General features: G+C 39.6%; 4 protein-coding genes across 6 annotated transcripts; 1 reads left to right on the top strand and 3 right to left on the bottom strand.

Annotated features, from left to right (window-relative positions):
- Positions 1 to 598: 598 nt before the first annotated feature.
- Positions 599 to 11383, bottom strand: TRMU (tRNA mitochondrial 2-thiouridylase). The gene is given in 12 exon segments (XM_066182931.1): positions 599 to 1040; positions 2203 to 2285; positions 2521 to 2665; positions 3697 to 3797; positions 4616 to 4682; positions 5198 to 5251; positions 6185 to 6357; positions 7477 to 7599; positions 8155 to 8261; positions 10431 to 10596; positions 11037 to 11353; positions 11355 to 11383. Coding segments are annotated over 12 exon segments (1512 nt in total). The 3' UTR covers positions 599 to 893.
- Positions 11384 to 11650: 267 nt separating this feature from the next.
- Positions 11651 to 23549, bottom strand: GTSE1 (G2 and S-phase expressed 1). Its single transcript, XM_066182930.1, is given in 13 exon segments — positions 11651 to 12080; positions 13037 to 13177; positions 14738 to 14936; positions 16066 to 16314; positions 16725 to 16797; positions 16989 to 17366; positions 18537 to 18684; positions 20041 to 20211; positions 21325 to 21928; positions 22005 to 22068; positions 22761 to 22824; positions 22827 to 22844; positions 23451 to 23549. Coding segments are annotated over 13 exon segments (2292 nt in total). The 3' UTR covers positions 11651 to 11996.
- Positions 23550 to 32583: 9034 nt separating this feature from the next.
- On the bottom strand, positions 32584 to 34867 carry TPRKB (TP53RK binding protein). The gene is made up of 4 exons (XM_066182929.1): positions 34564 to 34867; positions 33975 to 34097; positions 33509 to 33685; positions 32584 to 32702 (listed from the first exon to the last, which is right to left on the bottom strand). The coding sequence occupies exons 1-4, from the start codon at positions 34702 to 34704 to the stop codon at positions 32616 to 32618; spliced, it is 528 nt and encodes a 175-aa protein (XP_066039026.1). The 5' UTR covers positions 34705 to 34867; the 3' UTR covers positions 32584 to 32615.
- A 70-nt stretch (positions 34868 to 34937) lies between these two features.
- On the top strand, positions 34938 to 50359 carry ALG10 (ALG10 alpha-1,2-glucosyltransferase). Of its 3 annotated transcripts, XM_066182928.1 has the most exons (5): positions 34941 to 35105; positions 35362 to 35559; positions 37357 to 37451; positions 47464 to 47520; positions 50227 to 50359. In XM_066182928.1, the coding sequence occupies exons 1-4, from the start codon at positions 34941 to 34943 to the stop codon at positions 47483 to 47485; spliced, it is 480 nt and encodes a 159-aa protein (XP_066039025.1). In that variant the 3' UTR covers positions 47486 to 47520; positions 50227 to 50359. The 3 variants fall into 3 exon arrangements, with proteins under 3 accessions (XP_066039023.1, XP_066039025.1, XP_066039024.1); XM_066182927.1 differs by lacking the exons at positions 47464 to 47520; positions 50227 to 50359 and adding an exon at positions 38441 to 40018; XM_066182926.1 differs by lacking the exons at positions 47464 to 47520; positions 50227 to 50359 and having other exon boundaries at positions 34938 to 35105; positions 37357 to 40018.
- Positions 50360 to 60948: the final 10589 nt, after the last annotated feature.

Raw genomic sequence — 60948 nt, 5'->3', positions numbered from 1 at the left:
AAGACAGGAATTCATTTTTGCTAACTTGCTGCAATAAAGTTTTATTAGAAGTTTGGGGTATCCTCAATATGCACCCAGTCCTTATAAACCTATCTAATTTGGATGGAGTATTCAGCTCTTCCTAAGACCACTCCATTTTGAGACATGCCAAGATCCAGTCATTATCAGGTCTATATTAAGCTTGATCCACAATAAGGAAATCCCTGTGAATATGCACTTTTCTCAAGCACAACAATGCATTCTCTTCTCCAGGAGACAAACAAAACAGCCTCAGACCTCAGCAGTTAACAGAAAATTAGTCAGTTGTGTGAAAACATTTGACATTCAAGACTGTAAAGCCCCTAAAATTTGTAATTCTGATTTATGTAAACACCTGAAGCAACTACTTAATACAGTTTAAAAATCCAATGCATTTTCTATAAAACTGTCAAAAATGAAAAATAAGTATCTGTTGCCTGGAGTCCATTCCAAATGCTGAACTTAAACATCACTCATTCCTCTTCCAGAGTTAAAGCACAAGCATACATTTAGTGTAAAATAACATATATACTTTAGTAGGGACAGGTACCTTGAAGTAAGGGGCAAAAAAGCATTTCACTTACACATAAGAGATAAATTTATTATTTCAGACACGATTTTTGTTTTAAAATTCTTGTATGTGTAACTACTATTACAGAAGACCTTAGGACATCCCTTGATACATATTAATATAAACAGCACCATGCAGTCCAGCAAAATTGCACCAGACCGGCTTTAGTTTTAAACTCCTTCAGTGCTAACAGTCAAGAGTTGGGTCTCTCTGGTTAACTGGCCTTAAAAACTGCATTTATTATAGTTTCTATTGTTCTCAGGCAGCAAATCCTCCAAAGTCCTTCAGTAAACAATCCCAGGTGTTATGTTGCTGGTTCTATTTTGTCAATTTCTTCCTTCTTTGGATTCTCCTCTCGGTTCTTGCCCTGTTGCAAGGTATACACTGATGGGCCTATCCTCAGGATCTTCCCACTGCCCAGGCACTCGTCTCCCTTGTAGAACACAGCAAACTAGGAGATAAACACAGGTAAAGTCTTTTTAGCAGCTGCAAAAACCATGGTGAGCAACTGCAGGCTGTGCAAGACCTGCTAGACAGTGAGCAATTTATATTTGTTCTGTCTAAATCTTAAAAAAACCAAAACAACTGAGACAAACAAAAGCCCCCAAATTACAGAGGATTTGTAGGTTCACATGAGCGTAAATTTATGAAAATGTTGGTGGAAATTTCATCATGAACTTCTACAAGGCTATCTCAGAACTCTTCAGTTACTGAGGTGGAATGGATTGTGCTGGAAAGTTTCCTTTCCAAAGGGGATGACATACGTATCATCTGCATCTTCACTGGATCTTCCCCAGGGAACTGTACCCAGCCTACAGTGGCACTTGTCCAAACAGGAAGGGGACGGAGGACTGTGGCAGCAGACCATCTCCAAGGAAGCAACTGGAGCTACCTGATGAGCTCAGCAGGTTCCTGCAGGAGAGGGGAGCCCAGGTCTCCTGCCTTGTCTCACTACCTGACAGTATAGAACCTGGTTACTGGCTCAGCAGCTCCTGGCACTCAGGGGCTTCTCATGCCTCTCATAAGCTCTGGCTGGATTCTTCTCAGCTTCTCTCCACTATGAACAATTCTCAGGTAATTTCCCTCCTGATGTGTCCCACGGGCCCCTAAGTATTGGGGACTATGCTGGGAGAAGGGATGCAGGGAATGCTTGAGAGCCAGTGTGCTGGAATGTGATGGAGTATCTTTATATTGGCAATGTCAAAAGGAATCCCTTTCAGGCACAGCACCTCTTCTCAGTTCTGTGCAGGACAATGGGATTCACCAGTCTCACTATAAACAGGTTTGAACACTAAACCCATACTAAGCAGGCAATTACCAAATTAATGCCTTTTAAAATCTATTTCTTGCATATACAACTGATTACCAGAGATGCTTCAATGTATTTCTAGAATTTGTAAGCAAGTTTCTTAGACTATACAGATAACAACAGACCATTAGAACTAGAAACAATCTCCCTGAAAATAGCTGATAAACAGTCAAAATAGAGCTAACCACTCTCACATGCAAATAAATTAATTACTTGGCTCCAGCTAATAAAAAAGCTACCCTGTTTTATTAGCCAGATAAGGTAAAACACAAAAATGGAAGGAAAACTATTTCTAATAACTTACCTGTCCAGGTGTGATAGCTCTTGCTGGCTTCACTAGTGTTACCCACACACTCCCATCTTGGTTTAGAGTCAGGACACAAGGCACTAGAGCAGAAAATGATCAAACACCTGACAGTTAACCATTATGTTCATGCTAAAGAATTTGGAAAACCAAGGCTAAACAGATCTAAGCCAAGATACTACTGCACAGAATTGTTTTGTAAGACACTGCAGAAACAAGAAGGCCAAGCCAAAAACTAGCCACTATTATTGCAGAACTACATGAACTCGCTAGCAGAGTTTCACAAACTGAGACAAAAGAAAAACAAGGTTTGACTACCCAGTGCCATCTGGTGCCGAAATCTGAAATGACACTCCATCATCTTCTCTCTAACGAGCTCTGCTGGAGGCTCCTCTGCTATCCAGTGCACTCGGTTTGTCCGCAGCAGGTCTCTGTACAGAGCAGGGTGATTGCTTGACGGTGCCTTAAAATACGTTTATTTATTGCTGATGTTTTTGTCAAAGAGCATGTAACTTGTAAAGTGAAGCATGAAATACAGAAGAAGCATCAAGCCATAGCAAAATGCAGGCAGTATGAGCAAGAAAGCAAACACTTATTAGCACTTAAATTAGGCTAAAGCAAGCCTGAATGATTTGTCAGTCTTCTGCTCCTCAGAGTCATGTCTCTCTTCTTGTATGCTTTTCCCTCCAATTGCATTTCTGCCTTCTTCAGGCTGAGTTCAGAAATATGACCTTCTCTACCCTATCTCAACAAGATGCTCCTTCTCTCTTCTCCAGCTTCCCAAATGAACACCTCCCCAGCAAAGGCATTGCATTTGACAAACTCGCTGCAGGACATAAAAATTCTTCTTCGTGCTCCTGTCTGTTTTTTCTCAATTCTCATTTGATTATGGTGCCCTGCACTGGCTTATCAACAAGTAGCAGAACACCTCATTATAATCACATCACTATCCAGGAAGAATAACAACTGCATGAACAGGAAGAAATATTATCAATGCTAGCAGGCTGCAGAACGCTGCATCACCTCTTATCATTAGCCATTAACACACCAATTATTTATTATTTAGCATACATATTCTGCCTCAGTTTTCAAAACGATAAAACTGTGTCCCTGGCCCCTCATTCTTTTGCTACAAAACAAAGCAGCAATAAATCATAAACCAAGGTAATGCACATTTTATAAACAACATCATAATAACTAAGATAAAACCCTCATGTTTTAGAGTAGAAAATGAGAGCTCAGAGATTGGCTGATTCTTTTCAGTATCTGCCCTTTGCTTGGAAAAGCTCCACACCAAAATCTCTAACAGCCTGGTACCCATGAAAAGCCTGTTTGGAAAAGATGTTTCACATCTGCTGCTGCTATGCTAGTTGGTTCTTGTTTCCCCAGGAGGAAAGCCAAGAATTCTGCCCAGGTTAGGCTCAAGTTCCATACAGCAGCAGTCACAAAATGCATTCATTAAGTCATTTGCAAACCCAGTGTTAATTAACTCACCACAAAGACATCTCCAGTGCTGACATCTTTGTCTACAACAAACCAAGCATCACTGAGGCCCGCCAGCCGAGCCCTCTGGCCTATTGTGAAGAGGAACCAACCTAAAGAAATATGAAAATGGAATGCTGCTAGCAACTTTTTATCTTTTACTTTCAGAAGAGCACATTAAAATCATTTCCCCAGAACTTTACCCCTAAACAAAGAATAACAAACCAAGCTGTCTTAGAGAAGAGGGCCAGCCACAAACTAAACTAACATTTACTTGAAATTCCATCTGTACCTGAAATGTAAACTGAAGATTACAAATTAATCCATTTCAACTGTAGCATTCCTAGGTCTTATAAAAGACATACATTTATTTACTTCAGTTTCAATTTGTGGGTTATGTACCATTCAGTCTTGCCAGTCTCCCTTACTTTTATGCACCAGTATAACATCCTATTATCATAAATCACTTGGAAGAGGAACTCAGCTCTGGCAGCTTGAACTGAGGACAGCAAAGGAAGAACACACAGGAGAAAAGGAAAAGTTAAGCTGCCCATGTTTGATGATATCCTGCTGTGCATCACTGAGGTACATTTTCTTCTGCCAAGTTTAGGTACTAAAGAATATGGAACTGAAGCACAGTAATTTTGAAGGAATTAAGTGAACAATGGTCTCTTGGTATTAAAATAACAACTACTTAGTATCAAGAGAGCAACCCTAATAATTATTTGTTTTCTTGCAATATGGAACAAATCACCAAGAATCAGTTGTAGTTCAAGGCTCTACTATTATATACAGCAAAGTTTCCATGGTATAACAAACTGGGTAAAACCTGTAGACTCCTTTGAAATTTCCCAAAATTTGTCCCTCCAAATAAAAGTGGTATTGTTGCATTTATCTAAAAGTAAGTTATTGAGGTGGGTTAGCCAATTACCTTTGTGTCTTCCCATCACCTTCTTATCTTCAATGGAAACAAAGTTACCTGGTTGAGGTTCCAAATACTAACAAAGAGGAAGAGGTAAGTCACAAGACAGCCCAAGAAAACCTCATAGTATATTCCAGATTCTGTCACTACATTCTCTCAAAGCTGAAAAATAAATCTTTAAGAAGCAAACTCTGCCTAAGCAGCTTGATGCCGCTCTCAGATAAAAGCAGGAAGGGCAGTCCCTATGAGCAGTTATTCCAGGCTTCACTTCTCCTATCCTCACATATGTCAGGAGACAGCAGGATCCAGCACTTTGTCCCTCTCACATTCCAATCATTTGTCAGAGCCTGGCAGGCACAGGAGTGCATGTTCACTCTATTGCTCCAGAAAATGAGTGACACCTGGCAGAGGGTAAGATGCTTCCTACAGGTGTGGGTGTCAGCATCTAACTAGGCTTGTGACTGCAAAAGCAGGTGGGACATTGCTACTTACAGAGGGCCACAAGCTGCTAGATAATTTTTCTATAGACAGTGTTTTAAAAACTGAGTACCAGAACGAAACAAAGACTGTCAAAGATTTAGTCTTGCTCACCTCAAGAAGGAAATTTTCAAAGTTTCTTTTACCAATGAAACAGACCCCCATACTCTGAAAAAGAAACATGGAATTCAATACACAAAAGCAGAGAAAAACATAAGTAAGGTCTATTAATAATCTGTCCAAGATTTTTTTTTCCCCTCCTGTGTATCCCAAACTATCTTAGGCATCTCATAAACAAATCCACAACACCTGTTGCAACATAGATAAACTAATTCTATACACAATCAGTGAGAGCTGTCAGCACAGAAGAGGGATAATAGGAAGTAGAACATCTCTTCAATAAATACATTAACCTTAGTGACTAGACCGTATGTATATTAAAAACAGACTTCACTTTCATATGAAAGTACAAAAGTAACAAAATGATACAGTGATGGTCCATCTCTTGGAAAAACCCATTTTCAGAACCAAATAGGCTTTTTTTTCCTTCCAGTAACTGCTGACATTCTTCAAACATCCATTTAGGAGGCTGAATATAAGCATGAAAAGCAATCAAGGCAGCATCAGCAACATAACTACTGCCTGCATTAAAGTTTTTAAGATCAACTCATGAAGTCTTAGTTCTCAGAGAAACATAACTTTACTTTTTTTAAGAGTAACAGTGGAAAAAACAGTATGATCCAATTTCTAAAGACATAGTGAGAAATAATTTTAAGTGAGAAAGCTCTTAAAAGCTATGGAGAATAAAGAACAAAAGCTTCTCCCTTGCTGTGATAGAAGATGCGTTCCTTTAGGCTCATAGCATCCTACACATTCACCTCCATCTTAGTTCATCTGAGATACAACGGCAAGCTAAAATTCACAACTAACCACAAGCTCCTAGAAGTACTTTCAAGGAAGCAGCCAGCTATGAAAAATTATTCCCAACCTATTACATTATTCCAACTATAGAAACGGATGGCTTGTCACAGATTAAAGTTCAAAAAGCTCAGGAAAGTTGTTTTACAGAGAAATACAAAAGAGTTTTAAGTGTTACCATGCCTCTTTTTTCTTTAGCACATGATGAAGGTCATGTTCTGCTGCTATCTTCTTTACAAAACTTTTTGTTAAATCCCCTAAAGGGAAGATGGTTTTCCTCAAAGCATCCTGTGAAATCTGACTTAGAAAGAAGGTCTGGTCCTTAAAGAGGTCAGCCCCTTGAAGGAGTTTCACAGCTGCAAAGTGAAATACATAAAACAATTCAACATAACCTCTAGTAATGGTTCAGATTGCTTTAGTATTTTGTTTCACAATCAACATTTCTGATTTATTATTTTCAAATACATGTTAGAGACAGTATTTTACATGTTTTTCAAAATCTAACAAAAACACTGGGATATTTTCTCATTACTAAAAAGGTCTAGAAGATTCTGGTTTTGTACTATGCAGAATCTTAAAAAGACTTACACTGCCTCATCTGTTTCAGTAGTGCATGTGTCACTGCCAAGGACATCAACAACACAAAAAACAAAAACAACTTCAAGTATCTTGGGAGTATACTGTTCTTCAGAAAGACACTCTTTTGCCTTGAAATCACCCTAGCAGAAATAAATAATTTGAGAAATTTGTGGAGCTATTACCAATGCTCAGAGATGAGAACTTGACCTTTTTCTTTAAAATAGATGAAACCTTCTGATTACCTAGACAAAATAGAATTGGTACAGCTTTTTCAATCATGTTCTGCCCCCCGTCTTTATAAGTTAATAGCTCTGCTGTTGTACAAACACTACTTATGTGTTTCTTGACTCAAACACAAACTACAGGCCAATAGTTCAGTCACAACTGGTGATACAACATCTCAGTCACAGGGCAAGGAAGCCCATCACAAAACACAACATCTGTAAATCACAGTCTGCCACATATATAGCCCATAGGTCCAGCTGGGGACATTTCAACTTTCCAGAAGTAAAATTAAAACAAAGAACAAATAAACCCCTTGAAGTCCAGGGGTGGAGAAACAAAAGCAGGGAATCTGTAATGTAAAATAATCACTGTGGCAGCTTTGCATAGCTTTAGTTTACAAGGTTTTTTCCCTTTGGGTATAGCATGCTTCTCACCATATATCAGACATTCATCTGACTCTTAGAACAAGAAAATGTAATGCTTGACAAGTCAGGGCCATTTTCAGTAATGTAAATACCTTGTTTAGCACAAACAACTATCGACAAAGGCTGGGGTTTAATCGGTAATCATTGTGTATAAGGTCACAAACATCCCTGATTCTGTGACACCAAATATAGTTTAAATTTCTCTTTCATGTGGAGGACAAAACACAAAATGAAGACACAACTTACTATTTCTAACTTCAAAACGGTTTCTGAAAAGCTTCTGTGGTCTTTTAGTATGTTTCTGTTGAAACACTTCCTCATCCTCCAGTGAGGTCCTGGCGTAATGCCCAGTAGCAATTGCATCTGCTCCTATCGAGGAAAGAAAAACCAAACATAACATAAAGGCACAAACTTGAAATTCACAGTTCAAAACACAATTGCAAACACACAGTAAGAAAAGCAGAATGCAATGAAAGAAGAAAACCGATAGAGAAGTCTTAGACAATAATTGTACTCCTGCTATTTAAATAATGCAAACTATTCACCAGCATGCCAGCACTTGTGCTTTTGTACTTTAAGGACCACCTAAGAATGCAAAACTTAATGGTCAGGTCAATGCATGTCCCTGAAATAAATCTGTTCCTACATATAAGCAACCTAATCTAGTGGAAGATGTCCCTGCCCAGGGCAGGGGAGCTGGACTAGATGACCTTTAAAGGTCCCTCCCAACCTGAACCATTCTATGATTCTTCATGTAAAAGCAATCTTAAAACCAAATACTTTGCTATTATTGACATGCTAGGACAGAGATATGAGTTAGGCATGCACATCAACTCATGTACTTCCCCACCTTTTAAAGAGTCTGTTCCCTTTAAGCATTTTCATGGCACACACTCTGTATTGACACACTTGAAAATGCCTTACCAAGGTTATCCATAGCATAATGCAGAAAGTAGTTGAATTTGATGTGCTTGTTACACAAAATATCGGGATTAGGCGTCCTTCCCAATTCATACTCTTTTAAGAGGTCACTGTAAAATAAAGATTCAAATGTCTATCAGAATCACTAACATGCATAATACTCTCTGAAACTGGACAGTGTTTAAATATGAGAAGCTGAGTCCCAGTCCCAGAGAAGACCCAGTCACTGTAAACATTTTATGTTAGAAATAAAATACCCATTTGATTTTAATGTGCAAAAAACCAATGTCTGGAAGATTTTCTCCAAAGTGCACTGAGGACAGGGTCGAATTATCACTTTACAATCTTGCAACCCTACTTTATTAAATTAATATTCCCTCTGGGCAGATGTGGCTACCCACTGTGCACATCCTACTCATCTCTCACAGAATACTTACCTTCAGAATGAAACAACCATATTTAATTTTTCAGTGGGACAATATGGTGATACACACCAGGAGTGTCTCAAGTGAACAGACAGTAACTTCAGCTGCAATAATGTCACCACAAGCAGTCACTCATGGGGCTTAATTTTAAAGACTTTTTCCTGGTTTTGTTTTTTTTTCCTTTCTAGAAATTCTAAGTTTCTTGAAGCTATGTAGTAGTTTTACACTGCTGCATAATTACTATTATTCACTTGAAAACACTGAAATTATAAATAATGAAATTAAACCAGCATACAACGCTACTCTGAGATATCAAAAGGCCTTATCACTGCATCATTTTGTTTGACAGGCTGTTGTCAGTAGCCACTGCACTTAAGAACTGAGAGCACAGACTAGATTTAAAAGAACAACAGTAATCCCAGTATTTGGTTTTATTTTTCTCTATCTGAAACACAATTGCTTCTTCCTTACCGTGTAACACTACATTAAAAAACAGAAAATAAAGCAACATATCTCTTATTTTCTCTAACCCCTTTCTTAAAGTTCTGAATTCAACAATCCATACTAATAATTAAATCACCTGTGTCTACCCAGAGCTGCCTCCCAGTTGCTGGCTTCACACCATACTCTTATGGTACCCTAGGAGTTCTGTAAAGGAGTTATCACAAAGCCACCCTCACACCAATTCAGACCTTCTGGCAAAGCACAGAGTCAGAGAAAGGGCAATGAAAGGTGTCTACTGGATCCCTCTCTGACAGAAAGAACTGAAACAGGCTTTGCACAAACCATGGAAAAGACAAGACCTGGAACAGTTCTTGTTTCAGAGGGTGTTTTATGGTGAGTAACACATTAAAGAGAGATCCAGAGGAGGAGTAAAATTGAGATCAGTGATGAGAGTAAAGAAAAAAGGATTCTGAAACAAACCAAGACACTTGTAACAGAAAGTCAGGAAACACTGCACTAATGAACTCCAAGCAGTTTTGTAGCACTTACTCATTCTCTCACACCAAAAGGGGAAAAATGGAGTGAACTTTCCCAGAAAAGAGCTATTTTGCTGTTTTCTTCACTGACTGTCCAAAAGTTTGGTGCTCAGCTTGATGTCATTTCAACATACAGTACAAGTAGCATAACCAGGTTATTCCTTAGTTTCATGTAAGGTAGTAACAGCTCTACGTAAAGGGGGATGATGAAGATCAGGGAACAATTTTTATGTACTTATGTTCAGTGCATAAAGATAAATTATGCTCTTCTACCAACATGCCCCTTCTTGTCCTACCTTCCAAGAAAATCTCTCAGCTTTTCCTGTGTAGAACTTCCCTAAAGTACAACAAGTTCACAGAAAATCTGAGCACCCTCTTTAGAGAACAGTTTCAGATTTGTTGTAAGTTTAAAGAAGCAAGGCTTGGTCACAATCGTTTTGTGCTAAACTGGATTCAGCACACTTTATGTAAAATGCACTGCATAAGTTACACACACAGACAATAACAGTATCCCATTAAATAATTTTTTTTTCGAGTTGCAATAAGGTTGGGCCAGTAAATCAGTAGCTGAAGAAATAAGCTGCAACAAAGCAATTTCTACACACTCGCACAAGAAGAACTCTCCTATTAACTAAAAAAAAAAAACCAAAAAACAAAAAAAAACCATACTAAAGCAAACTATAAATTCTGACCTTAAATACAAACGAGAGAATAAATAATTCCTCAATATTTAACAGGCTTCAGGGCTTTCTCTTAGCATTGATAAAATCGCAAAGAATTGCCGTTGCTCATTATCTGTCCAGTCTTACTTTTCATTGTAACAGGATACCACACTAATAAACTGAAACACCAGCTATTGTAAATTTATTTCTACCTGAATACTTCATTCCAGTACTCCTTCACGTAGGAAACCTGGTGAAATGGGATATCAAGCTTCTGGCACACACGATAAGCATCTTCACAATCTCTGTCAATGGAGCAAGCTCCCTGTTCATCCAGAGGGTCCCAGTTCTTCATGAACACACCTGTCACCTGGTACCCTATGAAATGAAGGCAAGAGTGACAGCAAGTAAAACTCCTCCAGCCTGGACACAAACCCTGTGTTTCTCAAGAACGACTTTAGTAACTGTATTTTACCGAAAACGTGAGTAGCCCTGTGCTACGTTTTACAGTGCAGTTACTGTACAGCTGCGGTTTTTTCCTCTAGGTAATAGCTAACCCAAGCTCTTCTAGCAACCTAACGCGGACGGTAAGCGACGTCTCCCGCCCCCTCGCTTAGGGCCGTCCCGCCGCCCCCGCGGTGCCCGGCCCTCCGCGCTGCCCTGCCCGCCGAGAGGCCGCGCCAGCAGCCCTAGGGGGGAGCCGGCCCGAGCCGGCCGTGCGGACACCGAGAGGGGACGCGCGGGCCCCGCAGCACGGCACAGGGCAGGGCCGGGCCCCTCCGCCCTCGCTCCCTCCCGTCGCCGCCCCAGCCCCGCACCTCGGCGGCGCAGCAGCAGCGCGGCCACGGCGCTGTCCACGCCGCCCGACACGGCGCAGGCCACGCGCCGCGCCTGGGCCGCCAGCATCGCCGCCGCCGCCGCTTCCGCCCGCGGGGCCGCGCCTGCGCGCCGGGACGGGCCGGGCCGGGCGGCGGCGGCGCCCGCGCGGGCCGAGGGGAGCGCACCGGGACAGCGCCGCGGAGGGAGCGGAGGAGTGCTCGGGCCCTCGTCAGGCCACCCAAAACCCTCACGCGTCCTCTCCCCGACCCCTCCCACTGCCCCTGAGCCACGGGACCCGGCACCGTGAAGAAACGCCGAAGAAAACATCTCCCTTTGATTGCTTCATGTCAGTTATCCTTGAATAAGCCAGTTTATCCCAGCTGGGGGCAGCTACGACTAAACCATCTGGCAGTAACAAGCTGTTATCTTCTCCTTTGCATCACAGAAATTCAGGTGGAACTGCTGGATTTATTCTACTGGCATTCAATAGTAAAAATGTTTGCTTCCAAATTTGCTATGGCACCCTGAAGTCCACTAGTTTTTACCTACATATTATGATTTGTTAGTGAAACACTAGAGAAGTCTATACAAAGTATGCGATAAAAAGTTGCCATTTTGTATAGGTTTAGCAAACAACTCATTTATTTTAAATTAAAACTTTGTTGTATATAGAAGGAATCGAATGACAATGGATAGGAAGTAAGGAAGCAGGTTTCCAATTCAAAAACTGGAATTCCAATTGAAATTTTGCTTTTGTGCAACATAGTTTAAATATATCCATTGCAGCACATCCATGAACAAAACCATTATCAGACTATCAAGACTGTTACAATTCTATTTTGTTAATGCAATTCATCAGACAATCTGCAGCCATCTTCAAATAATTATACAAGCGAGGAATAACACCAAAACCACTTCAAAGATCACAGTTGCTAAGAATTCTTCATTTCAGTTCAAATTCAGAACTTGAGTAGAGGGGAATCCAGATTTTCTTTGTTTACATCAGGGCTCAAAGTGATAAGAGGAGAACTCAAATCAATTAGCTGAAAGAAAAACAGTAACATTTAGCATGTGTAGTCAACTGTTGTGCATAGCTACTAGCAGCTATAATCTCTATTACTCTCAAGTACTTTTCTTGTTTAGGGTTCCTATTAGTATCTAGAAGACAAACAAGCACCACACTCAAGCTTTTGTGTTCAGGTTTTTAAAAACATGTTCACTCTTATATAAGCACAAGCTTCTCACAAGGTGGTTATTACCCCTACTTACGTTAAAAACCTAAAAGCCTTTTCTAAGTTTCACTACTACACATATTCTAGTGACATCCAGACAGGACACAGCACTTCTGAACTCCTCTGCACATGCCCCCTAAAGTCAGAGTTCTGCAATACTCCTCTTTTGACAGAATCTGAAGGGACTGATACTCAGTTCACGCCAGCTACACTTTTAGTCTAAGGCTGCATCCTCATAGTTACCAGTTTTCATCTGACAATGATCAAAAGGCATCTACCTTCCAGTCACTAATGTATAAAAGATATTTGCCCAGAAATTATTGTAAAATCTAGAGCAGATTCCAACAGCACACATCTTCTATTAAGGAGAGAAGCTAAACAGGAGAGGTATCCTTTCTTTTTTGAGTCAAATGAGCTACTGCCAAGAACTGAAAATGTGCAAGAAAGGTGAAACAAGCATGCCGACTCTACGGAAGACAACATTCACTTCCTGCTTCAGAACAGTTTTATTCTATAACAACTGCTTTAAGTTCTTTCTCCATCCTCCTTTTCTTATTTGCAGATTGCTCACTGAGCTCTAGTTCAGAACACATTATTTGTTTTTAAACATGACATTTTCTTAAGAGGACCTAATTATATATATCATATTGAGCTAATATTAAATAATTCCTACAGTATTGTGGAATTGCTCTGCAGACAAGGGTATGCAGCCAGTTGACATTTTTCCACTAACATAACTTGCAGCTGATGATTTGAATAAAACTTACCTTTATCTGCCCAGATAACACAGGCTTTGGAGAAGTAATCTTACTCACTTCGGGAGTATTGGAAAGGTCAATCAAAGGTCTACTTTCACATTCAGAAGGGTGTGGGAGAGATTTGTCTGGTCCAATATCTAGCAGCAAAGCCTTAAAAAAAAAAACCTCAGGTTTTCTCCACTGGCAATCAGTTTAGCTTATACAGCTGTAAATAATCACAGATCAGGCTTAATGTACAGCTTGGTGTTTTTCAGGCAGGATTCACTGTACACAGTGTAGAAACCTCAGCTCCTGCTCTGCCAGTGGCTAGCATCGCAGGGAAAATGCAGTAAGACAAAGCAAAAGACATCCCTTGGGGCATAAAACAGTTTCTCACTTAAAAGTTGAGTTAAATTTAACCAGAAGATTAGTAACCCTCTTAATACTTAAATGATTTAACTACAATTATTGTGCAATGTTATTTAGCCATATAAACTATTCTCTACAGCTTCACACTCTAGTTATCCTTTTGTCCAGTTTACGACCCCATACATGTAGTAAGCAATACTGAAACATGCACTTTATGCCACCAAGGAAGCTAACAAGAAACATACTGATACAATATCATCAACTAATCAATCCAAAGATTATTCTAAACCTCAGTATTTGTAAATCAATACGCACTGGGGCAGGTTAATATTTCAGAACTACAACTTCACTCCTTTCTTCTTAATGCCTGTGGCTTCAACATGAAGCCACTACCTTCCTGAGAGAGGGGAAGTATTCACTGAACTATTTACTTGACACTTAAGTTTACTGCTATGTGGACTTTGGGGTTTAATCCTCCCTCACTGTATGCAGATTTGTGCTCCTTTTAGGTGACTGAATTTAGCTACAGCAGTATTTTGGGTTTGGAGGGTTTTTTTAATCCCTGGAGGAGCTTTAAGGCTGCAACATGAACTGCCCTGCAACATTACTTCTCTAATTGAAGCTGCAAGGATTTCACAGTACTCTTCCAAAAGGGGAAATTTCATATACAATCTGCAAATATTTGACAGTGCATTTGAGATGGGAACACACTTAATAGAGATACTGAACATATGATGTTCAGTGCTAAATTTAGACACTAGAGGGTGCACATGGTTACGCCAATTGGGCACCCCAATATAAAAAGACATTGAGCTATTTGAGAGCATCCAGAGGAAGGCAACAAGGAGGGTGATGGGTCTGCAGGGGAATTATGAGGAGCTCCTTATGAGGAGCAGCTGAGGGCATTTGGTCTGTTCAGCCTGGAGAAGAGAAGGTGAGGGGACACCTTACTGTGGTCTGAGACATTGTCATGGGAGATCTCTTCATTCTCATGATCAGTGACAGGACTCAGGGAAACATCATGAAGTTGAGTTGGGAGGTTTAGGTTGTACAGCAGGAAAAGGTTTTTCACTCAGAGGGTGGTTGGGCACTGGAACAGGCTCCCCAGGCAAGTGGTCACAGTAACCAGCCTGACAGTATTCAAGAAGTGTTTAGTGTGATTCCTGAATGCCCTGTGCAGGGCCAGGAGCTGGACTTGATTCTGATGGGTCCCTTCCAACTCAGAATATTCTATTATTTCATTATTCTAACACATTTTAACTTCATGGATACTGAAGTGGTTTCCCTTCTTATCCCTTATCTTGAAATAATCCAAGCAGTTTACTTAGTAGCTTTGTAGGAAAATATATTGTGATTTCTTACCTCAGGTTGTTTCTCTTCAGCCAGCTGATTTTGTACTTCAGCCAGCTCATTTTGTACTTTCACCTCTTCAAGTGCATTTTCTACTCCTTCTGTAGCAGCTTTGTCTGGTGAGAAGTTAAGTACAAGAGGCTGGACAGGTGGAGGAGATGTATCATCTTCTGAAGATGTCTGTGTCTTATTCTCTTGTTTCTGTTTAGAACTAGGGAAAAGAGCACCAGTGATAATTGAGTTCTTTGATCAGCATTAACTACTAAAGACAGACAAGCCAATTTCTAACCTCATTTTCTCCTTTTTTTACCCTAAGGTAAAATGACCAAAAGGCTTCCCATATTTTTATCAAATAAATGCTAGTTAGCCACAAAATACAAAACATTTCATTCTGCAGAAAAAGTATAGCCTACCCATGCAAAAAAAAGAGATGGGATTATGAAGGATTTAATCTTACTTGACATTTCCATCTGGCCTAAACTTGACACAAGGTATTTTGGTTGGGTTTTTTTTGGGTTGTTTTTTTTTTTTTAAACTTGGAACAGCTAGCAAAAATTGATTTTGCGTATGTATCACTGAGCAACCCACTTCAGTCCCTGCTGACAGGAAGTACTGACCCTGGCTGGAAGACCAGAGGCTGTTGTCTGATTAGTGTTATAAAGTCATTGTAGACAGAATTGTTTTCTTGAGAGAAAAGACTGAGACCTTTGGCCTAAGTAACATGACAGTTTTCTGCCATGAATCATTCCTACTTTAATACAGTACCCCTCCACCAGCCACCAAACAAGCCTGCATACATATATATGTGTGAAGATGCTGGGTGGATAATATGAAGGAGGCAACACTACTTTCACAGAAAACAAACAGAATTAAAACATAAGTAAAGCTGCTCAGAAGATAAAGTTCAAGTCAACAAAATTCTTGGCTTTTTGACTGATGCTTTAAAAAGTGTAATTATACAGACCGTTGGCCACAATATAAAACAAAAGTTAAAAGTGATACGCATTTTAATCAGCTATTTCCCTTCATCAGAAGGCAACAGCAAAATAACACCAGAGCATCAGACACAAGTCTTAAATTTTTCCCTTGCTCAAGAAATACAAATAATTTCCTATTAAAGCTGTAATTCTTTAGTGTTAGATATTGACTCACCTCAGTAGGGCTTATAGCATTTTACCATTCACAAGTTATTTTTATTTGGCCTTTATGGCTTTTCTATGCTCAAATGCTTTATTCTAAGATTTAGCAGAGGCCCTTGAAACCCAAGACTCATCACTAGAACTCACACAGAGGCAGTTTGCCTACAATACTCATTTCATCTATGAAGATTTCTGTCTTACCCATCTGTAAAAGTCTTTTTGGTAGAAAAGCTGAAGCTCTGCCGAAGAGATGCAGCATGTGGAGAAAATGCCATTCTTGATACACTTTTAGGAGTCACTGTGGGGATCCCTGAGATCCGACGGACAGGTGTAGGTAGGCCAGACCGTCTCACACTGGCAGGAGTCATAGGGGTGGACTTCTCAGGAAAACAAAAACTCTGCAAGATGTTATCTTCTGAGGCTTTCAGAGGAGTGCTGACTGCCCTGGCACTAGAAAAGGAACATGCCTTAGCCAAAACCTTCTAGAAACTGAACACTGTTCTACCAAACAATAAAAATCCACTTCTCTTTGATCAGTAAGGGGACAGTAGTCACCTTAAAGGTGATAATCTCAGCAATAGTAAAGGCTTTACTTGATAAAAATTTTTTAATGAATTATTTTAGTCTATTTGGCACTGCAAAGAAACCTCTTCTGAATAGAGTGGGAGGGGTTATTTGGTTTAGTTTTGGGTTTTGATTTGTTTTAAATCGGTTCCAAGAGGCATCAACACATCTAACTTGGCAGGTCTCAAGGGACTAGACAATGAAGTTAGAACTTCTAAAAGACTGTTGCAACACCCAACCATGTTGCATGCTAAGAAGGATGCCTCAAATGCATTCAATTTTCAGTGAAGCCCTACCTTCCAGGTATGCCACAAAATGTTAATCCAAGAGATGGTGTTGCTTTTGGTGCCAATTTGTTTGGTGTTGCATCTAAAGAGAAAAGTTTTGTTAATTGCTTTCAGATTCATATTTATTTCTTTTATAGCAGTTATCTTTCAGTTAAATACTAACTCCTTCCTAAAGATGGACAGACATGTAATGAAACAAATAACAAACCTTCAAGGTAACATTTGTTTTTAATAACCAAAATAGAAGACAGGTCATACAAGGTATGTGCTTACCCTGAATCTTCACAGGAGCCTTAGTTTGACTTGTGGAAACGGACAAAACTCTAGCCTTGGGCTTTGGACACAGGCTTCCTTTTGCTGAACTCCCATCTTTATTCTGCTGACATAGCTGCTGCAGACTGGTTACAGAGCTTGGTCTCTGAATTCCACTGCCTGCAGCCTCAGATGATGTTGCAGAAGCTGAAGATTTAGCCAGGCTTATTGCACTAGATATTTTGGGAGTACTAGCTGCTCTCACTTGCTTCCTGGATTTCTCAGTATTGGCAGCCTGCAGAGATGACACTGTGGTAGGTCTGACAAAGGCCAGCCTGCTTGTACCAGATGAAAGCTTAGAGCCACTCACACTAGCTTTTGACGACATGCTTGATTTTCCTGAAATAGAAAGTTGTACGTCTGAAGTTTTTGACTAAGTAGAATAATTGTACTAACACAGGAAAGAAAAATAGCAATTTACAGCATTTAAATTTAGGTTCAAACAATTCAAGTAAAATGAGAATATATATAACTACTGAAAATTTATTCCTCAAATTCTTCGGCAATTTTATTTTATAGTCTTCTCACCAAATTCCTGAATTACTGCAATGAAGTGAAAGAATATTCTTCAAGGAATGCCAAAACAGCTTGGAGATTCAAATTACTTCCAGCATTTACTCCCAGCAGAACTGGCTCTGTTCCATTAAGCATCCTTTCAAGAAGTAATAGTTTGAGTTACACTGATTAACACCACAGGCTAAACTACCACACAAGCATTTTTCCCAGATTTCTGTAAAGTTCTTACTTTTAGTCTGTAGGTTACTTTCATTAACAGGATGAATCTTGATTAGACAGTTCTATTGCATAAAATAGTTCTCACTAAGCTTTTAAAAATGTTATTGATCTCCCAGAAATGAGGTGCAAAATAAAAATTTGCTCAAACTTGGTATTTTGATAGATGTACAAGAACTGTAGTACTTACCTCTGTCAGCACTTTTAGGAGACTATTTTTCTGATCCTTTGGGGCTTACTGAAATGGTCAAATGGATGGTTCCAATGCTGTACAAGCCTCTTGGCTGTGTTACCTCTCTAAAGGTGTTTTTCCCATCTGTTTGAGTAAAGCTCATCCTTTATTTAGGCTTACAGAAATGTGGAATAATGCCTTCCACCTTCCTTCCAAATTTGGTATTGTGTTTTTTCTTTTAATTCCAGTCAGACAAGCTTAGAGCATTCAGAAGCTCATGTTCTTGATGTTAGATGTATCATGTTCTTAGTTATAATAGAGGAGATCATGCATAAAGGGAACAGAATTCCTGGGGCATTGCTTCCTTTCCAGCTGTGTCACATGCTCACATGGAGGCAGCAGGTTTGTATCAATCTAGTAAATCTAAAAATTATGGATGTCTAACATTTATCTTTAGTTCACAGGGATTTACTGGGCTAGCCAAGAAAATTTTGTTCTCCATTGAATGTACTGAACACCATTAAAACACTTCCAAATCCAAAGCCCAGAAAATGCTTAACTATTTCAAATTTGATTTGTGACAAATCTGTAGTAAAAGCGATTACCTTTTTGGCCTATAGGAGAAATGGGTAAACTTGAATTAAGACTTGAGTTCACGGTGGACACTGATGATGAAGATGATGATGTAGTCTTTCTTGTGAGACCACTGGTAACACCAGGACATTTCAGATATGTCATCTTCCTTAAGCCAGGCTGAATCAAAAGAAAAAGTGCCCCATTTAACACATTATTTTGCTATTATTTGTCTTGGTATTGTAACTTTGAGAACTCGTGAATTTTAGAGGAGCTCCTTAAGACAGATTACATTTTAAAAAGTGAATTTTCTTAGAGACAGATCCTTGTATCTGGATTATTATACAGAACTGCAACATCAGATCTAGGAGGTGGTTATTTTTATTCCTGCCACAAACCTGATTATGGATTTAAAGGAATTAAAGAATAAAAAGTGTCAGCCCAGGCACCAGTATATGCTGGGCACCAACCAGCTGGAAAGCAGCTCTGCAGGCCAGGCCCTTGGGCGTGCAGGTGGACAACTGAACATGAGCTGCAATGCACCCTTGCAGCAGAGAATGCTGACAGTACCCTGGGCTGCACAGGGAAGAGCCTTGGCAGCAAGTGAAGGGAGGTGATCCTGCTCTCTGCTCAGCACTGAGAGCCCACATCTGAAGATCTCCATACAATTCCAGGCTCCACAGTATGACAGTGATTTGCAGCTACTGGAAAGAGTCCAACAAAGAACTCCTAAAATGGTTAAGGGACTGGAGCATCTCCCCCCTAAGGAAAGGCTAAAAGCTGGGACTTCTCAGCCTGGAGAAGATAAGGCTCAAGGTGGATCTCATCAATACACAGAAATATCCGAAAGGACAGTAGCCAGTGGTGCCCAGTGACAGGACTGGAGGCAATGGGCAGAGTAAAACACAGTAGGTTCTACTTCTGAACATCAGGAAACTTTTCTTTCTTCAGGAGTCACCAATCACTGACACCGGGCGCCCTCTGAGATTGCCAAAACTTCATCCTTGGAGATACTCAAAAGCTGTCTGGCCATGTGCCTGGTCAAATGACTCCATGTGGCCCTGCTTGAGCAGGTCATTGGACCAGATAACCTCAAAAGGTCCCTTCCAACCTCAACAATTCTATAGTTCAGTGAAGGGGCACCCAGCATTAAAATAAGCATTTAAAGCTTCAAAGCAACTGACAGCCATAGGTATACTACCTTCATGCAAGTTACAGCAACATTTTCATATGGTGTAGTTAACTACACATCAAAAACTTTCTTACAGGAAACTGCTCATCACTTACCTACAGCCAGTGCTTTAAAAACAAAGGAATGCTTGTTAATCCAACACATTTTTAGTTGCTCTTGAGTACATTTATGTATTACAGACTTAGAGCACACATTCAAGAATGGCAGATATAAAACCATTGATTACTTTTCCTTAATCATTTTACACAACAGCTTTAAATTAAATTAGAAAGCAAACTATATTAATTTCTTTTCATCAGAAATAATACAGAACTTCTTTTCATATTAAGGAGGGTTGCCATTACCTTACTTGGTGCAGGAAGGACTTTTGTGTCTTGCACTGAGGAACTGCTACTGAACACAGACTCAACGGCATCTAAAGCAATACTGGATTTATCAGAAATTACATCTTCAGATGATCCCATGCTGTTCAAGTCTCTTTTCATAGAAATGCTAGTATTTTTTCCTTGTTTGAGCTGCAAATTTCAATGGAACATTTTAAAAGCTACTAGTGCTTCTAGAAATCACTATAAGGCTTTTTACATTGATTCTGTTCAGAAACAGAGACAACAGTCCATGAAGAAGCCTCCAAATCCAGTGAAGTCTTCAGACAAATACAGCCTGAAGTAAGTCTAGTGAATGTATTTGCCAAGGACTAGGACATGCTTGAACCCAGATACTGGACAGCAACGTAAGGACAGTTCTGCAAGAATTCATCACTATAAATCATATAATCATTTTCATCTACATAGTGCTCCGTACTGTAACAGATGTACCTCAGAGCTATATTGGACTTTCCATTTATTATTCTTCTATTTTACTTTGGCTTCCAAAAGGTGAGACATTACAATAGTAGACTGCATCATGCAAACTGTTCAGACAGTGGGGTACAATTTGCCTAGTTAAAGCATTTAAGATGCCTTTTCTTACAGCACACAAAATCAAGAAGAAATTTATACTACAAAGGAAAAAATCAAAGTCCAATCATTTCTATAGGTGATGGTTCTTAAGAAGCCCCTATCACATCTTCAGTAAAATCTGTAATACATACTAGGGCCTAAGCTATAAAGCATAGAGCAATAAAATCCAAAAGATATTCTATCTAAAGACTGGGATTTGTGCTCACAAGGTCACTACCACAACTGTTTCCTTGCTATCCCAGAATTCATTTTCATTGACAAGGATTAACAGTAAATAAAGACACTTTTACACATTAAGTGCAAAATTAAGTGTAAAATTACACATGAAGTGTAACATTGCAGTAATTTTACCAGCAACACAGCAGCATCAGAAACCAGTTAGAAGTAAAGCAAAGAATTATAGTATTTACAAAATAAGATTACAACTGAAACGAAATTTACTTGCAAAAGCTCTACATTGTCATAATTGACAAGGTAATTGGTTACTATACCATAGTACCTGCCCTCATTTTTTTTTTCTCTATATGTTTTCGGACGAAGGATCTTATGAGGCAGAGAAGTAGCAGAAGACTAAAGTTCACTTTTAAAAATAAAGGATTATAGACAGGTTAAATACTCCTAAAACACAGACTTTACTTGAAGAAAATGTTGCCCAGAACCTGACTTTACCTTGTCAATTGTCAACAATTTGCTCTTTCCAAAGGCAGATGACAGTTTTGCCGCTGGCAGTTTGCCAGTTGCCTTTGTATTTGTTTCCTTAGTTTTCTGTTCCTCTGTCAGGGGCAAACTGGCATGTTTTGTAGGAGACACACTAATTTTAACAGGGCTTCTGTTAGGAGGAGCAGGAAGAGCATGTACTTCGCCATCTGACACAAGTTCATGTGATGCCTTCTGAAAACAAGGCGGCAGCTGACACGCTGGGCTGTCCTGCACACAGAATGTCTCCCGTTTAATAGCCCTTGGAGTTATTTCTATACTTTTGTTTCTCAGTATCTTTCGCTTTGACTTTGAGTCCTCCACAAACGTCTCTACAATCTTCTCTTCCTGTTCCTCTGATTGACTTATTTTGGTCTCCTTGTTCTTGCTTCCAGTCTCTATTTGCAGTGCCAACAAATGAGCTTCTTTGAAAATTTCCACAAATTTCTCTCCTTGAAGTGGGCTCCACAGGAGTTTATCATCAGAAGCAGAAACACAGTTTTTTGCTTCAAGACTGGCAGCAATACATCTTTCTTTGTGTCCCACGGGTCCAACAAAAACTTCATCTTCATTTCCACTACAAAGAAAAAGAATTTAGCCCAGCACCTCACATGTGTCCATTTTGAAGGGTCTACAGTACTTACATAACTTACCTTGCTGAAGAGAGGGAAAGGTCAAAATCAAACTTTTCATCGGTCAGAAGAGAAAAGTCTGAAACTATAAAAAGGATTCTGTCACAGCATGGATTTGCAATTAAAATGATTGCATTATGCTCTGACAATTTGGTGAGTGATGTCAGCTGGCAAGAACAGCTTTAGCTACCAAGTTTAAAATATTAAACTTAGGAAAACATATTTTAGGTCCAAGAAATTTAAGTTTCAATTGTGAATATGATCAAAATTGCAAATGCCCAAATACTGTGAAACACCTTAATGGTAATTTCTAAGCAGCTGTAACAGCAACATGGAATGCATCTTATCAGCAGCCTCCACTCAAAATAAGTGAGAACATGCAATCTAGAGCTATGTGACAATGCATTTGTCCCATTCAGCAGTTGTTTTTTTGTTCAGGCTACCACAGAACAGTCGCAGAAGCCAGTGAGAAAGATTACTTTTCTTATTAGTTAATATATACACTAAATAAATCAGCAGCTGCTAGATAAGGGAGGAGCTCAGATTAGATATATAGAAGAGAGATTGATGACATCAGTCACTATTACACAGCCTTTAGCACCATGCTCCTCCACAAGGTCCTCAGGAGGCTTCTGAGATTGGCAACAACAGCCCATCCAAGGAAAGTGAGTACACAGAACATGATGTTAGGCAGGGGATGTCTACTGATCTGAGCTGTCCTAACCTATAACAGGCGATATACCACACAGAGAATAACTCAGCGTGTTCTCCACCTACCATTGCTCATGCAAATATCCAGTTTCTCTTCAGTCAAGTGACTCAAGCTATGTGCTGACATTTCGTTTTTTTCCTCCATAGTACCTGAAAAATACAGGAGACATGCAAGAGATTTAAAAAAAAACCCAAACCAAACAACAGGCTAACAGACTTTGATGATAATGCTGAAATTAGTGAGGAGGCAAACATTCCCTTTGAAGACTCTCATATTTAGGGACTGCCACACAGAATCACAGAATAGTTAGGGAGAATAGAAGGGACCTCTGGAGATCATCTAGCCCAATCTCGTATCAAGGCAGGGTCACCTGGAGCAGGTTACACAGGAACGCCTCCACGTGGGTTAGGAATATCTCCAGAGAGGGAGACTTCATGACCTCCCTGGGCAGCGTATTCCGATTTTCTGGCACCATGGATGTAAAGTTCCTATTCCCGCTGAAATTAAACTTCTTATGGTTTAGTTTAACTTAATATTACTAGTCGTCCTGTCGCTGGGCGCCACCGAAAAGGTGGTTTATGGGATACCACACACTTCACCATCCCGCCGACCGCCCAACACCCCACCTCAGGCGAGCTCGCACAGGTCCCCCCCTTCCCTAACCACAACGGGAAACGGTGAAAGGCCTCCGGGCACCAAGCTGGGGCTCCAGGGAAGGGCCCGAGCGGGGCCCGCCGCCGTCCCCGCGCGCTCACCGCTCGCCCCTCACCGCCGCCGCGCACGAGCCGCTCTGCGCATCCGCACGGGCTTGAAAAGCGCGCCCCGCTCACGTGACGCGCCCCGCGCGCTCTCATTGGCAGGTTCGAAGGATACACGAGCGCTTCCGGTGCATTCTGGGGCTTGTAGTTAGCAGGGCCCCGACCGCTGCTCTGCTGGGCTGCGCAGGCCGCGCTGCCCCGCCCCGCTCCGCCCGGTCGTCGCCCCTGCGCGGGTCGTGGCCGTGGTGCTTCACCCCCGCGGGTCGTCCTTGCACAGCTCGGCTTGCCTGGCCGGCCCGTGCGGCCGCGGTGCTGGCAGCAGCGCAAGGGAAAGCCTCAGCAGGGTGTGGGCGTTGCAGAAGTTCTCACCTTGAGGCCGTGGTGGCGTACTCCGTGACTCCCGGCACAGCCGCCGTGACGGCTGCGGGGGGGCTGTGCACCCATTTCTTTGGTTTCCTTGACACCTTTGCTGGATATGGTTGTCTTGGTAGCTTAACTTTAGAATTGAAGCCAAACGGAGGTTCAGCTTGGACATAAGAAGAATTTAATCACAGAGAGCATGGTTAGGCATTGGAATGGGCTGCCCAGGGAGGTGGTGGAGTCATCATCCTGGAGGTGTTCAAGGAAAGACTGGATGTGGCGCTCAGTGCCACGGTCTGCTTGTCAAGGTGATGTTCAGTCAAAGGCTGGACTCAGAGGTCTTTTCCAGCCTAACGATTCTGTGATTTTGTGAAGGGGAAATATATCTGATCCTAAGGTGGCACAAGGAATAGAGATCTGTGGATGTCAGTCCTAGCTACAGACTATTATTATCAGTCCCATTAAAGCAGCCTGTTAGAATAATTTTTAAAAGTAGAACCGTGTTCATAAAAAACACTGGGAAAACACCACTCTTCACATTTTTTCTAACATTTAATGCTATGCAGTGTTTAGGGTTTTCTCATGTGTGCATTGCATGAGAAATTGCATTCCAGCAATGTATTCTGTCCTAAGTATTTTGGGATGACTAAATCAATCAGCTGGAATTTATCAGCTGAATAAGGATAGTTAATCATAACCTGCAGATTTTTGTGTAGATAAGATACTCTCCAACCCTTTCTCCAGTCGACCATTTGTAATTTTTTACCTTTCATGGGAGCCCCACAAGCAGTATATATTTAACTTGAGTATATAGCAAGTACGTGTGTATTGGCAGATATGCACAGCAAATGGCTGAGACAAACAGGCTTCTGCTGAATATTATCATGCTCACCTCACACTTCTCCCTCCCTTGAAATGACATGGGGAGTCACTCCTGGCTGGCAGTGGTCGGTTGCATGGGGAACTGTCCAGCTTTGTTGCTTGTAAAATAGGCCAATCCTCATTGTTACAGTTTCTGTCTTCCAGCCTTTTACATCAGAATTTTCTACCCGTTCTCTTTGATGTTTTCCTCATTGCTCCTTGAATTACTCTTATGGATGTAACAATTTCAATTTATTGATTTCTTTTATTTCTTGCCATTCAATTTCATGTCATTATCATTCCTACCTAGTCCATTTGTTTCACTTTGTTCTGTTTTCAAGATTTCATTTCCTCAAAGGAAATGAAATCTTGCCATTTCAATGAGGATCAATTTGGTAAGGTGTGGTCCATTTCCCTGCACTTCATGTCATCCCATGCCATTTGATTGCTTTCCTTTGCTGCAGGGTTGTTTTTTATTTTTTCTTTAAGCATTTCATTTCATCAATTTCTTCTCCTGTCTTTTCGTTTGACTTCATTATCTGATTTTGCGACTTTAGTCAATTTAATTTTAGTAATTTTTGGTCCTTTTCACTGCACCTCATTTCATCCCAAATGATTTAGTTCAAGTCACTGCATTCCCAGTTTTTTCTTTTTTCACTTGCATTTTATTTGATCATATCATATCTCCTTTCCAGGGCGTTTGTTACACTTTATTCTCTGTTTTCAAGATTTCATTGTTGAAATTTATGAACCAAAGTGAAAAAATGAAAATGGAATGGGATGACATGAAGTGCAGGGAAATGGACCAAACCCTGCCAAATGGATGCTGTTTGAAACCGCAAGATTTCATTTCCTTTCACAAAATGAAGAATTTTCCTTCGTGCAAGGAAATGGAATCTCAAAGTCAGAGAAAAAAGTGAAACAAATCGACTGGGGTTGCCAAGCACATGGGTGGTGCTGAGCAGAAAGGGGTGGTTGGAGCAATCCTGGGGCAGTGCTGTGCTCCCCTTGGCAGGCCTTTTGTAGTTGCAGAGTCCCTGGAGCAGTATACAGCTTTTATTGTTGCACCTATCCCTGGATATGTTATGTAAGAAAAGCGAATCCAGGCGTTGTAACTTCCTATATTTTCAGGATCAGGTCTGAAAAAGCTAGAACTGATTTGAGTCGGTAATTCTTTACTGATGTCTGAATTTCTTCTTCCAAGTTATTGTAATAATTGGGTTTTTTATATTTAATATATTATTAATAATGAAGAATGAGTGTTTGTCCTCAGTAGCTTCACTGGTTCCAGTAACACAGTTTTAGTCACATGGGTCAACAAACTCAGTCTTAACTTTCTGGAGTAAGTAAGTGTAAGTGATTTTTCCAGGACATATTTGGAAATTACTAGTTGTTTTAATAAAACTAAAGGAACCAGTTTTATTTATATAAAAACATAAATGCTGTAACCAGGACATATGTGAAGGAAAGGCAAAAGCCTTTAGAAGTGCACCAGGACTACAAGTTCAGATTTGTCTTAATAGCAATTATATGTGACAATAAACTAAAAGTAACAGTTCAATGAGAAATACAGTTATTTTAAAGATGATGAAATTAAGTGTTTTGGGAAAGAAGGGTTTTGGTCTGTCTTTATAAATTGCAAATTTAAATGTGTTTGTTTACAAGCCCTAGAAATCATTACAGGGGCATTGAACTGGTTTTACTAAACCCACCATTAACCCAGCTGATCATGCAACACCCAGCTTGGGAGAAATTCTGCATTGGCACAGCCTCTTGGTAGTTAGTGGCTCCGGGTGGTCAGGGAATAATAGGATGTATGTCACTCTGTTGCTAAGCCTAGATATCAAAATGTGGGGTTTTGTGTTGATATATTGCTTATTGACTGGTTATTGAAGGTGATCACATTATTAAAGTCAAAGTTTTTTAAAAATGGAATCTGCTTTTTCATAAAAAAACTTTGAGTATTAGAGCGCATGTAAGTGATGGTGGCTTGAAATTTCACTCCAGGCAATTTAAACCAGATTGCAGTTGTAGAAAGGAACTAAGTTTTACCCCAAAATAGCCTGTGATCTAATAGAGAGTAATTCTAAGTTACAGCTCATCCTGCATTTTTTCATCACCACCACCCTCCATCTGTGCATTACTTGTGTTGTTATGAATTTGGCAACACTTCAGCAGCAAGCTACTGTTTATAACAAGAGATCCCAGCAGCTAAAAGAAGCCAGTCATTGGGATTACTCATAACCTGCCTTGTGAACTGCTCAAGGGAATTTCTTGAAGAACTGTGTCAAAATCAGCTTTAGGAACCATTAATTTGAGAGCTTTCATTTACACATAAGAAGTGTTCCGAGATTATTGTTGGTCAAGTTGGTGGGCTTGGAAGGAAGATTCTTTTTCTTGGTACTGAGAGAAAAATTTCTCATTTTGCGCAAGGTAACAAGAGGGTAAAAAGGCTTTTTTCCTCTCTGCAAGAAGAAATCTGACGCAGTGGGAACTCAATCACCCAGACACCATGAATGCCTGCAGAAGGTAAGCAGCATATACTGCATTTCCCTTAGGTAGGAATAGAAAAGCAAACTGTTGGCAGAGTATTCCTCTCATGCTCTTTGCATGATGCTCCCAAAGGATCATGAACTGTGTGACTTGATTTGCAGCTACACATGACATGATTGTCCTGATACCAGTGTTAAATGTCTAATTCTTCAACTACCTTCTGTAAAAGCTCAATGGCAGAAGTTCTATTTTATTGGTGAATTCCCTTTTGGTTGCATTTCCTAGTCTTTCAGTTTCAAGAAGCCAGTTTTGACAACTCTCTTTCAAGTGTGCCTAAGTATGTAATTTGTGGTTTAAAGTTCTTTTTTACTCATCTATCTGTGCTAACATTTGTGGTAATCTCTACTCTTCTGTCATAGTAACAGCAGGAACACATATGAAGCAGACCTGCAATGCATCTAATCCATCTCAGACCCCTTCCTAACGAACGTGAAAATCACAAGCTAGTTAATCTCCTTTTGGCATTCTAGTTCAGATGTAATTGTGCACATTAAATGTGTCTCTTCTCTTAAAAAAAAGGAACAAGGACTTAGCACTGAGGCTTAGCAGGCAATTTTCAGTGAAGATAGTAAGTGGAGGTCTGTCGCCATAGGTGAATACTTCTAGTTTAAAACCCTTAGGGAAAGGTGACAAAGCAATGTCAAATGTTACTGCAGAGATTCCTGCAGGTACGCTTTGCGTAGTTACTCCTGGCTGTTACCTTTGCTTAATGAATACCTTGACACAAATCGCCTCTGAAAAGCAGAGATAGAAAAGCATGCCAGAATAGAATGGGAAGATTGCATGCTGTGCTTATTCCCATGGAATAAAGCTTTGGAAACTGGTAATTTTTTATTTGAACCCTTCCACTTTCATGATATTGCAAAATAAAAGGGTATGTTTTTTCTCATACAATGATCTGTATCAATAGTGGGGAGTAAGAGTACTGTGTTTCCTCTAACAAGCCCATACCCAGTCTCTGTGCCTGTCAGTGCGAGAGAAATACCAAATGGCTGGTAAATGTTTTGCATTTCCAATTATAGAAAATATTTTATTAGCCCCAGACAGTTTGAAGAGCTTTTTCCCAAATCTAGTCAATGATTCAATGCACGCTCTGGATTTCATTACAAACATTATTGAACTGTTAATAAAGTATAATAATTTTTAACCTTAATCTTGCTTTTTGTTATGTCAGGATACATTCTCTTCGTGCTCACAGACAGAAAACTAATGGAAACAAAAGTGAGAACTGGCACAGCACCTCTGGGCTCAAGCACCAGCATGGAGATGATCTTGTTACAGTCCACATCCTTTACACAGTGATCATCATGATCCTTCTAGTGGCACTCTGGGGTGCCTGGTCAAGAAAGGATTCATCCTTATAGCAATAATATAGCAACTTTCTTTGTCAAATATTTAAAGTATCTGTGTCAATTATCCATACTCAAGAGGTACAAAAAATGGTCTCAGCATACTTCAGTTTACTTGAAACTGCTTAAGTGGTTGCTACTTGTGGAAGTGAATCTATGAAGCAATTTAACAAGCCATGTACAGAACATAGTTTTGTGAATAACAGAGGCCTGTTTGACCTATATACATTTACATTACTCTCAGCATGTATATGAAACTTCTAAGCACAATATTCTAGAAAGAAGAGTTCAACTTCTGTTTTATTGGTCAATGTTTTTTATGTCCACCCCAGCTTTCCATTTATGAACATGTCGAGTCCCTACCTCTACTAAGTCTGTCCCAATCCATGGTAAAATATACACTATAAGCAGGGAAATAATCTGCCATGTCACAACAACACAGGAAAAAATAATCAACAAACCCAGGTAGTCTGCTGGCAAAGGAAGATGACTGAAAAAGTCCAATTCTCATCTCCGCTGCTGAAGAGGGTTTATGTGGGACTTGCATCCATTATTTTTAACTTACGGTAATGACTTTGTAAACTCAGGAATAAAACAATGAAATAAGCTGCTTTTGTGAATCCTTTGTCACAGAACCAGCTGCCTCAGTTTTCATTTTGTATGTATTTATCTGCAACCACCACTCGCTTTTCCATAATTCATTAACATCTCATGGCAGCACAAGCTTCTGTGTACACCAGCCCATCACTGATGGGGGGGCATTCCATACTCCCACATTTTCAGGGAAGTAACCCCACTCAGACAACCTGCAAGCCTTTTGGACGTAGAGCCAGCTGGCAGTTTCTGTTCAACTCTTTGTTAGTTGTCTACTCCTGAGGAGCACACATTAGTGGACTGGCAGCTCTGAGGGGCAGTGACTGTTGGAAACAAAAGTCCAAGCCTTGGGAGCCTAAACTCAGCTTAAACCCCAAATTTTATCATTGCCTAAACTAATACACAGTATTCTACTAAAAAAAAAAAAAAAAAAAAAAAAAAGCAACACCCTGCAAGATATTTAGACATTTTACAGTCTCAGATACACCTTTGTAATTAGGTAGTATCTGCAGACAACACAATTCTTCCAAGTATTGTGTACCCTATTTTGGTATCCATCCATAATCAGGAGGGGTATATAAACTGAAATATCTGTGAGAAGAGCTCCACGAGTGTTAACAAAGGTCAGTGTAGCACCAAAGACACCCCTGTCAGCTCTGAGCAGACAGTGAGGTGGCTGGAATTGGTGTTCCTCCACCAATGAACTCCACCAGCATTACCTGGGCAGACACCACCTCAGCATGCTTTAACATGGGAGCAGTGCTTTGATGATGCTCCCTGAAGAACAGCACACAAAGGGATACTTAAGAAAAGCACATTAAATACATTGTCACAGAACACAGGGACCCAGTCATTGAACATGTAGCATGAACATTACAACAGAACACGAAAGAACGGACCCTTCCATGTCAATATACATTTGAAGTATGCAAGATGGGAGAGGGGCCTACACATTTTGACAGCAGCACAAAAGCCCCTGGTGATCAGGGTTGTGGGACAGGCAATGGCCTCTGTGCTGGAAGTCAAAAACAAAATCCCAAATGCACCCTCACCAAGGGAAAAAAAAAAAAAACCTAGAACAATTGACCACACTTCATGATGTAGCATTTAGTTGTTAAAATTTATAAATTCTGCAGGTATAATCCTAACTCTGAAGCACTGGAAGTCCAAATAAGTTATTGTAAATATTTCACATTCCTCTTTCATCTTGATGAAGTATGAAAGTTCAGAAGAAACTGCTGCAGAACATCAAATGTTTTGAAAAACATATCTTTTTCTTAAATTTTTCCTTTCCTGGAAAACAGCCTTGGTTAACTTAACAGCAACATTAGAGATCTAAATTAAATAACTTTTAATGTGTTCAGAAAGACAACTGTATCTTTGCAGGGTGAACAAAATCTACTTTTATTACTGGTTTTTGTAAATAACTCATTTAACTTGGGTAATGCAATCATGTCTATGGAAAACCTGTGGTCTTGCAGGGCATAGTCTTCAATGCAAACAGACCCAGGTCATCTGCCTGACTGAATGATACTTTGAAGACTTCAGCTTCCAAAATAATTTCTTGTAAATCCACCCATAAAAACACCTCATTTGGATCTCATAGTAAATCCCAATTTAATTTATGTCAACAGTAACAAGGTATTTTATTTAATGTCTCTACACCAATGAAATAGAGAAGTATAAACTGGGAACCCAAGTTTGGAAATTGTGTGTCAAACCTTTCATGCAGCAATCATTTAATTACTATTTCTCCTGTACTAAACAGACTGGACAGATGTTTTACACGTGTTCAAAAAAGGCAGTGGTTTAAGTAAGCCTGTCTGCTGTTATTTTAAACTAACAAAAACATTGTAGTTCAGCCAGTAGATCTTATGATATATTCCATGTACCAACTGCACTGTCAGAAATGAAAAACAAGTTTCATTTTCCACAGTCATTCTCACATGCTGATGTGACACTTTTTTGTTTTTAAAGACTCAAGTCCTTCCAAGCTCCATTTTTTACTACTGCCTCACATTTCCCTTTAGAGAGGATGATGCACTCTTTAAAGCCATCTATAAAGCAAGAAGTCAGCACAGCCATTTGCCCCTAATCCCTTGATAAACCTTGTAATTCCCTTAGTACTTTGTAACTAAATTTGCCATTGGTCTGGTTGGTAAGAAAAGGATGGTATTTGTACTATTGTCTTTTAACTAAGGGAAGACTTAAGTGAAATCAAAATGCAAAACTGAAGCTGTACATTTCTGTATTAAACACAGAAACAGAAAAAAACAGGTCTGTATGTCACTTCACTGTCTCTTTACTGCATGGGACAACATTTCAACTCTAAGACCTCTCCTTCAAAATGTATGTGTAAGAATATGAGGCATTCTCTTCCAAAGATCTTTTAAGTAAACAAATAATAATACCTCATAAAACATCAGAGAAAAAAAAAGGCAGACAGTTACAGTTTTATGCACATCCCAGAAAAACAATACAGCGTAAAAATAACAAACAGTATGGATTGCTACCTAATTAGGACAGTAGTTTTACTTTAACAGGATGCATACATGTGATGAAATGATGCACATTCACAACTGTTGCACCTGGTGACTACTGAAAATCAGTTCCCTTTGATGGCCTTTCCTAGCAGTGGTTCAAAAAACCAAGACAAGTTTTGTGTTCTTTCAGAATGGTATATAAGCTCTATTGACAATTTAAGTGGATACAACCTATGGTGCAAATCTGTCTGAATTCTGCACCTGTAACCAGGTTCTAGGAGTTCAGCATCACCATGCATAAATCAGTGTTATGAAGTAAAAGCATCATTCCTTATCCTTTAAAGCCAGCAATGGATGACATCAGGCTGTCAGGTGGTAACACCACCACAGTATTATCCACAGACCTTATTCTTCACTGTACACATCTCTGACACCCCTACTTCACACTGCCACTGGCCAGCACGGCGCCCCTCTGCCTCCTCCTGTCCTCAAAGGCTGAGCAGCAACTACATCCCAGCAGCACAAAGAGGGAGATGCTGATGATTGTTTATGGAAAATTTCCTCTTTCTAGTCCATCAGAAATACTTGGGCTGTAAAGATGCCTTTTCTGGCAGCAGTATTGTGAAAAGGACATCATCCATCAGGTTGCCAAAACAAAACAAATCAGAGCACGTTTAATAAAAATTATTTACAATGTTTGAACCCTCTCTGGGACTACCAAAACATTTGACAAAAGACAAAAGTACAGATTTCCAAGCCTTTTGTTTAAGTTCAGCCTAAAGTACTGCCAATTCTCCCTTGTCAAGAAAAAGGAAGATATGCCAATGGCAAATTCTGCTTGACATGCTCTCTGTGCTTATAACACAGCTCAGGTTACCCTTGTGTCCAAGCTTGGTTAAAGCTCAGATGTCGTCAAATTACTCAGTACTATTTCACTTCCTCTGAAATTTATTTCCACATTTTCACAAAACATCTTTTGTTGACATTCTGCAAACAACACTATCCAATAAAGTGCCAATTTTTTCTTCCTGTGGTGTAACTTTGTACATCTGCAGAAAAAAACAAAACAGGAAAGATTTATAAGGAAGAAAAAAACTGATGACATACCTTCTAAAATATGTACACAAGAAAAGATTATTCCCTTCTCCCCCACTTTTACATTGGAAAATCCTATCTTCTTGTGACTGCAAGACAAAATTTGGACTGAAGCAAATTCTGAAACCGCAAGAACAAGGAAAGCTACGAAACTGAATGAGAGCAGCACTTTTAGCTCCACATGTCAAATGCTGATTTGTCCAATTTTATTCATATGTCTCCTATCAATACTTTGACAGACATGATAAAGATGATTTAAGTTACTTGAATTTTATCATGTAGGAGACATATGCTTCAAAAAACCTATTTAGCATATGGTAATCTGTTAAGAGCATATATGCCCCAAGACAGCTTCTAACAGCTAATTAACCTGTTTTATTTTAACCACCCCTACTGGGACTATCTATGTACTTAAGCTTATGAAACTGCTCATGACTGAAATTTTTAATTAAATGAGTATTTGCCTGAAAAACAGTAATCAAAAGTGCTTGGATGGTAGGCAGCAATTAGGAATTTATTTCTATGTTCTAATTCCCTGACAGTGGTAATAATTTGAAGACTTAAGCTTTGTGATGTAAGGGTGTGACAATGAAAACTTGTTTCAACTAAAAAACTCTAAGAAATAATCAAGGTCCACTTAAGTTTGCAGTTGTGCTAAAGAAAAACAGATCCCAAGTTAATTATGTCTATTGATATTTAATCAGACAATTAAATAAACTATTGCTTTTCTCCATGTCAGTCTTCTCTTTTGACCACACACCTTTTTAACTTTGGCAGTGTCTGTTAGCTGGGGGAGTTCATCTAGGGAAACCTGCTGGCCTTCCACCTGAGATGCTATATCTGCCAGATTTACAGTCTTGTCTCCATCCACAACCAGCACAATGAGTACTGCTGTGTCGCTGTCTGAAATGCCGAACTTTTTAAAAGCATCTGAGATCTGAAAAATTATTAAAAAAATAAAATATTTTGAGTCATTTTCTCAGTACATATAAGGAACCTTTTCAGTTACTGTGTCAGATACACCAAGACTATAAATTAACAGACATTTTACATTAATGGAATTCTGACAAGCTACAAACCATAAGAGCATGTTAGTGTTATTAAAAATAACAAAACCTTCTACTAGTAGTCACGTGGAGTGTTAAAGGAATACATGTACTTTGTTTGGCTGTGTGGATCTTAGCAAGTTTTTCTGGCAAAAAAGAGATTTGTTCAATAAATCTTACATTGTTGCTTGGGGAAAGGCTGAAAATAATTTCTGCATAGAGTGTTCTGGTCTTCATTTTACCGATCTTCTGTAGATGCACTGCTTTGTTGGCTGCCACAAGAATCTGAAAAGGATCTACAATCTGTAAAACACAACAGAAAAAGTTATAGAGAATTAACTTACTGTTTTGAAATCTGGAAAAAATCCTGACCAATTCATTTTGATAGCCTAATTCTAACAAAACAAACAAAAAAAAAGACTAGATTTTGAAACTATTTATGGGTTAAATGAGGCACCAAAGGCACCAAATAGTAGGCTTTTGATAACATGAATTAATTAGCACTCGAGCTTGCACATGAAGCAGACTTAAACTCCACCAAGCAGATTGTGAAATTAATCAAAACAATGTTTTTGCCAATCTTGCCGAGGCTCTGTGTTACACAGACGAACCCTTCCGCTGTAGGACACAGTCATGAAATCAAACGAGGGCACTTGCGCAGAGCCTGGAGGACGCGCAAACCAACTCGTGTGACAGCGACTGCGAGCACGGGCCAACTCCGCTGAGCTACCACGATCATTTCCACAGGGCGGCACACGCATTCACTCACCATCGCAGGGTTTATCAGTGCTCCGTCAATGGATCCTTCCATGGCTTTTTTCCGCAGAGCAGCGGCGTTTTTCACGTGCTGGAACAGGAGCAGCGTGACGCTGCGGTCAGGGAACAGCTCCAGGCGGTGCGTTCGCTCCATCCCGGCAGCGCCCGGCGGCCTCAGGGTATCGGCGGCACGGAGGCGCCGCTCGTCCCGTGGAAAACACAGCACTAACACGCGGCCACTCAGACCGGGGGCTCAGCGCTTCCTACAGCGATCCCGCCGATTCCCGGCCCCACCGCCGCCGCTGCCCCGCGCCCCTTCCCGCCCGGCCGGGTGCCGCCGCTCGCCCCTCCCCGGAAGGGCGGCCCCATCGCGGTCGGCGCGGAGCCGGCATGGAGCGGGCCGAGGCCTACGGCTTCTCGGGGGCCATGAGCGGCTCCTTCCTGCTGTCCTGCCTGCTCTTCGCGGCCGTCAGCCGCCGGCAGCGCGGGCCCTACATGGACGAGGTGTTCCACGTCCCGCAGGCGCAGGCCTATTGCCACGGCCGCTTCCTGCAGGTCCGGGAGGGTCTCGCCCTTGCGGCAGCAGGACAGCGGCCGCTCGGGGTCGGGGGTGGCCGAAGGCGGGTTTGGTACCGGGTGGAGCAGCGGCGCGCCGGGCAGCGCGCACAGAGCTCAGAACCCTGAGGGCAGCAATGCCAGCAGCTGTCTGAGCGCCCGGACCGAGCGAAGGGACCGCGGCGGGGTGGTGGTGGCGCGGCTCGGGGCCCGGTGTGGGCAGCGGCTCCGTGACGCCGTGTGTGTCGCTTTGCAGTGGGACCCCATGATCACCACGCTGCCCGGCCTGTACCTGCTCTCCGTGGGAGTGGTGAAGCCCGCGGCGTGGCTCCTCGGGTGGACGGGAAGCGTGGTGTGCTCTGTGGGAATGCTCAGGTTTATCAACCTCCTCTTCAGTGCCGGGAACTTCTATTTACTGTATTTGCTTTTGTTCAAGATCCATCAGAAGAATAAGGTACGGTCAAAGTAAAATAATTTTATGCACTCGTACAAGCAATTTGATGGCTTAGGGTATGTTCTCTTCACTACATATGTGAGATGTTCTCAGTTTTATATAACTGCGAGTATCATCACCAGTTTGACAAAGAGGGCACATTTCTGTTCTCAAATTATTTTAATTTTTTTTTTCTCGTACAAGGTGCAGTCCTCTAAAAATTCATTCTTGCACATAAGTAGAAGGAGTCCTATTGAAATCAAAGTTACTAGATATGCAGACTTACTATCCAAAAATCTGAATGTTCTTGTAGTTGGCTTTGCTTAGGAGTCCTCACAAAACTTGAACAGAAGCTCCTTAGCTACTCTGTGAGCAGCCTGTGTCATGGGGATTTCTTCTTTTCAGCTGCAGGCATTTGGATTTGTCCTTGTTGAATTTCATTATATTTTTGTTACCCCATTCCTCCAGCCTGTGTGGGTCACTCTGGATCACACCTGTGCTCTTGAGCAGATTGGCTGGTCCTGCCCATACAGTATCAACTACAGACTTGGTGACAGCGCTGCTTTCTTGTCTTTGATAAAACCATTAAACAGGACAGGTCCCAGTGCCGATCCCTGTGGTACTTCGGTTGTTTCTGTCCTTTGGTAGAGTGTGACCAGTTCACCATCCAGCCAGTTTTTACCTGTCTAGCTGTCCACACATCCAGATCATTACAGTTCAGCTTGGATACGTGAATGCTGTATATTAAAAATTCTGGAGTATCCACCAACTGCAATAAATAAATAAATAAATGGTTTTAGTGGTTAATGGCCTATTAAAAATCCTTCACGTTAATAAAGTTACTTAGTTTGACTTAACCTTAAAACATTTTTTTCCTCTTCCCTGATAACTGAAGGATTCCTTTACTATAAAGAAAAATTCTTTTGGAGGAAACTCTTCATTTTTAAGTACATGATAAAACTGTACAGAATTAGATTAAGTAAATTGTTTCCACTCTTAATTTTATACTTGGAAGTGGAAACATAAATGTAAAAAAAAGATTTCATGACAGTAGGCTAAGCATGTAGTGATACTTGGCCATTTATTTGACCTCAGTGTTTTCTCAGTTCTTCTTGTGAGGTGATGAGTGGCTGTTCCACCCTGCACTACATTATTCAAAAACATCATGCAGCATTTTTTAGTGTTGTGGTTTGTGGTGGTGTCATGTAGTAAATGGAATAATTGGGAAGAGTTTTTAACTCTTTAGGCATGGTCTCCTACCTTCTTTAAAATTTCTGACTTATGGATTACAATGATTAAAATCAAAAAAAGCTGCATCAAAGATTAGAAGTTTGGAGTTGGCCTCTCTGTGGACTGAGTGCAAAAGAGGTGGTAGTAGAGGCACAGAATGGTGCTGTCTCATAGATAAACAGAATCTCATGATGAGATTGCAGGGGCATTAGCTGTTGATCTTATTTTCTTCTGCCCATTAGTGCAGCCTTTTTATCCAAGGTATTGGAGCAATTATACTCCCACCATGATTTTAATGCCACAAATATGTGCACACCTGACGTGAAAGAAGTTGGTGTATTTTTCGTTGCCATATTTTTAACTCACCTGCAGTGATGTTCTGTACTTTTCACTTGGATTTTAACATTGTGTAACTGTATTAATATAGCAGGAACTTAAGAAAAATGTAGCTTTTGTGCAATAATGGAAACAAAGAGCATAGGAGATGTTATATTGTTTTAATGGAATTCTCAAGAATTATACTAGTTTTCTTTTAATACACTAATATATTGGACATTGTCTAACCACATTTTTCTGCTTCTTCTTTAGGCTGTGTCTGGTTTCCAGAGAATCTTGTCGGCATTAACTCTTGCAATGTTTCCCACCCTTTATTTTTTTACATTCCTTTATTACACGGATCCAGGGTCAGTATTTTTTACTCTCTTTTCCTATTTAATGTGCCTTTATGGTAACCATAAAACTTCTGCTCTCCTTGGATTTTGTGGCTTCATGTTTCGTCAGACAAATATTGTGTGGACAGTTTTTTGTGCTGGAAATGTTGTTGCAGAGAAGCTAAATGAAGCCTGGAAGATTGAGTTGCAGAAAAAGAGAGATGAAAAGATTTCTTCCAGGAAAGGATCATTTTCAGATTTGACCAGAGTACTGAAGTTTCTTGTTGAATATCTCTTGTCACCTAAAAACTTAGTTACACTTACTGCTTTAACTTGGCCATACATCATATTAGTATCTCTCTTCTTTGTTTTTCTTTTTGTCAATGGTGGAATAGTTGTTGGTGATAGAAGTAGTCATGAAGCCTGTTTGCACTTTCCTCAGCTGTTCTATTTTCTGTCCTTTACTGTTTTTTTTTCATTCCCTCATTTATTGACTCCTACTAAAATCAGGAAATTCCTTTTGTCATTGCAAAAGCACCCTGTGCAGTATGGTTTAATCACTGTCATCTCTTTATTCCTTATCTGGAAATTTACCTATGTCCATAAGTATTTACTAGCAGATAACAGACATTATACATTTTATGTCTGGAGAAAAGTGTTCCAAAGACACGAGCTTGTAAAATACCTGTTAGTTCCATTATATATATTTGCTGGCTGGAGTTTTGCTGATACCCTAAAATCAAAATCGATATTCTGGATCCTAATGTATTTTGTATGTTTATTAGCAGTCACAATTCCTCAAAAATTGCTAGAATTTCGTTACTTTATTTTGCCATTCTTAATATATAGGCTCAATATTCCATTTCTGTCTCTATATAGACAACTTCTAGAGCTGGCTTTTTATATTTTAGTAAATGCTGTAACTTTTTATCTCTTTCTAAACAGAACATTCCAGTGGGAAAATAGTGATGAAGTACAGAGGTTTATGTGGTGATTTTTTTTTGATACTTTTATACCTGCAGGAAAACGCAGTTCTGTTTCAGGACTGGACTCTGAATGAAGCAATGTTTTGCATCATTTAAGGACTGTTTTCCCTAGTTGGAATTGTGAAGTAAGCTCTTTGCTTATATTGTTGCAGCCAAATGCAAGATCTGTTATGATGTGAAGATACTCCATATATTGAATTGATGAGAATTTTAAAATTCAGTATGAGGGGAAATGTGAGAACACCTTTCTGCAATTAATGTAAAATAAGAGAGATGTTTACTGTCATTTTTTGTGATAATAAAATACTGTATAACATGCCGTTGAAGGTATAACAGTTTATAAGTATGTTTCTTTTCTTTTACAAAAGAAGAATTTCAACCTGTTCAACCTTTTTGTTTATTTGTGTTTATTCCTCAGATCAGGCCATTTCCTTCTAGGTTTACTAGTGGTCAAAGTATAAACCACTACTTAAGTACAATGTTTTCAAAGCCTCCTGCATCTCGCTGAATTTTCATTACTTTTTTTGCCAGTAAATGCTTATACTAGTTTTGTAAGCAGAATGTAGGCTCTTAAATCATTAGAGCATTTTGAACACTTTATTTCAAACTGATATTCAGAAAACACAGCAGATGCTATGTGTGTGCACCTTCTTTGGAGGGATAAATGTTACTGTACAATAAAACATAAATGGCACTTGATAATGTGACTTGTTAGAGAGGGAGTAGTTTACAGACTGCAACGTGCAGTGGATTGCAGCCCTCTTAAAAAAATTGAGCTTTTATGTCCTGCGGTTCTGTGCGCACAGGTTTCTGCTGAAATTGGGTCTGAGTGCATTCCTGAGTTGCATTACGTGTTTCAAAGATCTTTGGTGTGTAATCTTCAAGAAGCACTAATGGCATTATTGAACTATTCTTTTAAGTATTTTTCATGTTTAATGGAATTTGAGTGTATATATTTTGTTAGTCAAAGGTAAAATGCAATGTATATAAATATATATGTATGTATATATATTTAAAAGCATCTAGTGTGCATTATCCTCTGAGTAAATGAAGGCTGTAATGGTTCCTGTCAGTAAATCACTTTATTAAGTCTCTAAACCTTTGATTGCTAAAGTATGTGGCAGGGGAGAGTGATGTCCAAAACTTCAGGTACTGTGTAGCTTGGAGCCATGTCTTGGCTCCAGTTCCTTCCCTGTACTAGCACTGTGATTGATGGGTGTGGTGAGTTCAGATTCTGATCCATGCCTTGGCAAACCTGTTCCTCCTAAGGAAACCCTCAAGCCACTTTCAATGAGTAGGTGTGTTTGTATTAAATTTAAGATATTTGCCAGGTCGCTTTTTGCTTCTTGGCCTTTTGCTAGCCTGGTAACTTGTTGTCAATGTGTACCATAGGGAAAGCCATTTTCAATCAGTCCCAATTTGCTTCTTCAAGTTGATGGGACAAGAGAAACCCGAAATGGAGTGCTTCTGAAGAATCCAGTGTGGTTCTGGCAGAGTCCAGAATGTTGTGTTGTGATTTCAGTATCACAGATTTGGGAGGGGAAGTCTTGTGTGCCTTCTGCTTCCAATTTTGTTTTTGTATGCCATGCCAATAAAATCATAAGCTAAAGAGTATTTGCCTGCTTTAGTGCAACTTCATTTGTGCCTTGAAATACTGAGTTGGAATGGTAACATGGAAAGGCATGGGGCTCTGTCTAGTATTCTGTGTTGTATCTTAGATCCAAGGGTTTTTTCTGGTTTTACGTAGGGGAGCAGGTGTTAATTCCTTTGAAAAAAAATTCCCTTGAAAAGATCCCTCTGTAGTCCACAGGTGTTTTATCCAGCATGTCTGTTTTTACTGGTTTCAAATGCCATCCATGATGAACTCTGGTGAGAGATTGTTCATGCTTCCTATTTTTAACAGAGGTAGCAGCTGTGTTTCAGGTGAAAAGAACCAGATTAAATATGTACAATTTTAAAACCTTTAAAACCTTTTTTTTTTTTGTGAAAAGTGAGTGCAAAAAGTCCACCAAAATTTAGAGCACAATACCTTTCTAATGAGCTCCACCCCAGGAGACACTGGAAAAATTACACAATAGGGATGTCTACCACCTGTTGGGGCTGTTTAACCAATACTATGAAATAGCATAATATTTTATAATGGAATTTATCATTATACTCACAGGTTTTAATCTAAAAGTACAATTATGCTTAGTATATTTTGCTCATTTGAAAGCAGGCTGAGTTGATAAAAGTTTGTTTAAAGAGGGAAGTTGATGAATTACTAAAGTATGAAAGGAGAATGTATTTGTAGAATAAAGCTACGTGTTCTCTTTTGCCTATGAGCCTGAGGGTGTTTGCGGGTAATACTGAATGCTAGCCAAGTCAGTCCAGAAATCAGAGGGGTTATATTTGTATCAGAATTGGTCATAAAGAAAGGTCTCCAAATACCATCAGTATTTCCTAGAACTTTGACAAATAGTGGTAGCACTGTTGAAATCCATTGAAAAGTGGATTTTAATATTTTGCCACTGAAATATTTCTGTTGTAGTTGTTTCTAATTTATTAGCTGTTTCCCTTAAAGACATGCAGAAAGGGCTGTATTTATCCTGCTTATCCTGCCAAGATCATCTAGATTCAATAGAACCATAATTACTTACTTTAGGTTAAATCTCTGCAGGTATCAATGAAATTTCTTACAACAGCTTAAAAATGTTAATTTCTTGTAAATTTTATTAGTTATCAATTTAGAATAAAATAACACTAATGTCTTGAAGTATTCAAAGTAAAACCAAAAATAGCACAGCTAACATTTCTATAACGGCTGCTGTGAAAAAAATGCTCAGTTTTAATTTTTCTTAGAAATAAGATGATTTTTCAGTAACTGTTGGGATAATAAAAATAGCTGAACAGTCACAGTATGGCTGAACTGTTTTGAAGTGGGGAAAAATACAAACAATTGGATATATTTTTTTCTTTTAGTTAAAAATATGTTGTTATTCAGCAAGATAGGAAGTTTGATACTCCTTTATGCTGTGAACTGCATTTCCTGCTATTTGTGAGCATTCTGTATGTCATTCCTTTTAACTTGGATAACACATGTTCATGTTCAAAATTAGCAAGAATTTTATAGCATAAGCAATGCTGAAATATTTTTTATCTGTTAATTTTCTAGAGGCTTGATAAATAAAATGGATTACTTCTCTTAGAAAGTAAGGAAAAAGTATTCTATATTGTCTGGGGGCAGTTGAATTTTGTCCTGTTGGTGCATCTTTGTTGGTTTTTGTTGTTCACAAGGTGGCAGTCCTGTGCTGTCTTGTTGAGGTGACCAAGTGCTTAGTGAAATGCTGCTTGAAATCATAATGTTGTTCCAGCAGCACTGTGATAATTAGAAAACTTGAAGTTCTCTCATGGCTGGTTGCTTGTTTTAGGAACTGATTTAGCTATAATATCCTTGTTAATTTTAAACACATATAGTACGTTAAGTTTTACTAGGACAAGATTTGTTAATCTTTAAAGTGTCTTTCCAGCATTTTTTTCCTGTTAGTGAAATTTTCATGTCTGCTCTAAGAGAACAAAATGACACTTGAAATCCTACTGTTGTAAAGATGTTGTCTTTAGCAAATTAGCAGATTTCCTTTGGGTGTTTTATTATTAAATTTCACAATATTCTCACTTTCTTTGCATATTCATTCTATTTGTTTCTGTCTAAGAAGAAAAAACCCTGAAGGACAAATTGAGAAAAGCAGAGTAATTATGCTTTTTAGACTGACACATAGTAATTTTCTAAAATATTCACTCTTATTTGGGTGATACATGTACAAACTGTAAATGCTCAAGTGTCCGTTGGCCCTATAGTAGTCAATACATGATCTTTTAAATGCATCATCTGGGTTTCATTTAATGAAAAATTGTAAAGCCCAGTCCACGAAAATGCTTCTAATTATCTCAAACTTTGTCTATATTCAGTATCCTAATTTTTTTCCCCTGAAAAACTTTGTTCTCCGTGCTTATCCCTTGTTAGATAAGACGTGCTTTTTATTTTCAATTCAGTGACATTTTTCTGTCACCTGAGGCATGTTTTTTAGAAAAACAGCCTTCTTAAAAGTATGCTTTAGATGATGCAGATAATTAGTTTTGCTAACAAACAACCTTTTGCAAACAAAAAGGATCTCTATGAGACAGAAATGCTAATCTTCCCAGCCATGTGTAGCTAAAATGTCCTTAATTTGCCAGTTTTTCTGCTTGATCTCAGAATATGCCCAGGACCTCATGCTGTTCCTTCAGCTTCACGGGTAGTTGGGATTCGAGGAGCAGGAAGCAAGAGTAGAAATATTTCTGCAGATCATTATCACTGCAGTGCTGCCACAGCTGGGAGTGTGCAAGGCTGCCAGGAGCAGGAGTGAGTGGATGCTTTTGGGGGTTAGAGGGCTCCACTGAATTTAGCACTGTCGCTGGCTAAAGTCCATGGTGATAGGGGAGAGCTGCTTGCCGTACACGGGTGGGAATGTCTTCTCCAGCTGCAAGGAGAATCTGCTTGTTGCTAGAGCTGCCCAGTTCTCTGGGAGGATGATCCTGCTGAAATCTGACAGTGAGCTGGTTTGGTGGAAGATGTTTTAGCACTTTGCTGTGCATTTGTAAATAAAAAGCTGTTCTTGCTGTGTTCAGGAAATGAGAGCTTACTTGAAAAACAGCTGTGTGTCACAAATAGGGAAGGAGTTACTTTCATTTTTATGGAATCACAGAATCATTAAGGTTGGACGAGACTCATAAGACCATTGAGTCCAGCTATCAACTCAGTACCATCTTTTTCATCACTAAACTGTGTCCCCAGCTGCCACATTCATGCACCTTTTGAACCCTTGGAGGGTGGTGATTCCACCACTTCCCTGGACAGCCTGTTTCAAAGCCTGACTACCCTTTACATGAAGAAATTTTTTGTAATACCCAATCTAAACTTAAGGCCATTTCATCTGGTCCTCTCACTAGTTACATGGGTGAAGAAATCAACCCTGACCTGCTGCAACCTTGTTTCAGAGACCACTTTCAGACACCCCCTTCAGACCTGTAAGTTTCATATATGTAAATCACATTTTCCTGCATTTTGCTGCAATTCCCCTTTGATTCCCATCGAATCTCAAGTCAAGCATTGTCTGGCTGATTTTCACATTGTCATTTGCCCGGATACTTTAGTAGGTTTATAATACAAAATTGATGTGTCTTAAAAAATAAACGTTGTTAAAGCAATGTTTCCCATGTGCTTTATACCCTGGTTTAAGTAGATATAAATTAATGTCCCATGCATTTAATTCAAATTGGCTTGAACTCCTATTAATAACAGCAGTCTATGTCTTTTCGAAGATGTAATTGCAGAAGTTCATGTCCTTAGATACATTCCCATCTTCTGTAATGAGATTACATTTTGACATTTTCATATCAACCCTCCTAAAACTATTGTCATAGAAATAATCTTGTGAAAATACCATGAAAAGGAATGGTGATTATCACTGGCAAGAGTCTAATTTAAGGGCACTACTAAAGACCTGCAAGTTTAGTACATGTAAATCATGCTGCATTTTCCCATGTTCCCATCAAACCTCAAAGCATTGCGTGGCTGAACTGAAATTTAAATGACAAGTTTCAAAAGAACAAAGGAAACACAGCTGGGAACATCACCGATTTCAGGGGTAGCACTTCACCCTCGGGGTCAGTGCTGATCAAATGCCACCACGTTGGTGTGTGGGAGTAAGCACAGCATGACCATAGTCCTGGTGAAGGGCAGCAAGGATGTTTTGTGTGCTGCGTGTGGGATTCCTTCCTTACTAGGGTGCTTTGTGTGTTCCTGGATAAGCACTGCATATTACCAATAGCATTATTTTACATTAGAGATAGTTGTGAAGGTGGGAATTCATGTGCGTGAATTGGAACCACCTTGTAGTGTGGGCTGCTGGCTAGAGCACTGCCTGTTCAGGCAGGGCATTCCTGAGCTGGGAAAGCCACATATCCAAGACTGAGGCCAGAATGACCAGTGTTTGAGTTGATTTTCCTGGCAACCACTCTGCTAGTTACATTTGAAAAGTTTCAGCCCAATCCAGTGTGCTGCTAACTTCCTTTAAAATCTCAAGAAGCCTTGTGGAATTACCTTCTCACTTCAGGTCCGGCCCCTGGAGAAAGAACCAGTAACACGTCAAAGGACAAGGAATTTATTCACTGTTTAGAGTTAAAACTTGTATGTATCCTTGCTAAAGATTTATCAGTGCACATTTGCTTCAATAACAGTGAATTTTGTTCCCTTGACTATTACTAGGATGGAATTTTCTGCCTTCTTTTTTGAAACAAGGAAGAAGAATAGTTTGCTTAAAACCAGAAAGAAATTAGGTGTATGGCAGTTTTCTTAAGTATTAAGAAAATATATTGGGGATTCTGGAAATAACTGTTGTCTGAGAGAAGTTTTAAGTTTGCCTTCAAGATAAATACTAGTAATTTCACTTCTCCCTCCTATACTGCTTATAAAATATATATTACTTAAATTTTGTGAGGGTGGAAGGGGGGTGGTAGCATTACAATGGCCTGGTCTGGCTGTTTGCCTGACAGGAGGCCACAAAATTTTATCTAAGAACTTCTACCAAGGAGGAAGTTACTTTCCACATTATGTAAGTGAATCCTGTAGAGTTTAATATTTTGAAGCTGAAATGGAGCTCATCTTTTGAAAACACACTATTTAAAGCAGTCAAGTAGTGATCAATTTGCCATTTCATTAGATGATCTTTTGCAGGGATTAATTACTTCTACTCTTAGGAACCTTTTCTCTCTAGTTATGATCTTTTTGCTACCTCTGTACAAAGACAATTGTCCCCATTTTCCTCTTCCACTTGTGCAGATACATATAATTTATGCTGGTATGTGCAGCTCACAACACAACAGCCTCTTAACCTACTGACCTAAAGAGAGACGACGATTTGTTTTCCTCCAGATTGTTTTCCCTAGCTTTATTTTCAGCACATAATGAAGATATGATTAATGTAATTGAAGACTTCACAAAACTTTTGAGATCTTCTGTTTCTGTAAGGAAGGAGTATCATCTACCTAGACCTGTGCACCCTGCTCTGTTTAGCTGAAACAAGGTCAGTGGCACCTTGTAAGCATGGATACTCATACTGTGAGGAGCATACTGGCTATCTTGTACATGAAACATCAATTTTTGACTTATAAAGTTAAGCTAATGGAAAAATCAGTCCAAAATAAATATATTAACAATTCCTGTAACAACTGCTTTCATCTTTATTAGTGAAGTGGCTGGTGATAGACGCAACATTGTCTATTGCTTGCTTTTCCTTGTTTATTACCATGTCAATAATAGTTAGGGCATGTGAAGTTTCATTTTGGCTGAGCAGTTTATGATTTGGCTGTTTCCTATAGAGCTCTTTGAAGTTAAATGCTTGTGGAGGCAAATGTAATTGGTTGATTACTGTCTTGCTCTCTAAAGCCAGGGCTAAGTCAACTAGCTTGCTGTTGTCTTGAGAAGTTGGCTATGTTTGCCTTGAGACAGTTTCTTTGTGGAGTTCAAGCACAGGAAATTTCCTTTTCTGTCGAATTAAAAAGAAAGGTATTCAGATTATGAGAATTCTGTAAGGAAGCCTGCTTTTCTTACCCTTACACTGACTAAACCAAATTTCATTTGCCCTGATGGGGCTCTATGTACTAATACATGGAATCACTCTGCTTAAGGGCTAGAGGACTTTAGGCCTTGTTCTAAACAACTATCAGATCAGCTAACTTTGCAGGAAGCCTTTGATTTTGAATGAAAACTCACCACCACCATCAATCGGTGGGCTCATTTCTCTTGCACTTTCAAATCCTAGCATTATAATTAAAACTTCTTTGTGAATAAAGAGTCTTTCTGGAAAACAATTGTCCATGGTACTAGCAATTAAGTCTTCTATAAACTTTAGCGTGCAATTCAAGCAAAGATCAGTTAAAATAAGTAATTTGTGACTGAATCTGAATCAAAGACGTTAACATCTGTGAAGATTCTACCTTGTTATTTAAGTCACACACAATAGAATACATGATGCTCTTGAGCTTTCCTGCCCATCCGTTTGTCAGAGAATAAGCAAGCAAAAAAAGCCTTTAAAGTCAGCCCTAACATCTAACTAACTGATAGTCTGCAGTTACTTGGCAAAAAACTAGCCTGTCAAAATCAGCTTGTAGTCTCTTTTGTAAAGAGCTTTAAAAGATTTCCAGGGGTTTTGCTGTGATGGATCTCATGATAAATGTTCTTCAGCCCTCTTTGTGTTTTCTTTCACAATGCAAGATCCTCTTCCCTTGATGTGGCTTTATTGCTTCTTGGATAAAAAAAAACTGGTTTGGAGGTCTGTTGTATTACATTAAAGAAGTGTTTATGCATTAATATGAGTTATACTTTGACCAAATGGATCTATACCCTGCAGTCAAAATGCAAACAACAGTGTGTATTGACAGAATATATTCCATGCTTTATTTTCTCATTAAATCTAGCACAAAGTAGACAGGATAATTTGGTATCAGACTTAGTCTTTCATACTCGTCTGCAAGTGTATAGATATTGACAATTTGTTTAGTCCTTTGAACATATACTTCCAAGGCAGAGTTGAAGAAGGTAATTACAATCCAAGTCTCTTTGCCATTACCCACACAATAATTTAATTGAAATTGTAGTACGTACAAGTTCATGAGATGGTTCTATTTTCATTTCAATACTGCATTCTCCAAGGACATTGGAGGATATAAATCAATAGGAACTGCACACTGACGAAATAATAACGCCCTCTGGAAGTGCTTCATCTGTGTGCTCTCAGTCTTACAACCTGAAAGAGCAGGCATAAAGACCTTACAGATTTTTGGATTTGTATATTCACTAGAATGTATAATGTTAAAAAGTAGAGTAAAACTCAGTGAAGTGACTACTTTTTGTTTTGTTTTGTGTTGTGTTTTGGTTTGGTTTGGTTTGTTGGTTTGGTTTTGGTTTTGGTTTTGGTTTTGGTTTTGTAAAACTACCACAATACAAGGAAATACAAAGCTGAAATGATTTCTTTTGACAGATTTTCTGTTGTCAGCTCATAAAAGGTAGAAAGCAGCTGTGCACCAAATCTGAAAAGGTAGATCTATTTGTTCATGTGCTCATCTGCATTTTTATAATTCTAAATACCTTTATTAATCTGATATTTTCCTTTGAACCTTCACTAGGACTTCTGTATTTTGATAACAAATAAAAGAAAAAACTGGAGGGTATTCCTGGTAAGATGCATGGAGAAAAAAGATGAAGGTAATGCTGTGTGCATTTGCAGGAAGCTTAGCTGGGAATAAATTCCACAGTAAGGACCCTTCAGCCTCCACTTTCATCCCTTTCTGGGGTGAGTGATCCCATTCCTCCCACCACAGGCTGTACCTCTCTTTGCTTGGCTGTTCTTTCTTTTGTGCTGGCCTCTCTTCTCCATGTAAGCATGTGCCACAAACTGTCCCCAGTTGTAGCTGGCTTTGTCCCAACCATCCCGGCGTGCTGAGACTGTTTCTTTATCTCATTCCTGCTGCTGAAAAACAAAACTCAATGTTCATTTGGGCAAAGATTTCAAGAGACGTAAATGTAGGCTGTACTTACCATCAGCTTCATCAGGATGACATCAAAAAGACTGGCCTGGGAAAAGGGAGTGTGTGATCATCCTACCTTGGCTATTGGAAACAAAATTTGCCATGTGAGAGTTTTGCTTGTCTTGATTTTCCTAGTAGGGCCTCTTCAGATGATTGATCATTTCTAGCTGGGGTGAGCTGACAGCCTTTTTGCCTTGTCCTGAGATAATGTAACAAAGCTCTGAGCTCAGCAGACTGTGTTGTGCCACCTTCAAGAAGCACTAAAGACAGCCATAAAATTGCGTGTCATTTGTTACCCTAGCCTGGCCTCCTCCTCTGAGATGTTGCAGCATCAGCATTTGCTCAGCCTGGGAATGGATGGTGAGACAGGTTCCCTGGTGACCCATTAGAGCTTGATGTCCTCTAAAATGCATGAGTGCAGCTGCTGATAGTGGTCACAAGTGGCACTCGTGAATGGCTTTTTTCCTTAATTTCCATCACTTTCTTCTTTTTGCATTTTGTATATGATATGTGACAGACTAGTGTAATTGTCTTTCCTCTTAGTGGATAAGGACATTTTTTTGATTTTTTGTATGTTGCCTTTATTTTCTCCCTGCGTCTCATGGCTTTTTACAAAGCTTTCTTTATAAGCAGATGATGAACTATTTACGTAGAATCAGTCTTGTCCTCTTGTTCTATACTTTATTTATTTTGTAATACTTAAAAATTGCTTTGGATAAATATATTTCCAATATATGTAACCCAACAAAAAATTACAGCCAGTGTTTATTGAAGGAAATTTATTGGAAAGTCTTCTTTCTTTGTAGCTATTTAACAAAATACAAGTCCTCATGGAAGGAAAAAACATTAGAAGAGTAATCTTTTATCATTCATTACAAAGAGATTTTGCTTTAAAATAAAGTTGTAAAAATTAACCTTTACATTTTGGCTTCAATCATAAAACACAGATTGGATTCATTGTCCTATTGGACAACAAGAGTCAATATACTCAAATTCCTACTGCTCCTATTAAGCCTTCCCTTTATTGTTAAATAAATCATTTGCAAATGAAACATAAATAAAAACATACTTCATAGAAAAGAAGAAGAGAAATGAGTGGATGAAGAAGAGAAACCTGAATACCATGTATTTATCAACAGCAATTTTTCAGTTTCCAGATTTCTAGTAAGATAGCTTCTTCCTTCTAAAGAGCTCCTTCACAGGAGTGAGCGGTGGTGCCATGATGGGGTTCAAGAATTCAAGACAACTATTGAAATACTTTCTGTATTTCTTAAAGAGCTGAGCTCCCATCAACTTTTGCTTTTCTGGCAGCATGTCCAATTTGCTCCTTTTCCTTCACGGAAACTTAAAATAATTGCTGACAGTTTTAAACCTGAGAGCAGGTAGGTGACCTATGGATGAAAGCCACAGTGCTGAGAGCTCATGATTCAAACAATGACGTTTTTTGTTCTTCATCTCACCTATTACTGTACAACATGGATAATGAGGAAAAAGCTGAGACCTTGGCACTGACTCTGTCATTTCAGTTTTTCAGTTCATTGCATACAGGGCTGTGTTGCTCTTAAATAGCCAGGATTTCTTGAGTGTCTTACTATTGGAAACTTACTGCATTTGATTTATAGCATTTCTGTAACACAAAGCATTCCTGCCTCAAAAAATAATAATCTTCTGTCCAAATGAAAATAAAATGCTGGTATGCTTGGAATTGGGTATCACCTAAGTAGAACATCCTGAAAGATGTTCCTTTATGAAGCTGTTGCTTGTTTCTTTTTTTTATTCCCCTCTCTTGGAGAGTATGAGATTTTCATTACAAAATTACAAGTGGCACATGTTGTAGTAAGTCATATCTGCACTACAAGAATCTATGCTAACCATAAACATAACCCAAGGCACATTAGTCAGCCATAAAGAATCACTTGTCAAATAAAGCCTGTCTGCAGGACGACAGAAAATGCTTACTGGAATTCAGTGAGTGTCAGGTGTGGTCCCTGCTGCCACTGCCACTGGTCCACCAAAGGCATGTTAATTAAACAAGATGCAAAGAAAATAAATCTGTCATGTTCTTGTGGTCAGAATCCAGGGAGAGGTAACAGATGATGACTTAAATGGTTTCTGAAAGCTTTGGTTTGTTTTTGTTTTTAAAGAAATTGTTCAGTAGATACCAGGCTCACTGAAATTGAATTGAAAGGGTACTTTAACTTTCTCCTTGTGTTTAGTTCCTCCTTTGATACTGCAGAGGCCCAGAAGATAATGGACTGCTGTGTATGTCTCAAATGCTGATAGCTGGTTGTGTGCTTATACTAGAAGATAAAGGACTAAATTATACCAGTTTCCATGATGAGTGTGCAATTTACGAATAAAACTCTGTATATTTTGCTGATCCTCTGACTTCTGTCATTTTTTTTTCAAGTGAGCATCTACTAATGTCAGGAGCTCCCTTCTCCTTAAGGATGGGATGTCACAGGATATTAGACATATCACTGTATCAGGAGCTCTTCCAAGTATATCCATCTCTCACAAATAAGCGACTATGCAGCTCAGGGGAAAAGAGATTTCTGATCCTGTTGGATTTCAAAAAAAGACTATATTCTTACTTGAATTTTGGTTACTAAAATCACTCAGATTTTGATTCACCTGGCCAGAGACAAAATATTGTAATTGAAGCTGATAGTGACACAGTGACCAACAAAGTCCTACAGTTTCACTGTTAACATGATGAGCATCCATTAGAATCACTTTTCTGAAGACTCACCTGTAAGGAGTCCAAGGAAGTTGCTGTATCAGGCTCAAACCATATCTAATTGTAATTTATGAATTTTATTGTAAGTTCTTGTGTTGACCCTTAAATCTATTACCAATCATAGTACAAACACAATATGCTGCAATTGAAAAATAATTGTATTTTCATTTTTATTTCTCTCTCAAAACTTGACCGTAATGTATGCCAAAACTTTGCCAAAGTATTCTTGTTCTACAGAGCACAGCTTACCTAACATAAAGAATTTGTCAATAGCATCAGAATCCCAGAGGATGACTTAGGTAACTCCAAAAAATTTATTCCTAATATAAAATAACAAATAGTTGCAAGAAATATGGATTCACGTATAAATGCTGCCTAGTAACTGAGAGTCTATATATACACATTAAATAACCTAACAGAGTTAGAAGATTGCAAAGTTATCAATGACTCTGGTGTCTGCAAATTGATTCACTATTTTAGTTACAAAGCTTGTAATTCACTTTGGGGGAAGAGAGACAGTCATTGTGTGGAAGATTAGTATTACAGTAAATAGTGCTTTGGATCTTCTGTTTTAATCATCCATAGGACAATAGAAAAAGTGTCCTGTCTTGTATTGTGTCACTATATCTGCAAGACTTAAAAACCACGTTCCCAGAGCTCTTTTTAAAAGTATGAAGGGAAATACCATGTTTGACAAAAATGTTTGATTAAGGCTGGGAGTTTATCAGGGAGACCTGATTTTTTATCTCTGTTTTCTGATCTATGCAATAAGGATGAAGAGAGGAGTTAGCTTTTCACTTTAGTATTCTTGCTAGTGAGCATTTACCTGCTGAGCACCTTGATTCTCCTCAGGTGCAGGAGGTGCAGCCCACAGCCCCTGGAGTGGGGCTCCTGCCCCGTGGTACCACCTGCCAGGCCCTGGCTGGGATGGGGGCGAGGTACTGCCTTCTCCTCTGGAGAACTGAAAGTCCCTCCTGGCCTTCCCCCCAGTGCCCTGAGGACCACGATGGCTTTGCTGCATGGGGTCAGGGGAGTTATTCAGGGGCTTTCCTGGGGCAGGATTTCTGGGTGAAAGGAGCAGAGCAGAGAAAGTGTGTTTTTAAATTACTTTCCTATTCCAGCATGCCTGTTTTCCATAGGTCTTGCCAAAATGAGCTTTAAATAGTGTCAGCTTATACAGACTAACGAAATAACTCTGTGTTGATGTTGGCGCTTGAACCACTTTGTTTCTAAAGGCTGTTCACTGAGATTGGGGCACTGCCCCAACCCCAGGCACTGCCCTAAAGCCATTATGGTAGATAGTAAAGTTGACAGGAGAAATAGGTCAGAAGGAACATCTACCTGGGAAAATGAGTCAAGACTTTGTCTAAGTCTACAGCACAATTAGAGGGGTTTTATGCTCTCTGTCTTTAAGGTCTCAAGTCAGGGAAGAAGATGGAAAGCTGGTCTTGATGTGGTCTGATGTGGCCACTGGTGACAGGTGAGCCCTCTACAGGGGCATTTGGGGCACTCAGGTCAGTGAGTGCATTTCTGCATTATTATAAAATCTGAAAGTGGCATTTTACTGTAAGTGTTTGATGAAAAAAGAGAAGAGGGATATCCCAGAGGCCAGCCCGAATTTGGGAATTACAATGTCTCTCCTGCAAGCCTAAGAAGTCAAATCAGCTTTGTCCAGGGATTTAGCTACCCATGTTTAAATGAACTCCAAAAAATTCTAAATTTCTGAAGTGTGCTTAAATATACATAGGTTTTTTTCTAAGACCATCTGTCTGGATCATCACCATGAATATTTGACTGCTGTTACTGTAGTGGTACTACATGTCACCTCATTTCAGTGCCCATCTGAATGCTCTGGAGAAGATCCCTACTACAGGGCTGGCTAAAAGCCACTTCTCCTGCTCTTGTCTGCTCTAGTTGAGCTTGTGGTTGCAAATCTAAAATAAGCATTCTGAAACCAGCTTTTCTTTGATCTGTAGTGAAGTGTATTTCTTCCAGTAAGAGCCAAAGCCAGCATGTCAACTTGTAAACATGAACAAATTGAAGGGTGGCATCAGATTTCCAAGCAATACAGGTAAGGAAGACTGAATATACCAACAGACCATTTGCTGTTATTCCAGTGAAAGTCTCCCATTATGAAGACAAGAACTTATTTCTGCTGATGTTGGTACTTGGTGGTGTTTATTTGCAAGCAGCAGCAGCAAGGTTGTAAAGCCATCTGTTTACAAATCACAGTTTTTAACATGGGCTTAATCACTCAGCTCAAGAATGCAGTAACAAACTATTTACATCTCCGTGTCTGACAGAAATATGTGCTCCTTCCATTCCCTCACATTCCCTCCCTACTTGCTCAGCATCTCCTGTTCTGGGATATTCTGACCAGAGTCTGTTCTACTAAAAATGCTCTAGAGCAGGATCACTTAGCATTTTACTTGGGGACTCAGCGCAGGGTATTTGCTCTTAAAAGGATGTCATTTGTCACTGGCAGCTGTCAGGTTTATCAGATCCTTTTGAAACATGGTTTCTAAGCTGACTCCGGTATTCTGGCACTTGCAGACCTTGCAGAACACACGGCTACAGTGCCCATGTTTCACCCTGCTCATTTAGCACTTTCAAAACCTGTGTGTGCTACATTTTGCACATTTCCATGCATAGCTTCACTTGGTGCATATTCTTGCAAATATCTGGCTGCCTCTGGGTGTACAGAACAGGATGAGAGTCATGGCAATTTCTGTGTTCCGATCCCTATGGTGAATTTTCTCCCAAAGGGCCGCACGTGCTTGCACCACTTGGGGCTTTCAGTGACAACGGGAATAGCTACTGGCTTCCCATCCCACACTGCTAGTTCAAAGATTTTCTGGATTTTTTTTTACAAGTACTTTTTAGATTAGCCAGTGGGTATCTAACACTATAAGCATGTTTCTAGGAAGCAAAGGGTTCCTTTTAGCATGTCTGTAGACAATGCTGAGATTTCATGGACTTTACACTCTGTGTGAAACATATTCAAAAAACTGTCTATGCTATCTGTCCACAAAGTCTTAAAATTATATTTGGATTTACTTCTGGAACATGCAACAATGTGGAATAATTTAACTGGATTTGACCCACTGCCACTTGCATGGACTACCGATCAGTATTTTGATAGTAGGTCCTTTACTTGTACTATTTTCCCTCCTCTCCTTTTTATTGCCCTTAATTTCCTTCCCTTCTACCTAAACCCTGAAGGAATCTTTTGTTGAAATAGGTAGTGACCAGATGAACAGGAAGACGAGTCTTAGCACTCAGATGGAGATGTCTAGTCCAAGGGCACTCTAGTCCAGCTGCCTCTAAAACCTGACTTAGATCTCTTGATATTAGTAATTATAGAGTTTAATCACACTGGTATCTCATAACACCTCAATTTAATTATTTTATGTTAAAAGTAATAGTATTATACAGCTCCTTTACCAGAGCTATCACACCTTTGAGTATGTGGAACTTCTCTGCAATTTAATAAAAGGCAAGTTTGAAATCTAAACAATCATTATTCTCTGAGAAAATGAAATATTTTGTCAGAAATTTTGTCCATCAGCCAGACCATGACAAAAGACTTCAAAGCTCCTGTCTGTGTTTCTCTTGACATTAACTATTTGTGAGTACAGTGATTTGTGCAACATTTGTTTTATGATGGCACTGGATCACCAGTCTGGCTGATTGGGTGAGCTGTGACATTGGCTTGGAGGAAAAATGCACAGGTGCTTTCACAGACACAAGCCAAAATGGAATTCAGTCAAATAACTCACTACAGAAAGAAAAAAAAAAAAAAAAAAAAAAAAAAAAAAAAAAAAAAAAAGAGAGAGAGAGGGAGAGAGAGAGAGAGGCGAGACAAACGAAGACAAACTGGAGGTGGAATGAAGCATAATGCAAAAGGGAAGACCCCTATATTTCTAGGCTCACCCAGTCTAGCAAGTATTATTCATTTGTGACAGAATCCATGTAGAAGCTGAGGAGGTGAAAAGACCAAAAAAAATGTACTGTATGTGTCAGTGTTTGCACCATTCCGTGTCGTTCCACTGCAACAGACACTGTAATGGGCCGTATTATTTATGTCCTCCATAGCCCTGCTCCCAGCAAAACAAATGCTATCCTTGAGTAAGCAGAATATTTATACTGTAGATCCTCAGTAAGGATGGATAAAGTTTAGTGCTTAAAAGAATATTTGAACTTTTGAGTTCAGAATTTCATTAAATAGTATAAAATAAAAATAATTGTTTTCTTCTGCCTCAAACCATTAGTTAGGTTTTTTCAAAAAAATCTCTTTTGGATTAATTTACTTCCCATTGGACAAAATGTGGGAAATGTCACCAAGAAAAATATCTTAATTAAATCAGTGATTTCATTGTATCAAGAATCTCCTGCTTTCTCTCTGTTTATTAATGTTTTTCATTTTCTAGCTTTGGTTTCTCCCAGAGTCATCATCAATGACTTGAGAAACAATTTTGTAGCAGAAGGACCAGCTTGCCTAAGCTTTCTGGTCTCCTCTCAAAGGCCACAGAAGCAATGTGTGGCTTTCAAGTCTCATTGTTTTTACAGGTAGGAAATAGGAGAGGATTAGTAACCATTATCCATCTCTGGAAAAGCAACAGACAAAAAAAAAAAAAAGCCCTTCTAAAAGGGGAATAACAAGTAAAGAAAAAAATCCAGGCAGCTTACAGGGATGGATAAAGCTTGGGAACCTCTTTCTGTGAGCAGACACACTTCCAGCTCAGATGTTACAAAGGACTCTGTAGTTTGAACTATCAGAGAAATGGATCAAACAGCACAGTCAGAAGGAAGAAAAGGAGCAGCAGGGCATGCACATGATCAGATTTAGGCAAGAACAGAATAGTGATGATGCATCAATGAAATGTAGTAACTTAAAACGGTATTGCCTGGTGAAGGAAAAGAGAGATAACCAGGTGCATCACTTCAAAATCCTCCATAATCCTCTGTTCTTCTTCATGTCCTGTAAGTAAGGATGCATACTGCTTCCTATATGGTAAAAGCAGAAGATTATGTTTTCTATCTCATATTTATATCTTGTGGTGACAGGCAGGGTCTTTGAGAATGTGCCTCAGTCCCGAGGGCACTCATGTCCCTCATGTCCCTGCCCAGCCTGCCCATGGCCTGGGATCCCATCTCAGCCCAGTCCAGGGCCACCAGTCCCTGCCCCAGTGATGCTTTCGGGTCCTCCAGTCCTGCCACAGCCTTGCTTGAAAATTTGGGGGTTTTTTCTGGTTTACTGAATGAGTTGCAGAGCTCCCTGGGCTTTGAGGGGGCCAGGACGTGGCCCATGGCATTGTGCCAGTCATTACTATATGGTGTAGCAGGTGATCAATTGAGCTCAAAACCAATGAGTTTTTTCAGCATCTTTTTTCCATCATGCATCCTTGTTTTTTAAAAGATGTTCCCTTGAAATAGACACAGCCTGTAACATGTATCAAATATGTTTTTTCCAGCTAATCTCCAGTAGCTGATTGCTGATACTGTCAAAGATAATCCAATATATATTAGTTGTCTTTTTGATATGCCATGATGAGGGAGTTTTGTAATCTTTCCTCTGTATACCTAAAAGGGGTATGTTTTTCACTGCTGATTGAAATGCTCTCTGAATGCCAGAAATGCACTCATCAACATTTCAAGTGATGTATTTATCTGAAGTAGCTTCCTTCTGATAATTTCATTTGATGAATCAAAAATGCAGCTTTCAAATCCCTGCAAATCAAGACAAGAATTTTTGGAGAACATTTATAAAAGCAATATTGGGGTCAGATAAACTAACCTTGATTCCCAGTGGATGTTTTATTTTCTTTTGATGTTGCCACCTTATAGCAACCTATTCAAATCCAACATCAACTTATTACAGTTCACTACCCAGCAAAAGATACAGCTGTAATGCTTGTGTGAAGGATATGGCTATTTAATTCAGCTGGCTTCAGCACACAGGGTCCTCCATCAAGATTGCACAAAGGCACAAATCTCTCAAAGCTTTTACCACTAAACTGTCAGCAAGAGAGTTCTCTTTTGTTTGTGGTGGTTTGGTTTGTTTCATATTTTTGGGGGGGGGGGTTTGGTTGGGTTTTTTTTATTATTTTTTGCCACTAGGAGCCAGTTATTTGACCAAAACTCAAGTCTCTCCTTCCCCATGCTCTCAATCTTTTGCTTCCTCTCCTCTGCCATTGCTTCTACTCTGCTACATCTCAAAAAGCAGCTTCCAGCATTCCCCACAGGCTTTATTATACTGAAAGGAGGGAAAATAAACATTTAATCTAAAATATTTGATAGGTGCAGATAAATCTATGAATTTATTTGAAGTTTCCAGCATAAGTAAAATGCTTTGGATGGATAATGAGTAATCGAAGACAGTAATCTCAGAATATTAAGCTAGAAATCTGAATTTACAGCCTGGCTTTCTGTAAACACAATTATTGAGATATGCAGGTTGATTTTATTAACTTCCAAAAAACTCCAAGGCAGATGAAAACAAAAAGTAAGTGCCGTGAATTGTTCTAGAATTTTTTCATTTAAAATTACTTAAAAACCTGAGGAGGCCTCAGCAACTACTGATAAACTAAATTGTACTTAGAAAATGTTACAACACTCTTTGTAGCTGCTCTGTCAAAACAGATTTCAAGTTGCCAGTAGAGATAACCATTGCCCTTCCCACATTCTCTGCTGTGCTTTTATGTGCCAAAAACCAAAGGAAAAGGTTTTTTAAGTTTTCCTTGACAAGAAGAAACTTAAAGAGCAGCACTGTAGGGGAATCAGAAGAGCCCCCTGAAGTGATGCTTTTTGTTATGAACTCTTCTCTCTCCAGCCTAGTCCTGTGCTGAAATTATGCCAGTTTTTTTCACCACCAACCCAAGCACAGACAGGATGCCACACACACTGACTGTCTGTCTGTCTGTCTGTCTGTCTGTGGTGAGGAATGTCTGTGCTGCTTTCATGTGCAGTGTTTAGATGCTGCCTTGCCACAGGCTGCTGCATGTGGCTGTGATGCCAGCCCAAGGGTTTGCATTTCTTTTCCTGCCTCTGCCAGGTCTCCTGGGCTCTCCCAGAGCAGAATGAGACAGTTGCCTGCACCCCTTCATGGTCAGGTGTGACCTTAGGGCAGGTTGCACTTGTTGGTGCCTGTTGTCCCATCAGCCTTTCCAGCCCAGCTCCACACACATCCAGTGTCACTCATCTGAATGGCCCTTTTGCACTTCAGGATACAACCCCTTCCAAAAAATGCAACCATTTCCTCCTAGGGAGCAGGGCAAGGGCTGAGCAGCCCTGTTGGTGAAATTAATGCCTCTCTTTAGCAAAGGATGCCACACTGTGGGTCTGCCACCATGAGCTGCCCAGGCGCATCGCCAGCTCCTATCCCACCTCCCCTCAGGGACAAAGCCAATTAGGTGACTGAGTCAAATTAGGGATGTCAGAAAGGCATCTTTAGTTAGGAAAACATCTGGCAATTCACTATAAACATTTGTGTGCAAGAAAAAGCATTGTTTACTGCTGCAAATCCTTCTGGGGGTCTGTGTTCCAGCTACGCAGTGGTAGTTCAGTCATGAGCCTGGAAATAATTTGTGGGATTATTTTTGGAAATGTCCAATTGTCTTATTATGCCAAGATTAAATGGGGTAACAGATGTAGTAATTAAAAATGAAAAAGTGTCAGTTATTTTTGGCTCAAATTGATACTATTAACTGACATGGCTGAAGGGCTTTTAAAGCCAAAAATATATGCAATAGCAGTCAGAATAGCTGTTATTTCCCTGCTGTTTGTGAAAGGCTTATGAATCATGTTCTACACCCAGCCAATGGCATACGTTTATTTCAGATGCTATTTAAATTACACTTAATTTAAATGAAGAGGTGAAACTAAGGAAGGAAATATCTGAAAGTTTTTTTCAGGCTTTGTCTGACATCAGAAGTCAGATGACTGCATATCTTCATTTCCAGAAGAACATATGAAACTGATTAATAAAATAAACAGGAAATGTACCCCCTGTTGACCTGTAAAAAGACTATATTGAATTTACAGCTGCAGTGTCAGACTTAATTTGTATTCCCATAAGATCACTATTGAGAATGTACTTATTTTGCTTATTAATATTATGTGGGAGAAACCAGTCCCTTCAAACTGACCCATCATTTCCAGAGCATTGTATTAACAGGGCATTAACTGTGGTATCAGTAGTAACCACACCAATTTTTTTCTCACTTAAAATAAGAACAGTGGGATTTGGCTCTGCTTCTTATATACTTCTCTATATAGCCCTAGAAAGAAAAATAACTTAAAACCTGCACAACTGTTACGGCAGATCCTACAACTAGGGACATTCCCTGGCAATAAGAATGTGACTGAGGACTGTGTATCTCTGAGCTCATTTACGCTAGACTCACTGTAAGCCTTAGATAAATGCATTAACTTTTAGAAAAGGTAATCATGATATTAATTTATCTCCTTCATTTATAATGCCAGGTAATGCATTTTGGCAAGCATCACTTATAACTAGAATTATTCTCCCCTGGGAAGCTGTAAATGACTCCTCCTCATCCAAATATGTTTTTCTTCTATGCACAGAGACGCACAGGCTATCTTCCAACTTAAATCAATATTGTGATCAACACTGAATCCAATTAAAGCATATTTGCTTGGCTTTTCAGATGGTGAAGTAATGATCTTCCCCAGCTCCAGCAAGACACCAGTGAGGTGCAGGGATTGTCTGGGAGCCTGGACTGCACAGCCCCTCCTGGAGCTGTGAGGGTCACTTCATCAGCACTGGAGAAGGTTGGGCAACGCCTGTTTTGGCTGGCAGAGAACCAGGTGCTGCGGGTGAAAGCTTTTCTGGCACCAACATCAGAGTGTTGCAGCACTACAGATTTTCCTTGAGCAGAGACACAAGCAGGCAATGGGAATTTATTGTGGTGCTTTTGCAGCCTCCACTGGGGGAAATCTGCTGCGATCAAGTCCTTGACTTTCCTGGCCATTCTCTGCTCTTGCAGGTCCACTGGAGTAGAGACACTCTGCTCCTGCAGTGGCTGCTTCCCCTGCCCACACTTTGGCAGGGCTGCTTGACTTAATTTTAAATAGTTATTGGACATTTACTCTAATGCCCACAACTTGGGAAATGCCTCATATGATGGGTGTAAAAGCAAAAGTCAACTTATTTTGCAAGAGGCTGGCCTAGAAAAAGCAATCTCCAGTTGTTCATTTATGGAATTCCTCTGAGTGACATTTTTGCCGCACTGTACTTTAAATGAGGTATATCCTTTGGAACTTGCAAGGCAGCTCAACTAATTTGCTTTGAAAAGTAGACAGTAAGTGAGAATTTATTTTTGATAAACATTTGAAAATTTTCTATCTGGATGGAACACTTGTGATACAAGAACAAATACTTGGTGTCTCCTTCAGGATGAATTGGAGAAGCCCAGTTAAGATGTTTGCATAGAAATCAATCATTTTCAATTCTACATAAACACTCTCACAAATTCTGCATTCTGCGAAAATCAGAGGAGTAAGCACATTTGTTACCATTAGTCACACACACAGCACTCTGCAATATTATCTATGATTCTTTGTGCCAGAGCAATAGCTTCCAGCTCAAAATCCAGATCACACACCACAGACTTTATTTATGGCCTTTATCCCTGCTTCCTTGCAAACAGCAGGGCTGGATGGACAAAATGTTAAAAAGAAGTATCAGAACTCTCTGGAAGGCTTAGGAGAGCAGCTAGAGCCCTTTAACTGAAAATCCTCTTATGCCATGTTTCCACATTGTGATGGGCTTACATTACAATGTGACAAAAAGTGTCTGAAGTCCAATTTTCAGGGGTAAATGGCTGGAGTAGATTATTGTACAGCTGTCCTAGCAGCATGAGCTAAGCAGGTCCCTAAGTGTATGCAGCCAGAGTAGGGAGGCATTTCATTGTCATATGCTGAAGGGGTGTCTGGCACCTGACATTTTATCTCAACTATCTGTCCCATGCTCTGCAGCTCACCTTCAATAACCACCTGACAGGAAAAAACTGTGACTCTGAGGATTTAAACAAAACAGTCAAAGCTTGATCTTCTATTGTTTTGTACATCTTGTGATGATCTATGGCTCTCCAGAAGAAGGGCAAAGTTGCCCTGAAATGTGGCCTTCCTTGAGAAGAGCTTTACTCCAATTTTGTTTCCCTGGTGTAGAATGTAA

The sequence above is a fragment of the Chamaea fasciata genome, unplaced genomic scaffold (assembly GCF_029207755.1).
Source record: "Chamaea fasciata isolate MVZ Bird 193981 ecotype frontalis unplaced genomic scaffold, bChaFas1.0.hap1 SCAF_5, whole genome shotgun sequence".
NCBI classification, from domain to species: Eukaryota; Metazoa; Chordata; class Aves; order Passeriformes; family Sylviidae; genus Chamaea; species Chamaea fasciata.
This window is presented reverse-complemented; position numbering and strand designations above follow the sequence as displayed.

Excerpts from the sequence above, each read along its gene's own strand:
- ALG10 (XM_066182926.1), top strand. The coding sequence starts at position 34,941 with ATGGAGCGGGCCGAGGCCTACGGCTTCTCGGGGGCCATGAGCGGCTCC. Across the intron at positions 35,106-35,361 it reads GCCACGGCCGCTTCCTGCAG|TGGGACCCCATGATCACCAC; the intron begins GTCCGGGAGGGT and ends GTCGCTTTGCAG. Across the intron at positions 35,560-37,356 it reads AGATCCATCAGAAGAATAAG|GCTGTGTCTGGTTTCCAGAG; the intron begins GTACGGTCAAAG and ends CTTCTTCTTTAG.
- TPRKB (XM_066182929.1), bottom strand. The coding sequence starts at position 34,704 with ATGGAGCGAACGCACCGCCTGGAGCTGTTCCCTGACCGCAGCGTCACG. Across the intron at positions 34,098-34,563 it reads CACTGATAAACCCTGCGATG|ATTGTAGATCCTTTTCAGAT; the intron begins GTGAGTGAATGC and ends TGTGTTTTACAG. Across the intron at positions 33,686-33,974 it reads GCCTTTCCCCAAGCAACAAT|ATCTCAGATGCTTTTAAAAA; the intron begins GTAAGATTTATT and ends ATAATTTTTCAG.